A 72,089-nucleotide genomic window follows, 5' to 3' on the forward strand; every position below is an offset into this window, starting at 1 on the left:
TAACAAAGCAGGTTTAGTGCTAACAAAGCAGGTTCATTACTTACAAAGCAGGTTCAGCACTAACAAAGCAGGTTTAGTGCTAACAAAGCAGGTTCATTACTTACAAAGCAGGTTCAGCACTAACAAAGCAGGTTTAGTGCTAACAAAGCAGGTTCATTACTTACAAAGCAGGTTCAGCACTAACAAAGCAGGTTTAGTGCTAATAAAGCAGGTGCAGCACTAAAAAAGCAGGTTTAGTGCTAACAAAGCAGGTTCATTACTTACAAAGCAGGTTCATTACTTACAAAGCAGGTTTAGTGCTAACAAAGCAGGTTCATGACTTACAAAGCAGGTTCATTACTTACAAAGCAGGTTCAGCACTAACAAAGCAGGTTTAGTGCTAACAAAGCAGGTTCAGCACTAACAAAGCAGGTTCATTACTAACAAAGCAGGTTCAGCACTAACAAAGCAGGTTTAGTGCTAACAAAGCAGGTTCATTACTTACAAAGCAGGTTCAGCACTAACAAAGCAGGTTTAGTGCTAATAAAGCAGGTTCAGCACTAACAAAGCAGGTTTAGTGCTAACAAAGCAGGTTCATTACTTACAAAGCAGGTTCATTACTGACAAAGCAGGTTCAGCACTAACAAAGCAGGTTTAGTGCTAACAAAGCAGGTTCATTACTAACAAAGCAGGTTTAGTGCTAACAAAGCAGGTTCATTACGAACAAAGCAGGTTCAGCACTAACAAAGCAGGTTTAGTGCTAACAAAGCAGGTTCAGCACCAACAAAGCAGGTTCATTACTTACAAAGCAGGTTCAGCACTAACAAAGCAGGTTTAGTGCTAATAAAGCAGGTTCAGCACTAACAAAGCAGGTTTAGTGCTAACAAAGCAGGTTCATTACTTACAAAGCAGGTTCATTACTTACAAAGCAGGTTCAGCACTAACAAAGCAGGTTTAGTGCTAACAAAGCAGGTTCATTACTAACAAAGCAGGTTTAGTGCTAACAAAGCAGGTTCATTTCTAACAAAGCAGGTTCATTACTAACAAAGCAGGTTTAGTGCTAACAAAGCAGGTTCAGCACTAACAAAGCAGGTTTAGCACTAACAAAGCAGGTTTAGTGCTAACAAAGCAGGTTCAGCACTAACAAAGCAGGTTTAGTGCTAACAAAGCAGGTTCATTACTTACAAAGCAGGTTTAGTGCTAACAAAGCAGGTTCATTACTTACAAAGCAGGTTCAGCACTAACAAAGCAGGTTTAGTGCTAACAAAGCAGGTTCATTACTTACAAAGCAGGTTCAGCACTAACAAAGCAGGTTTAGTGCTAATAAAGCAGGTTCAGCACTAACAAAGCAGGTTTAGTGCTAACAAAGCAGATTCAGCACTAACAAAGCAGGTTCATTACTAACAAAGCAGGTTCAGCACTAACAAAGCAGGTTTAGTGCTAACAAAGCAGGTTCATTACTTACAAAGCAGGTTTAGTGCTAACAAAGCAGGTTCATTACTTACAAAGCAGGTTCAGCACTAACAAAGCAGGTTTAGTGCTAACAAAGCAGGTTCAGCACTAACAAAGCAGGTTTAGTGCTAACAAAGCAGGTTCATTACTTACAAAGCAGGTTCATTACTTACAAAGCAGGTTCAGCACTAACAAAGCAGGTTTAGTGCTAACAAAGCAGGTTCATTACTAACAAAGCAGGTTTAGTGCTAACAAAGCAGGTTCATTACGAACAAAGCAGGTTCAGCACTAACAAAGCAGGTTCATTTCTAACAAAGCAGGTTCATTACTAACAAAGCAGGTTTAGTGCTAACCAAGCAGGTTCATTACTAACAAAGCAGGTTCATTACTAACAAAGCAGGTTTAGTGCTAACAAAGCAGGTTCAGCACTAACAAAGCAGGTTTAGCACTAACAAAGCAGGTTTAGTGCGAACAAAGCAGGTTCAGCACTAACAAAGCAGGTTTAGTGCTAACAAAGCAGGTTCATTACTTACAAAGCAGGTTTAGTGCTAACAAAGCAGGTTCATTACTTACAAAGCAGGTTCAGCACTAACAAAGCAGGTTTAGTGCTAACAAAGCAGGTTCATTACTTACAAAGCAGGTTCAGCACTAACAAAGCAGGTTTAGTGCTAATAAAGCAGGTTCAGCACTAACAAAGCAGGTTTAGTGCTAACAAAGCAGGTTCATTACTTACAAAGCAGGTTCATTACTTACAAAGCAGGTTTAGTGCTAACAAAGCAGGTTCATTACTTACAAAGCAGGTTAATTACTTACAAAGCAGGTTCAGCACTAACAAAGCAGGTTTAGTGCTAACAAAGCAGGTTCAGCACTAACAAAGCAGGTTCATTACTAACAAAGCAGGTTCAGCACTAACAAAGCAGGTTTAGTGCTAACAAAGCAGGTTCATTACTTACAAAGCAGGTTCATTACTAACAAAGCAGGTTCAGCACTAACAAAGCAGGTTTAGTGCTAACAAAGCAGGTTCATTACTTACAAAGCAGGTTTAGTGCTAACAAAGCAGGTTCAGTACTAACAAAGCAGGTTCAGCACTAACAAAGCAGGTTTAGTGCTAACAAAGCAGGTTCATTACTTACAAAGCAGGTTCATTACTTACAAAGCAGGTTTAGTGCTAACAAAGCAGGTTCATTACTTACAAAGCAGGTTCATTACTTACAAAGCAGGTTCATTACTTACAAAGCAGGTTCATAACTTACAAAGCAGGTTTAGTGCAAACAAAGCAGGTTCATTACTTACAAAGCAGGTTTAGTGCTAACAAAGCAGGTTCATTACTTACAAAGCAGGTTCATTACTTACAAAGCAGGTTCAGTCCAAAAAGAAAGCAGGTTTAGTGCTAACAAAGCAGGTTCATTACTTACAAAGCAGGTTTAATGCTAACAAAGCAGGTTCATTACTAACAAAGCAGGTTCATTACTAACAAAGCAGGTTTAGTGCTAACAAAGCAGGTTCAGCACTAACAAAGCAGGTTTACTGCTAACAAAGCAGGTTCATTTCTAACAAAGCAGGTTCATTACTAACAAAGCAGGTTTAGTGCTAACAAAGCAGGTTCATTACTAACAAAGCAGGTTCATTACTAACAAAGCAGGTTTAGTGCTAACAAAGCAGGTTCAGCACTAACAAAGCAGGTTTAGCACTAACAAAGCAGGTTTAGTGCTAACAAAGCAGGTTCAGCACTAACAAAGCAGGTTTAGTGCTAACAAAGCAGGTTCATTACTTACAAAGCAGGTTTAGTGCTAACAAAGCAGGTTCATTACTTACAAAGCAGGTTCAGCACTAACAAAGCAGGTTTAGTGCTAACAAAGCAGGTTCATTACTTACAAAGCAGGTTCAGCACTAACAAAGCAGGTTTAGTGCTAATAAAGCAGGTTCAGCACTAACAAAGCAGGTTTAGTGCTAACAAAGCAGATTCAGCATTAACAAAGCAGGTTCATTACTAACAAAGCAGGTTCAGCACTAACAAAGCAGGTTTAGTGCTAACAAAGCAGGTTCATTACTTACAAAGCAGGTTTAGTGCTAACAAAGCAGGTTCATTACTTACAAAGCAGGTTCAGCACTAACAAAGCAGGTTTAGTGCTAACAAAGCAGGTGCAGCACTAACAAAGCAGGTTTAGTGCTAACAAAGCAGGTTCATTACTTACAAAGCAGGTTCATTACTTACAAAGCAGGTTCAGCACTAACAAAGCAGGTTTAGTGCTAACAAAGCAGGTTCATTACGAACAAAGCAGGTTCAGCACTAACAAAGCAGGTTCATTTCTAACAAAGCAGGTTCATTACTAACAAAGCAGGTTTAGTGCTAACAAAGCAGGTTCATTACTAACAAAGCAGGTTCATTACTAACAAAGCAGGTTCATTACTAACAAAGCAGGTTCATTACTAACAAAGCAGGTTTAGTGCTAACAAAGCAGGTTCATTACTAACAAAGCAGGTTCAGCACTAACAAAGCAGGTTCAGCACTAACAAAGCAGGTTCAGCACTAACAAAGCAGGTTGATTACTAACAAAGCAGGTTTAGTGCTAACAAAGCAGGTTCAGTGCTAACAAAGCAGGTTCAGCACTAACAAAGCAGGTTCAGTACTAACAAAGCAGGTTCATTACTAACAAAGCAGGTTCAGTACTAACAAAGCAGGTTCAGCACTAACAAAGCAGGTTCAGCACTAACAAAGCAGGTTCAGCACTACAAAGCAGGTTCAGCACTAACAAAGCAGGTTCATTACTAACAAAGCAGGTTCAGCACTAACAAAGCAGGTTCAGCACTAACAAAGCAGGTTCAGCACTAACAAAGCAGGTTCAGCACTAACAAAGCAGGTTCAGCACTAACAAAGCAGGTTCAGCACTAACAAAGCAGGTTCAGTACTAACAAAGCAGGTTTAGTGCTAACAAAGCAGGTTCAGTACTAACAAAGCAGGTTCAGTACTAACAAAGCATGTTCAGTACTAACAAAGCAGGTTCATTACTAACAAAGCAGGGTCATTACTAACAAAGCAGGTTCAGTACTAACAAAGCAGGTTCAGCACTAACAAAGCAGGTTCAGCACTAACAAAGCAGGTTCATTACTAACAAAGCAGGTTCATTACTAACAAAACAGGTTTAGTGCTAACAAAGCAGGTTCATTACTAACAAAGCAGGTCAATTACTACAAAGCAGGTCTGGTGCTAACAAAGCAGGTCAGTGCTAACAAAGCAGGTTTAGCACTAGCAAAGCAGGTTCAGTACTAACAAAGCAGGATCAGTACTAACAATGCAGGTTCATCACTAACAAAGCAGGTTCAGTACTTCACCACCATCTCTTATCTTCCCCCATCCAAGACCTTGATCTTTTCTACCCCCACTAATTCACCCCAGATCCACCTTATTTGAAATTCCAACTTCTTTCCTGGAAGTCCTGGCAGTGTCCATATGTTTTATACCTCTCCCACCCCCCCTTCCCATGCCTCCCCCCCCCCAAAGCCCTCTCCCTCCCACAGATCTCTCGATGTCTCCGTCTCTCGGTCCCTGCTCTCAAATATTGTGTTTGTGTCCTTCCGCCTCTCTCCCCATCTTGTCTACCGCTCCCGATGTTATATGTTTTATGTGTCGGTTTGCCTTTCTGTGTGATTAATGTTCGCTCTTTCACGAGCCTCGATCTTGAATACAAAGAAAGAAAAAAAAAATGCAGGTTCAGTACTAACACAGCAGGTTCAGTACTAACAAAGCAGGTTCAGCACTAACAAAGCAGGTTCAGCACGAACAAAACAGGTTCAGTACTAACAAAGCAGGTTCAGCACTAACAGAGCAGGTTCATTACTAACAAAGCAGGTTCAGTACTAACAATTGCTACGGGGTCCTTCCCTATCCCCTGGTCTCGGTAAACCTCCGAACCCCGAGAGGGTCCCCAGCAGGAAGATATGTTATCATTGGTTGAAATTAATCAATCATGAAACCACACCAAGGGTGATGAACAAACAATCTATCTATAATTCCAGCAATCTCTGTGTGTATGTTTGTATGTTTGTATGTTTGTATGTTTGTATGTTTGTATGTTTGTCTGTGACCGCTGTTTCTCGACAACCACGGGTCCGATATACTTTAAACTTGCCAGGTATATTGCTGGGGACCCGAGGATGTGCCTTTTCAAGGTTTCATATTAATCGGAGAAGTAGTTACCGAGCTATGTCCAAAAAACGATTCAACCAATCAGAGAGCAGCGAGCTATCACGTGTGCCGAACGTGGCGAACAGACTATGCCTCGGACGGCACATTTGAGAGCGTATTCATTTATTTCACGTTGGCAAACTATGTTGCCGTTAAACTATGTTTTAAAACTAATTAAAACTAATTTGCGATTCATTCGCTTTCCTGCGCGTTTGTGCACGCGATGGCGATTTCTTTACCAAACTCCGCAAGCCGTTCGCTTTGGACCAAACCATTTCATGTAAATAGAGGGGGGGGATTGTCACCGTACTCGCAAGCCGTTCGCTTTGGACCAAACCATTTCATGTAAATAGAGGGGGGGGGGATTGTCAACGTACTCGCAAGCCGTTCGCTTTGGACCAAACCATTTCATGTAAATAGAGGGGGGGGATTGTCACCGTACTCGCAAGCCGTTCGCTTTGGCTTTGCGAATGGACCAAACCATTTCATGTAAATAGAGGGGGGGGATATAATTTTAGATATATATATATAGTACGGGCATGCCCTAGTATATTAAAAGCACACAAAAAGAACCACACAACAATGGGGCAAGCCACCCTACAATCCAATCTTAAGAATGTAACCTAGCTCAAACTCACGGCACCCCCAGGGACTGAAACAGAGTCCTTCTCAATGTCTCTAGAACACAATGGTGCTCCCGGCGAAGAGGCGATGGTGATGAGGCGGGTAAGGAGATGTAGGTAAGGCGGGGACCGTCATGTGGTCCCAGCCAACCCCAATTGGCGGTGGAAAGAGGAATCCCAAAGACGCTATCCAAATGTGCACATACACCGTGCAGTCGCGAACCGCACCGTATTCTTCAAAGGCCGCTGTCGCGCACACACATCCTCGGCAAACCACCGGAGGGCGGGATCAGCGGACGCGGCTTACCAAGGGTCCGCGAACGATGTGCGAGGTCCCCGAAATGGCGGTCGGTTCTTCCTCGGGCCGCAGCCGCTAGGGGAAGATTCTCCGGAATCTCCCACCTGTACCTGGCTTTGCAGGCTTTTCCACGACACCAGCGATATCAACGGTCGCACGAGATTCCTTTCCAGGACTCAAAGTTCACTCTCCATGGATGCTCGACCACGCTGGATGCGGAGCTGTTACAAAACGCCTCGTTTCACCTCTGCCTCACGCGCTCTTCTTCCTCGCTCCCTTTGCCTTCCGAGTCACCATCCGTTTTCCGGCCACATTTTACCAGGAGCGCTTTTAAACCTTTTAACCACAATAACCCTTACTGAGAACCAACAATAATAATAAAACCAACAATAATTAGGGCCGAATCCATAACACTTCCCCCCCTCAAGAAAGAAAGTTTGAACACAGCGAAAACTTTCTTTGTAGGCAAATTCTTGAAACCAACACAAGCAATCAATGTTTCCCCAAAAATAAAGCAACAAACTTCAGACAACTTACAGAGATTTCCAAAGTTAATTCACTCTGGACAAAGCATCAGCAACGACATTGTCCCTGCCCTTTACATGTTCAATTTCCAAGTTACCCCTGCAAAGCTAAACTCCATCTCATCAACCTCTGATTTTTTACTTTTAGTTTCTTTTGAATGAAGGTTAAGGGGTTGATCAAAAATCCAAAGTCAAGCAAATCGATCGCACTTTTTCTGGGAGGCTTAGCTGAGGGCCAGGTTCCATGGTGGTTGGGTGGTGAGGCAGGGACATATTCACTACCTGGACACCTTTAGGAACGTGGAGTTCACGGTTAGTCCATGTAGGAAAGTTCACGACATGGACGCCTTTAGGAATGTGGAGTTCACGGTTAATCCGTGTAGGAAAGTTCACTACATGGACGCCTTTAGGAACGTGGCGTTCACGGTTAATCCGTGTGGGAATCTTGGCTCGGCTGCTCCGCAGCATTCAGTGCTTCAACTCTTTCTAACTTTCCTAACAATCACGGTAGGACCACTTGTCACTGTAGTCACATGAATGGCGGTCTCCTTCTCGGCCACTGCTCTGATAATCCTTCCTTCGGGAGCTGCCATAACTCTGGAAGCCTCCATAATAATATCGATTGCGGCCACCACCACTACTACTCCGTGGTCCTCCTCTGTAGCCCCCTCGACCCCTAGGAAATGCCTTCCCTACTGTGATGGTCCGACCATCCAACTCCTTGCTATTCTGATCCTTTTCTGCAACTCTGGCGTCCTTTGAGTTTTCAAATGTGACAAAGCCAAACCCTCTTGACTTTTGTGTCTCCCTGTCTTTTATTAGCAGCACTTCCAAAAGCGGTCCATATTTGCTGAAGGCAGACTCCAGAACCTCTTCCTTTGTTTTGAAGTTCAGTCCCCCTACAAAGAGCTTGCCAATATTGCCTCCATCCCTGACGTGTGTGTGCTGACACTTCGTTTCAGGGTATTTCCTCTTCTCTTCAGGGCGCTTCCTACTAGGCTTTTCAACAAACGTCGGATTACCAGAAACTTGGCCACCAGCCAAATCATTCCCGATAACAAAAGATACTCCTTCTACAGGAAGAGTGGCTTGTAAACCGACGGTGATCGGTCCTGACACCAAATCGGACTCCAAATGGATGACATGAAGTGGAGCACTAACACAGCCACCAATCCCCTGTAAACGAACACTATCCCCAGTTGCCGTCTCCTCGGACAATGGCAAGATGCCTTCAAGAATTAAAGATTGATGTGCTCCTGTGTCCCTCAATATCCTAACAGGTCTCCGGTTAGTCGAGGCTCCATCCAGTGACACAAACCCCTCTGAAATAAATGGTTGGTAACCCTTTTGAGGGTGATTTCTCACAATGGTCATTGCATTTGGAGTCGTACTAGTCGAACTCTGCTCCTGATTTTCCTTTCCCAGAGCATAACAGTTGGACATCAAGTGTCCAGGTTTATGGCAAAAAGTGCAAGTAGGCCCAGAGGAGAACCTTGTGGTCTGCCAAGGCATGGGGGCAGCGGTCTGCCTCGAGCCCCCCGTACGATAGGTCTGTCTTGGAACCTCAGTCTTCTGATTTCTAGAAGTCGTGGTGTCAGAGTGGTCAACCTTTTCATCTCGAGGCCGCCCCCATGGATTTTCATTCTCCGCCCCTGATGTACCATAGCTCCCCTGGCTAGGTCTGGGTGAGAAGTTCGATTTGTGGAACCCCATCCTGTGTGTTAAGGCATAGTCATCTGCCATGGTTGCTGCCTCATACAGCTTTGGTACTTTCCTTTCCTCCAGATGAACTTTAATGTCCTCGTGGACACACTGTTGGAATTCCTCCACCAGGATCAATTGTCGCAATAGTTCGAAGTCTTTCCCAACTCCTTTTGAATCACACCACCTATCAAACATGGTTTCTTCAATCTGGCAAACTCCACATGGGTCTCACTCTCCCTCCTCCTGGCATTCCAGCATTTTTGCCGGTAAGCTTCCGGGACCAATTCATAGGCTTTGAGAATGTGTTTCTTCAATACCTCATAATCTGCACATTGGTCAATCGGTAAAGCCGAATAAATATCTTGAGCTTTACCCACCAGAACACTTTGCACTAGTATGGACCAGTACTCCTCAGGCCAGTTTAACAGTCGAGCCACTTTCTCAAAGTGTGGAAAAAACTTGGCTACCTCCTTTTCTTTGAAGGGTGGAACCAGCCTCACATGTCTGCCAACATCCCAGGTGTTCTGACTAGGTGTCGAACCAGTCGGCATGGATGGTACCTCTCCCCGTTCTTTCATTACATCCAGCTCCTTATGTCTAATTTCCTGCTGAAGTGCCATTTCACGATCCCTTAACTCCCTTTCGGCTTTTCTCTCCTCTGTTTTTTTTCCCTCTAACCTTTCCTGGAGTTCTCTTTCAACTCTCCTTTCCTCTGCTTTCTTCTCTTCTAACCTTTCCTGGAGTTCTCGTTCCACTCTCCTTTCCTCTGCTTTTTTGTCTTCTAACCTTTCCTGGAGTTCTCTTTCCTGTTCTGCTCTTTCCTTTTCTGCTTTCCTTTCCTCTGCTTTTTCCCTTTCCTGGAGTTCTCTTTCCTGTTCTGCTCTTTCCTTTTCTGCTTTCCTTTCCTCTGCTCTTTCCCTTTCCTGGCTCTGTAATTGCATCTCCAGTTTCCGGAGCTCCACATTTTCTTGGTCTTCTGGTAACCAATCCCAGGCTACCTCTTCCCATGTTCCTAATCCCACCATAGATTGTATCACCACTGTCTGCATCTCTGCCTTCTTCATATTAGTTCGGACCTCCAAGCTAAAATGTTTGGCCAATTTCCAGAGGTCCGATTTTACAAACGCTCTGAACTGTGCTTCACTAGGGGTCACTGCAAACTTCTCTGCGTCAAACTCCATGGTGACTATTGTTAACACCTGTTAACCTTCACACAAGAAATGTAAAAAAAAAACAAAAGTTTTTTTTTTGTTTGTTTGTTTTTTGGAAAATTTTAGGAATGTTGGAACAAGTTCCAAATTTGGGAATGTTAGGGAATTCTTTCCCGGACTAAATCTAGGGAATTTTATATCCCAGACGCAGACCCAATTTCGAGCCCACGAGTCAATTGGACGAGCCCGCAATTTCTGTTACGGGGTCCTCCCCTATCCCCTGGTCTCAGTAAACCTCCGAACCCCGAGAGGGTCCCCGGCAGAAAGATATTGTTACGGAACCCAACGTCGGCCTATGGTTCCCCTTTGAGGGGGGATTAGACCCCTTGTTTATTGCTGACCGACGTGGTCCCTGACGCCGTACCGCGACCTCCGGAAAGGCCGGTGCACAGCCCCGTTCGTACCGCGGACAGATGTTAATTGATTGCCGAGCGGTGTTTAGCAACCGCAGCACGAACTGTTACCAAGACTAACCCGATCCTGAAACGTTGGCCAAAATCGTGCCACAGGTGTCCAATGAGGGAAAAGACAACAACGACGGATGTAGAGGAAAGAAAGGCAAAGGGTAAGAAATACAAATATGATTTATTTACTATTTACACAATTGAAAGCAACCAAGGAGGAGGAAGGATAATAAAAAAAAAACAGAAGAAGAAGAAGAAGCGGACACAGTGCACCTTAGCTTACCTATTCAGTCTTACTTAGTACCCCAGGACAAGACAAAAGACAGACTACGAGCACACTTACACGACTGGGGAATGAAGGCAGGAACGATTGGCTGGAAGGAGGGGAAGGTCCAAGTGGAACCGGAGCACGGTCGGGCCGGGAGTGAGCAGCCGCCGCCCCCCTTCTCGATTGGCACGTTCAGCAGCCGCCGTTCCTTCGCGACCACGGTCGAAAACTGCTGTTGAAGCTCAAAGCTGTGGTGGTTTAAAGCTCATGGGACATCCCTCTCTCCTCTCCTGGATCACGCAGCTCGTCTCAGGTGCGTCGCGTGCTTTTTAAGCGCTCATCCTCTGTATCTCATCTCCGTAGCTCATCTCCGTAGCTCATCTCCGTAGCTCATCTCCGTAGCTCATCTCCGTAGCTCATCTGAGGTGGGGGCGTCTCCCGCGGGTTATACAGGCCACGCCCTTCAACCTTCGCGAACCTACTCGACCGTTCTCCCCACGCCCTCTCAAAGCCAAACCCCTCGTTCTGGATTGGTCAGCAAGGGCTGGCTCACTCCTCCCCTCTATGACGAGGTGGAGACACGCCTTTCTTCTCCGAGCCGACCGCGTGCTCAATGGAGGTAAATGCAGTTGGTAATAAAGACTTTGGGGGAATTTGAAAAAGGGGATCTATCTATTTGAATTCGGTGCAATGGAGTATTAATCAATGGAAGACAAAGCCTTAACCTAATACACAGAATAATGAAATAACTACCAACAAGGAGGAAATCTATGATTGGCTAACGTGATTGTATATGACCTAACTAAGGGACGCCCTTTGACCTTTATACACAACTGGAGGAAGGAGGGTGATATTTTTACAACAATAAAAAAAACACAATTCTCATTTCCACAACAATATGTTATCCTTGGTTGAAATTAATCAACAATGAAACCACACCAAGGGTGATGAACAAACAATCTATCTATAATTCCAGTAATCTCTGTGTGTTTGTTTGTACGTTTGTACGTTTGTACGTTTGTACGTTTGTTTGTTTGTCTGTGACCGCTGTTTCTCGACAACCACGGGTCCGATATACTTGAAACTTGCCAGGTATATTGCTGGGGACCCGAGGATGTGCCTTTTCAAGGTTTGAAATTAATCGGACAAGTACTTACCGAGCTATGGCGATTTAGCCGTTCGCCGTTCGCTTTGGCGTTGCGAATGGACCAAACCATTGCATGTAAATAGAGGGGGGGGGTTCTGTGGTCGTTGCGAATGGACCAAACCATTCATGTAAATAGAGGGGGGGGGGTTCTGTGGTCGTTACTGCCACGTGGTTTCAAAGTTTTTTTTTGTTGTTGTTGTTTGCACGCATGTTTTTTTGCACCCACGTACGGGCACGCCCTAGGATGTTTACACACACACACCCCTACACAAATTTTTTTTTTTTTTTTTTTTGGCAAGGAACGGGCACCCACGTACGGGCACGTCCTAGCTTATATATAGTACGGGCATGCCCTAGTATATTAAAAGCACACAAAAAGAACCACACAACAATGGGGCAATCCACCCTACAATCCAATCTTAAGGTAACCTAGCTCAAACTCACGGCACCCCCAGGGACTGAAACAGAGTCCTTCTCAATATCTCTAGAACACAATGGTGCTCCCGGCGAAGCGGCGATGGCGATGAGGCGGGTAAGGAGATGTAGGTAAGGCGGGGACCGTCACGTGGTCCCAGCCAACCCCAATTGGCGGTGGAAAGAGGAATCCCAAAGACGCTATCCAAACGTGCACATACACCGTGCAGTCGCGAACCGCATCGTATTCTTCAAAGGCCGCTGTCGCGTACACACATCCTCGACAAACCACTGGAGGGCGGGATCAGCGGACGCGGCTTACCAAGGGTCCGCAAACGACGCGCGAGGTCCCCGAAATGGCGGTCGGTTCTTCCTCGGGCCGCAGCCGCTAGGCGAAGATTCTCCGGAATCTCCCACCTGTACCTGGCTTCGCAGGCTTTTCCACGACACCAGCGATATCAACGATCACACAAGATTCGTTTCCAGGACTCAAAGTTCACTCTCCATGGACGCTCGACCACGCTGGATGCGGAGCTGTTACAAAACGCCTAGTTTCACCTCTGCCTCACGCGCTCTTCTTCCTCGCCCCGTTTGCCTTCCGGGTCACCATCCTATTTCAGGCCACATTTTACCAGGAGCGCTTTTAAACCTTTTAACCACAATAACCCTTACTGAGAACCAACAATAATAATAATACCAACAATAATTAGGGCCGAATCCGTAACACAAAGCAGGTTCAGCACTAACAAAGCAGGTTCAGTACTAACAAAGCAGGTTCAGCACTAACAGAGCAGGTTCAACACTAACATGGCAGGTTCAGCACTAACAGAGCAGGTTCAGCACTAACAAAGCAGGTTCAGCACTAACAAAGCAGGTTCAGCACTAACATGGCAGGTTCAGCACTAACAAAGCAGGTTCAGCACTAACATGGCAGGTTCAGCACTAACAGAGCAGGTTCAGCACTAACATGGCAGGTTCAGCACTAACATGGCAGGTTCAGCACTAACATGGCAGGTTCAGCACTAACAGAGCACGTTCAGCACTAACAAAGCAGGTTCAGTACTAACAAAGCAGGTTCAGTACTAACAAAGCAGGTTCAGTACTAACAAAGCAGGTTCAGCACTAACAAAGCAGGTTCAGCACTAACAAAGCAGGTTCATTACGAACAAACAGGTCCAGGACCACCAAAACAGCCCAATGGCAATTATTATACTGGATGTTGTGTGGTTGCGTTTGGCTTCCTCGTGGTCGGTAGGACAATCACGTGGAATTTGTTGAGAGTGCCAGAGATAACTCGCCTACTCTTTACGAAGGACATCGTGGGATCTTTAACGGTCCATTAAGTAATGTCAGCAGATGGGGTCACCCGTTGATTTATCGGCTGTAGTGGTGGCATCGCACGCATTGCTGAATCACCCTGGCTGTGAAACACCGCATGACAGTATATAGGTGGGGCAAGATTCGAACCCAGGATAGACAGCCTAGAGGCGAGTGTGCATAGCTCTAGTCTAGGCCATGTAGTCACCCCATGAATCATGCGGACACCAGGTGCGTCAGTGTAGACCTCCATGCCATGTGTAGACCTCCATGGTGGAAATAAATATAAATATCTCCTAAACATTGTTGCTTTAATAATTACTTTTTTAATTTACTTTTTACTTTTAATTTAATTAATTAAATTATTACTTTAATTTAATACATTACATTTAATTTTAATTTACATTTTATTTTAATTTTAATTTTAATTTTAATTTAATTAATTTTTTTACATTTAATTACATTTACATTTAATTTAATTTAAAATTAATAATTAATTATTAAATTAACATTTAATTTTAATTACATTACATTACAATTTAATATTACATTTAATTTAATAATTACTTTTTCGATAGTTTGTGTTTTGTATGAAAAGTTGTTCTATTACTTTCTGCACAATATTTAACCCGTTTTATATAATTCTGATGTCAAACACAAAAGTTACATCATAACAAAAATATCTCGTCCTTTCTGTTTCTCTGTGTCTGTGTTTGCGTGTGCATAAGATTAGATTACATTAGGAGAACAAATCATTGCGTTAAAGCAACTTGATTACGTGCTCTGTAAATGATATCACAGGTAGGATAGTTTGGCAGGAACTCAGGATACACACGGTTAAGGAAAACCCATGGATCTCACAATCCACATCCATATTTTACTTCCAATTAAGCAAAGTTTTGAGTGAAACTTGGGTCTCGTCTCATCAGAGGTTTCGGTCGGTGGAGGTTGTTTTCACCAGTCTGCCTGCCGGGTTGTTTATTTGTGAACAGGATATCTCAATAAATTGTTTGACGGATTCGGACGAAACTTGGTGGACACGTTGGGTGTGTGATAGGGACGGATTGATTCGATTTTGGTGAAGATCCGAATCCTGATCCGGCTTATCCATGGGAGACAAAACATAAACTGTTCAGCCTGGCGGAAGTATGCGCTTCACCGAGTGCTGTTCCAGTTGACTGTGTTAACAATGAGTTTAATGTAAGTGACTTGATGTTAACAGTGATTTTAACGTGAGTGAGTGTTATGTGATTTAAACATTAGTGAATTTGTGTTAACAGTAATTTAAACGTGAGTGGCTATATTAACAGTGATTCTAACATGTGACTGTGTGTTAACAGTGATTCTAACATGTGCCTTTGTGTTAACAGTGATTTTAACGTCAGTGGCCATGTTAACAGTAATTCTAACATGTGCACAAACAGTGATTATAACGTGCGACTGTGTTAACAGTGATTTCAACGTGAGTGACTGCGTTAACAGCGATTTTGATGTGAGTAACTGTTAACAGTGATTGTAACTTGAGTAACTGTGTTAACAGTGATTTTGACGTTAAGTGAATTTGTTAACAGCAATTTAAACGTGAATGACTGTGTGTTAACAGTAATTTAAATGTGAATGACTGTGTTAACAGTAATTCTTACTTGTGACTGCATTAACAGTGATTTTAACGTGACTGTGTTAACAGTGATTTTTACGTTAAGTGAATTTGTTAACAGTAATTTAAACGCGAGTGACTGTGTTAACAGTGATTTTGACGTTGAGTGAATTTGTTAACTGTAATTTAAACGTGAGTGACTGTGTGTTAACAGTGATTTAAATGTGAATGGCTGTGTTAACAGTGATTCTAACTTGTGACTGTGTTAACAGTGATTGTAAGGTGAGTGACTGTGTTAACAGTGATTTTTACGTTAAGTGAATTTGTTAACAGTAATTTAAACGTGAGTGACTGTGTTAACAGTGATTTTGACATTGAGTGAATTTGTTAACAGTAATTTTAACGTGAGTGACTGTGTGTTAACAGTGATTTAAATGTGAATGACTGTGTTAACAGTGATTCTAACTTGTGACTGTGTTAACAGTATTTTTGACGTTAAGTGAATTTGTTAACAGTAATTTAAACCATGAGTGACTGTGTTAACAGTGATTTTGACATTGAGTGAATTTGTTAACAGTAATTTTAACGTGAGTGACTGTGTGTTAACAGTGATTTAAATGTGAATGACTGTGTTAATAGTGATTCTAACTTGTGACTGTGTTAACAGTATTTTTGACGTTAAGTGAATTTGTTAACAGTAATTTAAACCATGAGTGACTGTGTTAACAGTGATTTTTACATTAAGTGAATTTGTTAACAGTAATTTAAACGTGAGTGACTGTGTGTTAACAGTGATGTAAATGTGAATGGCTGTGTTAACAGTGAATCTAACTTGTGACTGTGTTAACAGTGATTTTGACGTTGAGTGAATTTGTTAACAGTAATTTAAACGTGAGTGACTGTGTGTTAACAGTGATTTAAATGTGAATGGCTGTGTTAACAGTGATTCTAACTTGCGACTGTGATAACAGTGATTTTGACGTTAAGTGAATTTGTTAACAGTAATTTAAACGTGAGTGACTGTGGTAACAGTGATTTAAATGTGAATGGCTGTGTTAACAGTGATTCTAACTTGTGACTGTGTTAACAGTGATTTTGACGTTAAGTGAATTTGTTAACAGTAATTTAAACGTGAGTGACTGTGTTAACAGTGATTTAAATGTGAATGGCTGTGTTAACAGTGATTCTAACTTGTGACTGTGTTAACATTGATTTTAACGTGAGTGACTGAATTAACAGTGATTTTAACGTTAAGTGAATTTGTTAACAGTAATTTAAACGTGAGTGACTGTAAACAAATCCGATTAGATTCTTCACTACGGACGCATATATGAAATGGAAAGATGAAGTTGTTTTCATTTGTGACTTTTCCACGAAGCCGCGGTGTTTTGTTAATAAAACAATGTCCGTGCATGGTTATTGTGTGTGACCTTTGAGTTTCGCGAATTAACAAATGACAAAAATAAAATCGAAACCGGAATGGAAAAAAAAAAACAGGTCACGCGATTTTAGGAGAAAAAACATCCCACGGGAAAGACCCATCGATCTACGTGGAACATGCAGGTTTCGCAAACGTCGCGGTTATGTGAAATGGGTGAGAGGGCGGAGCATAGCGGGGAGGAGGGGGCGTAACCTTGGGTGGCCGCTCGTATAAGAGCGCGCGCGGGAGTTTTATCCTCCTGGTTCATAACGTACGTGCACACGCGCTCAGTCACGTGACGCCGATCCTCAGCCCACTGTTTTGCAAGCACTGACGTCATACAAGGAGGCGGAGTGACGTGGACTGCTACGAAGGAAAGAGAGCGAGAGAGGGACATACAGAAGGAACGACTCACGTCGCATCAATTTCAGAGCAAGCGCAACTTGGGATCGTGAAAGGAAAAAGTCGGACTCAGACATTTCTACAGCTATGGGGCTCCTGCGGACAAGTTGGATTCTCGGGTTCCTCTTAATATTCCACGCCACTGCCGAGTCGGTGAGTTTCCCTCAGATGGTGATGAAAAGTGTGCGAGGGGTGTTCGGAATCCAAGTGTGCGAGGGGCGTTCGGAATCCAAGTGTGCGAGGGGCGTTCGGAATCCAAGTGTGCGAGGGGTGTTAGGAATCCAAGTGTGCGAGGGGTGTTAGGAATCCAAGTGTGCGAGGTGGGTTTGGAATCCAAGTGTGCGAGGGGTGCTCGGAATCCAAGTGTGCGAGGGGTGTTAGGAATCCAAGTGTGCGAGGGGTGCTCGGAATCCAAGTGTGCGAGGGGTGTTAGGAATCTAAGTGTGCGAGGGGTGTTAGGAATCCAAGTGTGCGAGGGGTGTTAGGAATCCAAGTGTGCGAGGGGTGCTCGGAATCCAAGTGTGCGAGGGGTGTTAGGAATCTAAGTGTGCGAGGGGTGTTAGGAATCCAAGTGTGCGAGGGGTGTTAGGAATCCAAGTGTGCGAGGGGTGTTAGGAATCCAAGTGTGCGAGGGGTGTTAGGAATCCAAGTGTGCGAGGGGTGTTAGGAATCCAAGTGTGCGAGGGGTGTTAGGAATCCAAGTGTGCGAGGGGTGTTAGGAATCCAAGTGTGCGAGGGGTGTTCGGAATCCAAGTGTGCGAGGGGTGTTCGGAATCCAAGTGTGCGAGGGGTGTTAGGAATCCAAGTGTGCGAGGGGTGTTAGGAATCCAAGTGTGCGAGGGGTGTTAGGAATCCAAGTGTGCGAGGGGTGTTAGGAATGCAAGTGTGCGAGGGGTGTTAGGAATGCAAGTGTGCGAGGGGTGTTAGGAATGCAAGTGTGCGAGGGGTGTTAGGAATGCAAGTGTGCGAGGGGTGTTAGGAATCCAAGTGTGCGAGGGGTGTTAGGAATCCAAGTGTGCGAGGGGTGTTAGGAATCCAAGTGTGCGAGGGGTGTTAGGAATCCTAGTGTGCGAGGGGTGCTCGGAATCCAAGTGTGCGAGGGGTGCTCGGAATCCAAGTGTGCGAGGTGTGTTCGGAATCCATTTGAGCGAGGTGTGTTCAAAATGTTTTCGGAAGGATTATTTATTGATGCTAAATCTTTATCAACTGGCACAATTATTCCCACGTTCTTATGGGTTTGGCCCAAGGCTTTCACGAACTGGCTGGCCAGTCCTGATGTTCGACTAAGGGGAGGACAATCATGTGTAATGTGTTCTGGGTGCCGGAGATAGCTCGCCTACTCTTCGTGATGGACACCATGTGATCTTCAACATCCACCAACGAATGCCAGAAGACGGGATGCCCAGCTTAACGTCCACCCGAGGGATGGCACATATAATACTGACGCACACACTGATGAACCACCATGATGACAGTTTATAGTTGGGCAGGGATTCAAACCCATGCTCGACAGATTAGAAGCCGGTATGGCGTCATCCCATCCCCATTTATTTAGAAAAACATTGTATATTCATTTATTCACAATTAATAGTCCAATGAACACCATCGTTTTATTATCCTGAAATCAAATAGTTTGTGCACTTTAATTAACAAGACAACCCGGCTCTAATTGCTGATCATATTAATAACACTTGCATTGCAAAATAAAACCGTTGTCATTTCTTACACTATTTGTATATAAATCTCGATCCGAGAACTTTGAACGCCCGACGTGCATTCTCAAAAATGAAAACATTATTTCGTTTTTGAAGCTGGGAAAGGGAAGGGTCTCTGTAGTTGTGGGGAGGGCATTGATGACTTGCAGTGGAGTTGGGAGGGGGAGTTTGAGGACTTTCAGTGGAATTGGGAGGGGGAGGTTGAGGACTTGCAGTGGAATTGGGAGGGGGAGGTTGAGGACTTGTGGTGGAGTTGGGAGGGGGAGGTTGAGGACTTGTGGTGGAGTTGGGAGGGGCAGGTTGAGGACTTGCGGTGGAATTGGTATGGGGAGGGGGAGGTTGAGGACTTGCTGTGGGGTTTGGAGGGGAATGTTGAGGACTTGTGGTGGGGCTGGGAGGGGGAGGTTGAGGACTTGCGGTGGAGTTGGGAGGGGGAGGTTGAGGACTTGCGGTGGAGTTGGGGAGGTTGAGGACTTGCTTTGGGGTTTGGAGGGGAATGTTGAGGACTTGCGGTGGGGTTGGGAGGGGGAGGTTGAGGACTTGCAGTGGAGTTGGGAGGGGGAGGTTGAGGGCCTGTGGTGGCATTGGGAGGAGGAGGTTGAGGACCTGCGGTGGGATTGGGAGGAGGAGGTTGAGGACCTGCGGTGGGATTGGGAGGAGGAGGAGGAGGTTGAGGACTTGAGGTGGGAGGGTGGAGGGAATTTAGGTGATGGTCACATTTTACGTTCCATTGGTACCTTCTTGTGCATACTGTATATATATTTCTGTATTGACACGAAAATAGTTTTGTTGAAGTTGAGTACAATTTTAAAGAATTGTTAAGGACTTCAGACTTCTTATCAGACTTCTTATTTCCCTGAGAAGTTGAGTTGTGCAGTGTTCCCGCGTGTTCTCACATGTTCTCACATGTTCCCGCGTGTTCCGTGGTGTGAAAGTTCGCACACGTTCTCCCTCCTGTAAAATATGGGGGAGCAGAGGGGGTGTAGAATATCCGTACTAAGAGTAAGAAGAGGAAGGTACTGATACAATCTCAGGTGGAAGAAGGGACTGGGCCGTAGGGCAGGAGTTCCCAATCCCAGGGTCGTGACCCGAACTTGAAAAACAACACTTTTTGAACTTTGTTTTCACGTCGAAATCGTTTTCTCCGACATTGTTTATTTATATATATATATATATATATATATATATATATATATATTTATTTATATATATATATATATTTATTTATTTATATTTATATATATATTTATTTATTTATTTATTTATATTTATATTTATTTATTTATATTTATATTTATTTATTTATTTATATTTATATATATATATATTTATTTATTTATTTATATTTATATATATTTTATTTTATTTTTTTATCGCAGGTACAATTTGGGTCACGAGGCGAATGGGATTTCAAGTTTTGGTTCGTGGACAAAGTTTGGGAACCACTACCGTAGGATAAGGGTGGTGGGTCCAAACCTGCACACCAGTGATCAGGGTTGTGGAGCATTCCTACCAGGCCAGTTGAGGTAGTTTAATTCCTTAAGTATTTTGTAGAAATAAAGACAGGTACGGTGGATATTTGGAAGGAAGCGCTCAGATGTGTCCTACTCAAACTTCACCACTATCACATGAGTACCTGGGTACGTGTTCAGCTACAAAACTAATTTTGAGACTAGCAACACGTGACCGGACACGTGACCAGCATCAAACTCTCGGCTTAAAAAGTCTAAAATGGGACTCGGTGGGGCACAGATTGCGCGTTTTCCGACTTTTGGCAGAGGAATTACGGCCTTGAGGTGAGGGATCGTCGGCCATTGTTGCTCACCTGTGGTAGCCTTGGACCCTGTGGCTTGTCAGGAAGGTGCGTTGCCAGTTTTGCGATTGACGAGTTCTTCTCTTACAAGTTCCTGTCAGGACAACAACCATCATTCGTGGGGAAACTAACCCAACCCGTCTGTCGGCAAATTTGTTGTTGACGTTTTTCATTCAGGAGTTGTTACCTCAGCCACAAAAGGTGGATGCAGGTTATGTTTTCACCCCTGTCTGTCGTCTGTCCGTTTGTCTGTGAACAAAATATCTCAAAAAGTTGTGGACGGATTCGGACTAAATTTGGCAGAGATGTAGCGTATGTGACAAGGACGAAATGATTAGATTTTGGTGAAGATGCGGATCCGGCTACTAGAATTTTTTTAGTGATTCTTCACCATTGGGAGATAGGGCCAAAAACGATACATTGCGGGACATCTCAAAAAGTTGTGGATGCATTTAGACGAAACTTGGTGGACTGGTTGTGTATCGGACAAGGACGATTGGATTCGATTTTCGTGAAGATCTGAATATGCAATCGGATATGAGAATTATTTAATTTCTTAAGCGATTCTTCACCATTGAGAGATGGGGCCAAAACGATACATTGCGGGATATCTCAAAAAGTTATGGATGGATTTGGACGAAACTTGGTGGACCGGTTGTGTGTGTGACGAGGACTATTCGATTCGATTTTGGTGAACATCCGTATCTGGATCCAGGTAGTATAATTTTTTAAGTGATTCTTCACCATTGAGTGATATGGCCAACCAGGCGGAGGTTTAAATAATTTTAGATAAATGCCATTGTGGTTTTTTTTCCTTCTTAACATTCTTTTGTTGAAGTTTTGACATCTAAATTCTTGATTCATATTAAGGTTTTTTTGGGCGGTGAAAGGCATGTCATGAGACGTCATGTCACGAGTGACTATGTGCTATGCAGACACCATCCTCAGATAGCTAGTCGACGGATTAGATGCCTACGCCAAATGTTTGCTTAGATTATGATACGAATTAGATGCCTACGCCAAATGTTTGCTTTGATTATGATACGAATTAGATGCCTACGCCAAATGTTTGCTTTGATTATGATACGGATTAGATGCCTATGCCAAATGTTTGCTTTGATTGTGATACGGATTAGATGCCTATGCCAAATGTTCGCTCAGATTATGATCGGTATTACAAGTCCATGGGGTCCAGACGGATTAGATGCGTACGCCAAATGTTCGCTGAGATTATGATCCATATTACAAGTCCATGGGGTCCAGACGGATTAGATGCCTACGCCAAATGTTCCCTCAGATTATGATCCGTATTACAAGTCCATGGGTCCAGACGGATTAGATGCCTACGCCAAATGTTTGCTTAGATTATGATACGAATTAGATGCCTATGCCAAATGTTTGCTCAGATTATGATACGAATTAGATGCCTTCGCCAAATGTTCGCTTAGATTATGATACGAATTAGATGCCTACGCCAAATGTTTGCTTAGATTATGATACGAATTAGATGCCTTCGCCAAATGTTCGCTTAGATTATGATACGAATTAGATGCCTACGCCAAATGTTCGCTCAGATTATGATCCGTATTACAAGTCCATGGGCCCCGACGGATTAGATGCCTACGCCAAATGTTCGCTCAGATTATGATCCATATTACAAGTCCATGGGCCCCGACGGATTAGATGCCTACGCCAAATGTTCGCTCAGATTATGATCCATATTACAAGTCCATGGGTCCCGACGGATTAGATGCCTACGCCAAATGTTCGCTCAGATTATGATCCATATTACAAGTCCATGGGTCCCGACGGATTAGATGCCTACGCCAAATGTTTGCTCAGATTATGATACGAATTAGATGCCTACGCCAAATGTTTGCTTAGATTATGATACGAATTAGATGCCTTCGCCAAATGTTCGCTTAGATTATGATACGAATTAGATACCTACGCCAAATGTTTGCTCAGATTATGATACGAATTAGATGCCTACGCCAAATGTTTGCTTAGATTATGATACGAATTAGATGCCTTCGCCAAATGTTTGCTCAGATTATGATCCGTATTACAAGTCCATGGGTCCAGACGGATTAGATGCCTATGCCAAATGTTCGCTCAGATTATGATACGGATTAGATGCCTACGCCAAATGTTCGCTCAGATTATGATACGGATTACAAGTCCATGGGCCCCGACGGATTAGATGCCTACGCCAAATGTTCGCTCAGATTATGATCCATATTACAAGTCCATGGGCCCCGACGGATTAGATGCCTATGCCAAATGTTCGCTCAGATTATGATACGGATTAGATGCCTACGCCAAATGTTCGCTCAGATTATGATCCATATTACAAGTCCATGGGCCCCGACGGATTAGATGCCTATGCCAAATGTTCGCTCAGATTATGATACGGATTAGATGCCTACGCCAAATGTTAGCTCAGATTATGATACGGATTACAAGTCCATGGGCCCCGACGGATTAGATGCCTACGCCAAATGTTCGCTCAGATTATGATCCATATTACAAGTCCATGGGTCCAGACGGATTAGATGCCTATGCCAAATGTTCGCTCAGATTATGATACGGATTACAAGTCCATGGGCCCCGACGGATTGACTAGCGTCCGAATCCGAAGGTTCCATATCGCGCAAAAAAGACCTCGGCGTTTGAAAACTTCCCATTTGGTCCGAGGTTCCGTTTGTCTGTGTGAACACACTTTAATATGTACACACATTCCTCGAACAATAACTCTCTCCCTCCAAAGGTTTCCCGCTTGGAATGGTGGTCGTTCGCTTAAAATTGAAGGCCTGGTCGAATGTTGCCGGTGACAATTCTATGTTTTTACTGTAAGGCCCTAGGTTTCCTTTTAGCTCAAAGAGTAACAGCTGTGAGTAAAATTGCCACCTTCCCACGGCGCCCACCCTCGAGGATAATGGAAACGCCACTTGTCTGCTGCTGGTGCTTGCGTGACTCGTACATGTGAGCATAATGGGTGACGTGGTTTTCATCTGGATCTAATAAGGTATAGGGCAATGCATGTTTTCCTCTGGATGTAATTTTGGCCATTTCCTGGTGATCACGTTCATTCTTGGAATGTTTTGAATTCTCCTTATGGAAGGAACAGCAGGAAGGTTTCCTAAATCATCATTATATTAACCTAGGGTTGACCCCTCAAACCCCCCAACCCCTCGCCCCCATCCGCCCCCAGTCTGATCTAAGTTGCTGTTTCGTTGTCTTTCCTTTTGGCAACCAATCAAGTGCTCCTTTAAATTACACCCCTCCATTCCAACTCTTTTCTCACAAAGCATTTTCCAACAAAAGTGATGGTGCGGCTTGGCTCAAAATGGACGAGCCTTGTCCACAAGAAGAGAGAAAGCTGTTGCACTGCGTAACGTGTGCTTTGTGGTCCAGTTTGAACCTGACCCCGTTCTAATCTGCTTGTTTATGTTGAACTTTTGGAAGGCCCATCCTTGTGCACATGTTCAACAAACAACGCATGTTGTCCCACAAGTCGTATCACTTTGGTCCTTGGTTGTGATTAAGAATGATTAACTTGGTCATGGCCTGACTTTGTGAAATTTGATTGGGGGGCAAGGGGTGGGGGTTCGGGGGGGGGGGGAGTGGTTGGAGTGGAACCAAATTAGTGTTGATAACAAAGGACAAAGTTTAAAAGTTCTTAACCGCGATTTTCATGATTCTTGCTTGTTTAACTTGTTTATGGTGAACTGGATACTTTGCTTGGTGTAAGTAAGACAAGAGGATGAAAGACATTCTCTCACCATCCCACCATCTCACCACCATCTCTTACCTTCCCCCATCCAAAACCTTGATCTTTTCTACCCCTGCTAATTCACCCCAGATCCACTTTTTTGAAATACCGACTTCTTTCCTGGAAGTCCTTGCAGTGTCCATTTGTTTTATACCTCTCCCACCTTCCCCCAAGCCCTCTCCCTCCCACAGATCTCTCGATGTCCCTGCTCTCAAATGTTGTGTTTGTGTCCTTCCCCCTCTCTCCTCATCTTGTCTACCGCTCCCCTTATTATATGTTTTATGTGTCGGTTTGACTTTTTGTGTGATTTTAATGTTAGATCTTTCACGAGCCTCGAGCTTCTATTCAAAAATAAAAAAAATTCTAATAAGCAAACAAGTTCTGGTAGAAAAACATCATCAATCATAACCCTGGTAGAAAATGCAAACATTAATATTATTATTATTGGCTGAAGTGCCAGTCTCAGACAGGTAGCTAGAACAGGAAGTCCCCGTAAATGCCATAAATATTCTTTAAAAGCTCATGTAACCATGTTCTGGGATAGTTGTTTTTACTCCCGCCAAGGAGTAATGCGTGTGTGTGTGTGTGTGTGTGTGTGTTCGTGTGTGTGTGTGTTTGTGAACAAGATATCTGGAAATTTTCTGAACGGATTTGGATGAAAGTTGGTGGGATGATTGTCCTTGGGATAAGGAAGAAGTGATTAGTTTTTGGTGAAGCTCAGGATATTATTCCGGATCCAGGAATTTTTTGAAGGATTGTTTACCATTGGAAGATAGGGCTCATTTTTTTAAACATTATCTTCTATATATTCTATATTTAACATTGTGATATGAAAATAGTTTTCATATTTGTTGTAAATGTAGTTTAAAGTCGTGGTTATGCGTTAGAGTGGTGTATTTTATTAGCAGCGTCGTCTTCAAGGTTCTTTTTTTCTTTTCTAATAAAGACATATTCTGTCATTTTAAAACCACGAAAGTGTGTATTAGGTTTCCCCGTTTCATAAAATGTATCGTTTGATACGTATAATGCTTTAAAACGTTTTCTTTTTTTTTTAACCTCAGAAGAGATATCAACATTTACCTCAGCGAATGTCATTCGCGGTATCAGTATTTGATGAACTTATAAAGACTTAGCTGAGTTATAAGTGTGACCAGCATGTGCACGGGATTCTTCCCAGAAGAATGAGTGGTCGCATTAGCTTGTACGACTTAAAATGAGCGAGTTTTGTTTTGACGTTTGGGCCAGTTTTACATGTTGTATCCGTAAGGAATGAAACGGACGTTTTCCTGGCTTACAATTTTATTTGAAGTCACACGTGCCTCAAAATACACTCACTTATATAGCATTGAATGCTGAATCCGAAAATGTAAGTGAACTTGCCTTGTTTTTTTTTTTACATTATCTTCTATATATTCTAAATATATATCTGTGCAGTGTCTGTCTTGTGTTGTCTTGTCTTGTGTTGTCACTGAACTACTCCCTCAAACTTTTGTGAAATCGTACTATTCCAACTTGACCCACGGCGGGAGTATGCGCTCTACTGAGTGGCGTTCTAGTTTGATTAGTTTCAAATTGAATTATTTTCTATGCACACTGCACTTATCCAAACCAAGATATTCTAGTTTTGTATTTTAAATTAATTTTGTGGAATTTGTGGCATTTGGTTTTCACTTGGAAGTTGCGGGTTACGATGTTTAAATAAAGGTGGAAAAAGTTTTATTTATTGCAATTTAATTCCAGGTTGTAAGACAACAAAGGGTGGAAAGTTGAAAGGGGGTGTAGACTTTCGATTCAGGTATCTTCTAATGTATAAGACAGAGCTATGTATGTCTGTTTTGTTTGTCTGTCTGGTAACTACTCTGAGACCCTTAGACTGATCGACAACACAATTTCAGGGAATACTCAGGGAGGTCCTACTTCGGTTTTACCCAAGATATTTTCCACAAAAAAAAAAAAAGCCATTGAAAATTTTTTCATTTTTGGGGAAATTCTCACCAAGAGAGGCAGAGGTTTGGGATGTGGGAGAGTATGCGCTAGTACTTTATAAATCCCCTTCCTTTGCAGACGCATTGTGGTAGTTGTATATCAGCTCCCTCTACTTCAACACAAAAACCGTGGCAGGCGAAACATTTTCCTGAGTTTCTTGAGCCGTTTCTGCTTCTTGTCACGATGGATCTCCTGACGTTTTCAATTGTCACAGTACTTGTTACCTTGGAGATCTTGGCCTGACAAAGGAACGCGACGAGGGAGAGCCCCTTGAGTGGAGTCTTCGGAATCCTCGTACTCTAGGTCCTTGGCAAGCCGAATGGGGCGTAGACTCCTGCGCCGTATGAAATCAATTTGAGGATGGGGAGTAGGAAGGGGGATAGTGTGGGAAAACAAAAATCAGGCAAACCTACCCTGTGGCTAAACGGTTTTCCACAAAGCCATGCCGACTTCCTTGGAATGGTTCTGTGTTTGTTGTAATTACGGGCATTTTTGTGGGTTTCATACAGGGTTTTGCTTTAAGGAAGTTGTTCAAAACTACGTTTTGTTTTTGTTTTTACGAACAAACAACCGATATTTTCTCGTTGCTTTGTTTGCTTTGACTCCGACTATTGTTTGCTTGAAGATTTCTTGAAGGTTAAAAATCCCTCTTTTGAACACTTTAATGTGTAACATACGTGACTCGTAGCGCTTCATAAAGGTACAGGTAATATATGAGGCCCAAAATCTGTGGTTGGAATGGAAGGTTAACATAGAAGAGCAATCGGCTTAAAAGTTAGAGCTGGAAGGAAATTTGTATGTTAATGGGGTAGATAGTTCATTGTCAACAGGTGTACCTCGGGGTATAAACTTCAGGCAGTATCAGCATTTTCCGGAAAAAGCTAGAGGGGTTGTTGACTTGGAGGTTTAGCCAGCGGTCAAAGTACATTGGCATTACGTGACTTTTGGTCATGTCCCACTGTAAACATGTTTGTAAAGATTTGTCCTTTCGACCAGTACAGTAGGTTAATAAATAAATAACCGCCCTACCAAAATTATGAGTCGACTACACCGGAAACCCTCAAGTTTATAATATGCAAAGGTTGATCCGCAACCCTCTAGTCTCTAGATAACCTGTTGCGTGACTACGGGGACTACTGGCTCGTATGCAACAAATGAAAACTTGTTAGAAGAACCACCTGTAGAGGCCATTTTTCCCCACAGAGCAGGGGTTGGCCTTTTTTGGACACTGTGGTCACCTTTTTTGAACAATGTTTTATGGTCTGATGCCCTTCCTGCTGCCAACCCTGTTCGTCGCCTCTTGCAACACACAGGGAATTACGTTTGCCGACCTCAGAAGGATGACAGGCTGAGTCAACCCCCCTGGCATTAATTCAGCGATCGGCCGGGATTTGAACCCAGGATCCCAACCCAGGATCCCAAGCCGGCACCCTCACCACTAAGCCAACACCAGGCTTAAATGAGAACTTGTTAGTCGCCCTGAATAAGTTTGAATACTTGTGAAGCTGGAATCGATAAATTGACTGAGCTCTCATAAATTTGGGAAACGTACAGTTATAGGTTTATATACTTTCAATATTTACTTTGCTTTGTTATCTGTTTGGGTTTGGGTTGGCGTTGTCATTGATAGTATTGGTATTTTTGTTTGATTCGGTACTGTCATCATCATGATGGTTTGCACTTCTATTAGTCCCCTACCGGTGTACACCGGAGGGGACTATAGGTTTGCACTCCGTCCTGTCTGTCTGTCAGTCCGTCACGCAAAGAACAGTTTTCCGGACTTTTTTTTTCTAAACTCTTAATGCTAATGATTTCAAACTTGGTACATGGTTTCCTCATGATAAGTTACAGATCAAGTTCGAACTTCACGACCTTTCGATCATTTTTGACAAAGTTATGGCACATTGAACGTTGGTAATTTCCCCAACAGTTTTCCGTACTATAATTTGGAGTGCGGTAAGTCAAAGCTGTTAATATTCCTTGTTTTAACTCCAATTTACATTCTGTTTCCACTTTTAGTGAGAAGTAGGGGTCTGTGCAACCATTCATAAACTTTATTTGGTGCAAATTGGATAATTTTTAGCCGAGTTACCTCAGACCATGAGTTGGTAATTATATAATTCACACATAGTGCAATACGTGCAGGCTGCTCCACGGAGCGACCTTGCAGGCGTATTATTCCCCTACCGGTGTACACCGGAGGGGACTATAGGTTTGCTGTCAGTCTGTCAGTCCGTCACGCAAAGAACAGTTTTCCGGACTTTTTTTCGAAACTCTTAATGCTAATGATTTCAAACTTGGTACATTGTTTCCTCATAAGTTACAGATCAAGTTCGAACTTCACGACGTTTCGATCGTTTTTGACAAAGTTATGGCACTTTGAACTTTGGTAATTTCCCCAACAGTTTTCCGGACGACAGACTGCCGGTAGGGAACATGTATTGCAGCGCAATACTCAGAATGCTTGTTAAACTATGGGCTTAATGTTGGCGTCGTTTTGAGATTAAAGATGGTGTCTAGTTACCAAGGCGACGACCTTTGAGCATCACTGAAGCCGTTTTGGGGTTAACGTCTTTGTTCCACCGTACCGACCCAAAAAACCGTTTCACTGTGGGATGTTTAAGCTCTACTTCAGATATGTGACGTGGAATCTTTAATGTCCTCAAGTGAGTGATAGCAGATGGAAAAGTCAACTTTATGTTCCCTTTGAAACAAAAGAAAGTTGTGGTGGAAGGCCTTGCCTGCGCAGACAATGGTGGTATGGTTTATTATCCCTGCGTGTGTGTAGTGTATTTGAACACAATTTATATTGCAAGAGGAAACTTTAAATATGAATGGAATTGATACTTTCAAAGTATGCAACCTGAAAGGCCTAATGGGCTCTGAGTCTGGGAGGTCGGCGGTTCGAACTGAAATCTGACCCCGGGCCGAGTCATAACAAAGACTAAAAATGGTACGTGCTGCTTCCTTGCTTGATGCTCAACATTTGTTTAAAAAAAGGACAGAGCACGGACAAGCAACTATAGCTTAGGCTTTGATGGACTTAATAGCCTCCTCCTGCTTTAGAGTTCCATGCAATCCAACTCCTTAAAACTTGGCCTTTCGGATTCTGATTATCGGGAGTCATCACTAAGAGATTCATTCAACTGCTTGATTAGGTCTGCTTGATGACGTCTCGTATATATGTACATACAATGCCTTCAGAAAGTATTCACTCCCTTTGACTTTTTCACATTTCGTTGTGTTACAGCCTGAATTTAAAATGGATTAAATTGAGATTTGTTTTCTCACTGATCTACACTTAATACCCCATAATGTCAAAGTAGAATTTTTTTAGAATTTTTTTACGAATTGATAAAAAAAGGAAAAGATGAAATTACTTCAGTTAATAAGTATTCAACCCCTTTGCTATGACACTCCAAATTGAGCTCAGGTGCATCCAATTTCCTTTGGTCATCCTTGAGATGTCTCCACAACTTGACTGGAGTCCACCTGTGTCCAATTATATTGATTGGACATGATTTAGAAAGAAACACACCTTTCAATGTAAGGGTCTCACGCTTCACAGTGCATTTCTGAGTAGAAACTATCTAAAAATCCAAGGAACTGTCCGTATAACTCCGAGATATAATTTTGAGGAGGCATAAATCTGGAAAAGGGTATAAAACAACTTCTAGAGTGTTGAAAGTTCCCAAGAGCACAGTGAGCTCCATCATTAGGAAATGGAAAGAATATGGAACTACCCAGACTCTTCCTAGAGCTGGCCGTCCGACCAAACTGGGCAACTGGGCAAGAAGGACCTTGGTCAGGGAGGTGACCAATAACCCAATGGCCACTCTGACAGAACTACAGAGATCCTTGGCTGAGATAGGAGAACATGCCGGAAGGACAACAGTATCTGCGGCACTTCACATATCTCGGCTTTATCGGAGAGTGGCCAGACGGAAAATTTCAGAGGAAAATGGAGAGGGGCCAGACGGCCAAACAAAAAATCACTCCTGAGAAAAAAGCACATGACAGCACTCCTGGAATTTGCAAAAAGGCACGTGAAAGAGTCTAAGAGCATAAGGCAAAATATTCTGTGTTCTGATGAGACGAAAATTGAACTCTTTGGCCTGAATGCAAAGGCGCTACGTCTGGCAGAAACCGAGCACAGTTCATCACCCATCTAACACCATCTCTAACATGAAGCATGATGGTGGCAGCATCAGGCTATGGGGATGCTTTTCAGCAGAAGGAACTGGGAGACTTGTAAGGATTGAGGGAACAATGAATGGAGCCAAATACAGACAAATCATTGAGGAGAACCTGCTTCAGAGTGCAAAAGACCTTAAGCTGCGGCAAAGATTTACGTCCCGACAGGAGAATGACCACAATCATTCAGCCAAAGCAACACTCGAATGGCTTCACAACAAGAACATTAAAGTCCTTGAGAACTTTGCACAAAATGCACTCTGCACTAAAATGCAGAATTTAATCCCATTGAGAATCTGTGGAAAGACTTTAAGATTGCTGTTCAACGACACTCCCCATTCAACTTGACAGAGCTTGAGCAAATCTGCAAAGAATGGGAGAAACTCCCCAAATCCGACGGGCAAAGCTGATACAGACATACCCAAGAAGCCTCGAAGCTGTAATTGCTGCCAATGGTGCTTCGACAAATAGTTGACTCAGGGGATTGAATATACTTAGGTAAATTATTCTATTTATATAAAATTCCACTTTGACATTACGGTGTATTATGTGTAGATGAGTGAGAAAAAAAAATCTCAATTTAACCCATTTTAAATTCAGGCTGTTACAACAAAATGTGAAAAACTTAAAGGGTGTGAATACTTTCTGAAGGCACTTTTTATTTTTTTTTGTATACAAAGTCGAGGCTTGTGTAAGAGCAACTGTATCTGTTCATGAGCTTCAACACGATTTGTCAAAGGACTTGGCAAGTTTAAAACCCCGAATTGAATTGCTTTATCTCTGGGACGTAATGATGCAGCCAAGTTTCACCCATAACCCTAGGAAATGTTACGCATTGCATCCGGTGAAGCAATTCACTAACAGCATTACCAAGAAAAAACAAATGACCTAATGCAACCAAATGTACAGGAAGTGAATGTCAAGCAGCATTACGTCACCGGACTTTACGCCTCATGACGTCTTTCCGTGTGGCATCTGAAATTTATCTTCTACTTTGAGGAAACGAAGAAGAAAAATGGGATAACAACGTACCAACATAGATGTTGACGTATTAAGGCAGTGTTTCTCAGTCAGATTTACCAGCCGACCCATCTGTCCTCGTATTTGGTCGCTGAGACCCCCTAGTATTCCTACAAGGAATTGGGATTTTGAAAAAAAAATCCACTCTTTTTAAAATTTTAATTTATGGATATCGCCCCCAAACAAGGCATACAGCCACTCGAGGTAAGGGGCTAAAAGGTAAGGGGACTCTACTGGGTTTATTCAAGTGTGGTTAAAAAAAAAAAAACCCAGGTGGTGAAAACCTGGTTGAGCCCATTGGTGCCAATCCTGACTACAGGAGTAACAAAAAGACTGGAATCTGGGCCATTTTAATTTCCTTTTTGGACACGTGTCAATTCGGGGACTAGTCTTACTCTGTGAACATCGTAATTCGCTCTCAACATCGATCAACCTGTTCCTGTCCTTGGTCTTAATCACGATACCAAGCGTGAGAATGCAAGTTCACATAGGTAGGTCGTTGGGAATATCACGAGAATTTGTGTAACTACTTGGCACAGACAGCTCGCGACCCCCACAGAAACCCACTCACAACCCCCTTGGGGGTCACGACTCACCGTTTAGTCAGGTTCACTATGTTTTTTTGTTCAAAATTTTTGGAGATTCGCAAAACTACATTTTTGGAATATTCAGAGCATGAGGAATCCAAAAACTAATGTTGGCATTTGCGTAGACACCTTTGCGAAAATGACACTCAGGACAGTGATGAATATCTGTAAAAGCATATTCCTGAACGGTATAGACCTCGTAGATCCTGTGTATAGGACTTATAGTTCAATCTGATACAACCTATAACTTCCTATAACAACCTATAACTTCAAAGGACTTGCAATATCATGTATTATGTAATACAGTTATATCACAAATATAAAGACAATGGTTTTCAATTACCTTTGTTTGCTGCTTTTCTATAATCCTGAGCACTATTTTGAGGCCTTTATTGGATTCCTTGACCCAGAAAACATAGGATTAGCATATTTAATTAAGTTTCTAGGTTTGCTAGAAGCCGAGACAGCGCAAAATATGTATTTTATGGCGGCCATTTTGAAAATCCAAAATGGCGGCCATGCAGGTGTCTGTGCAAATGCCAACATTGATTTTCGGATTCTCCATGCTCTGATTCCAAAAATGAATAGTTTTGCTAATCTCCCAGAATTTTGAACGAAATTATATTTGTTAACACGGTGAAGCTGACTAGTTTGAGAAACACTGTGTTAAATGTCCAAGGATCCCGTGCGAAACAGATTAGGAAGTGCATCGATGGTGATGGCGCACAGTCCCAGCATCCGTAACGATTTACTGTTTTGGTGAAATGAGCTTATCATGGAAATGTTAAATCCCTCTGGTGACTTGACTTGTGCAACATCCTGTGTGCAATACGCGGACGGGCCCTAATCGAGCAAATTCCGAAGACCTCAATCATGCACACAATTCAGAGAACCCCAAGGTTGAGTCACCCCACGTGGTTTATAGCAATGGTTGAATTGGATGTCACCACCAATCGAAAGCACAAAACATGGTGGTTCATAACATCACCATCTCCTGGCTTCAAACCATCCGACATGTCCTCGAACGATGAGCCAAGCGCCTTCTTTCTCTTCCATTTCCAGCTATTTGTGCACATCTTGTCTCGATTACGATTCGTTCGTCTTGTTTTTTTGTTCTTTGCCCAAAGTTTCTTGTTCTCGTTCATCGAATTAATCCGGCATCCTGTTTGTTCTTCACCCGCTGCTGCTCGGTTCAGGTAATGCTGACCTTATGATAAACCGAACATTGCACGTTTATCGTTTTGTGTCGAGCTCTTTACTCGTCGTTGCTCTTTGAGGGCCCGCGTCCCATGCCGGAAGTTGACTTCGTTTTGGGTGGTGTTTGGGTTTTCCAAAAAGAATATTTTTCATCTGAGCTTCTCATGACTCGTTTCATCGATCGAGTGAAATGATTTCGGAAGCTTTACCGAAGTTCATGTTCTATTCGACCATCGATTCCTCTTGCCTAACGAGACTCGTCCTCACCGTGCTCCGAATGCTACCAAGACCGAAGCGAAGATGCTGATGCTCATAAATAAATAAATAAATAAACCCAAAAAAATCTGCTCTTTTTGATTTTGAAATTGAGCACTCTTTGTTTTTTTAATTAATTAATTAATTGATTAATTAATCGTTTTTTCTTTTCTTTATTTTCTGCTTTTGTTCATGCACTCAAGGCCAATCTTACTGTAATTCCCCAAATGTCTCCGTCCGTCTCCGTCTGTCTGTCTCTGTTCGCAGGTACCGCAAAAACGGCCGAACCGATCGCAACGAAATTTTGGGTGGGTAAGCCTGGGACCCCCTGGAGTAAAATAGGCCATGTTGTTTTTCCAATTTTTCCCCAAATTTCCAATTTTTCCAAACACGATGGAATAATATTTACCGATATGAACAGTGATGTGAATTTTATTGAAATTCTACAAATACCGTTTAGATTTTGATGATTTGCATTTGATATGATTTAACGGATGTTTCTATAAATCGTTTAAAAAATTTTTTAAAGCCTTCAATTTCTGATATTTTGCCTTTTCATTTGGGCCTCCCAATTGAGTTCAATTTCTGATATTTTGCCTTTTCATTTGGGCCTCCCAATTGAAGCCCCCGCCCGTAGGGCAGGTACCGTTGCTAGTTATGATAATTTATGGTCTGTATGGCAGGAAATGTTTGCTAACGTAACTCCAACACTCCAACAAAATGCTAATGTTCCAAAAAATTAATATATATGTATATATGATTTCCGTTTTGGAGCAAGATCATGGCTGTTTTGAGAAGAAACGGTTCCACCGTGGCGGTTTGCCAGCCGGACGTCCAGACCTTATTGCTGAAGGGGAAGGTTTGTCAGGCGCAAATCTGTTGCCATAATGAATGTTGTCCTGCCTCATCTGTGGTGCAGGATGCGTGCGGGGCATATTCAGGTTCGTACACGCAAGCAAGATGACCACGAAACGACGTGAAGCTGTCTGTCTCGCTCCTGACGAGGTCCTCTTGTCCGGCGTTCCATGTCCGATTCGGTACATGGTCTTGTCACGTGCGTGAAGAAATATATCCTGTACTACAGTGGTACTTCTTATGACTAGTCACGTGATTTGGTATGTAAACTCAGCGGTGTAAAACGAAGTGAAGAGATTCAAGTTTGAACCTCATCGTGACGCCGACGGTAACATAGACCAGAAACCCAATAATTAGTGTTTTGACATTTCCGTGACGTCATAACGAAGATTAGGTCGGGTGGAGTTTATCCTTGTTGTTTATTCGAAGCTTATCTTAAACTACGCGCTGGATTCCACTATTTGTTCTTTTTACCAAAACGTTTTTGTACACGAGACGTGGACGCTGAAAACTTAGTGAGCTACGCTCGGTCCTCGTGTGTTCTTTATAAGGTATTTGTAAAAAGAAACTCCATCTTATTCTTACACTTGATGCCAAGGAGGAATTTATCGAGACCACACCTCAACCACCAGACCAGACCTGCATTGTCTTGGTAACAGTTCGGGCGGATCTTTGATTGAGGTTTCATGTGGACATGCAGACATACAGACATGCAAACATAACTATTTATTTGTTTTTCTCCTTAAATTCACTGTCCTGGTCCCGCAAAGCCTGAGGAGCCGGCTGGCAATACAACCACAACCAACAACAATAATATTATTGATGAACTCAAACTGGAATACCACAACAACAGGGAGATGCTCGAACTACTGAGGTTTTGATACCTCATCCTTGCAGTACTGAAGTTTTGATACCTCATCCTTGCAGTACTGAGGTTTTGATACCTCATCCTTGCAGTACTGAAGTTTTGATACCTCATCCTTGCAGTACTGAAGTTTTGATACCTCATCCTTGTAGTACTGAAGTTTTGATACCTCATCCTTGCAGTACTGAGGTTTTGATACCTCATCCTTGCAGTACTGAGGTTTTGATACCTCATCCTTGCAGTACTGAGGCTTTGATACCTCATCCTTGCAGTGCTGAGGCTTTGATACCTCATCCTTGCAGTACTGAGGTTTTGATACCTCATCCTTGCAGTACTGAAGTTTTGATACCTCATCCTTGTAGTACTGAAGTTTTGATACCTCATCCTTGCAGTACTGAGGTTTTGATACCTCATCCTTGCAGTACTGAGGTTTTCATACCTCATCCTTGCAGTGCTGAGGTTTTGATACCTCATCCTTGTAGTACTGAGGTTTTGATACCTCATCCTTGTAGTACTGAAGTTTTGATACCTCATCCTTGTAGTACTGAAGTTTTGATACCTCATCCTTGCAGTGCTGAGGTTTTGATACCTCATCCTTGCAGTGCTGAGGTTTTGATACCTCATCCTTACAGTACTGAGGCTTTGATACCTCATCCTTGCAGTACTGAGGTTTTGATACCTCATCCTTGCAGTGCTGAGGTTTTGATACCTCATCCTTGCAGTACTGAGGTTTTGATACCTCATCCTTGCAGTACTGAAGTTTTGATACCTCATCCTTGCAGTACTGAGGTTTTGATACCTCATCCTTGCAGTACTGAAGTTTTGATACCTCATCCTTGCAGTACTGAGGTTTTGATACCTCATCCTTGTAGTACTGGAGTTTTGATACCTCATCCTTGTAATACTGAAGTTTTGATACCTCATCCTTGCAGTGCTGAGGTTTTGATACCTCATCCTTGTAGTACTGAAGTTTTGATACCTCATCCTTGTAGTACTGAAGTTTTGATACCTCATCCTTGCAGTACTGAAGTTTTGATACCTCATCCTTGCAGTACTGAAGTTTTGATACCTCATCCTTGCAGTACTGAGGTTTTGATACCTCATCCTTGTAGTACTGAAGTTTTGATACCTCATCCTTATAGTACTGAAGTTTTGATACCTCATCCTTGCAGTGCTGAGGTTTTGATACCTCATCCTTGCAGTGCTGAGGTTTTGATACCTCATCCTTACAGTACTGAGGCTTTGATACCTCATCCTTGCAGTACTGAGGTTTTGATACCTCATCCTTGCAGTGCTGAGGTTTTGATACCTCATCCTTGCAGTGCTGAGGTTTTGATACCTCATCCTTGTAGTACTGAAGTTTTGATACCTCATCCTTGCAGTACTGAGGTTTTGATACCTCATCCTTGCAGTACTGAAGTTTTGATACCTCATCCTTGTGCTGAGGTTTTGATACCTCATCCTTGCAGTACTTACGTTTTGATACCTCATCCTTGCAGTGCTGAGGTTTTGATACCTCATCCTTGTAGTACTGAAGTTTTGATACCTCATCCTTGCAGTACTGACGTTTTGATACCTCATCCTTGTAGTACTGACGTTTTGATACCTCACCCTTGCAGTGCTGAGGTTTTGATACCTCATCCTTGCAGTACTGAGGTTTTGATACCTCATCCTTGCAGTGCTGAGGTTTTGATACCTCATCCTTGCAGTGCTGAGGTTTTGATACCTCATCCTTGTAGTACTGAAGTTTTGATACCTCATCCTTGTAGTGCTGAGGTTTTGATACCTCATCCTTGCAGTACTTACGTTTTGATACCTCATCCTTGCAGTACTTACGTTTTGATACCTCATCCTTGCAGTGCTGAGGTTTTGATACCTCATCCTTGTAGTACTGAAGTTTTGATACCTCATCCTTGCAGTACTGACGTTTTGATACCTCATCCTTGTAGTACTGACGTTTTGATACCTCACCCTTGCAGTGCTGAGGTTTTGATACCTCATCCTTGCAGTACTGAGGTTTTGATACCTCATCCTTGCAGTGCTGAGGTTTTGATACCTCATCCTTGCAGTGCTGAGGTTTTGATACCTCATCCTTGTAGTACTGAAGTTTTGATACCTCATCCTTACAGTACTGAGGCTTTGATACCTCATCCTTGCAGTACTGAGGTTTTGATACCTCATCCTTGCAGTGCTGAGGTTTTGATACCTCATCCTTGCAGTGCTGAGGTTTTGATACCTCATCCTTGTAGTACTGAAGTTTTGATACCTCATCCTTGCAGTGCTGAGGTTTTGATACCTCATCCTTGCAGTACTGAAGTTTTGATACCTCATCCTTGCAGTGCTGAGGTTTTGATACCTCATCCTTGCAGTACTGAAGTTTTGATACCTCATCCTTGCAGTACTGAGGTTTTGATACCTCATCCTTGCAGTACTGAGGTTTTGATACCTCATCCTTTTAGTACTGAAGTTTTGATACCTCATCCTTGCAGTGCTGAGGTTTTGATACCTCATCCTTGCAGTACTTACGTTTTGATACCTCATCCTTGTAGTGCTGAAGTTTTGATACCTCATCCTTGCAGTGCTGAGGTTTTGATACCTCATCCTTGCAGTGCTGAGGTTTTGATACCTCATCCTTGCAGTGCTGAAGTTTTGATATCTCAGGCAGGAGATTAACTGACAATACATACCTACGAGCACCACAATATGCCACAACATCTGAACGCTCTGTGCAGACTTGCAGCCTCATTCCAATACACCAATTCTGTGGCTCATATCCGTTTGGCCTTCCCATAACCTCCTTAACTTGATCCGGATTCATTAATAGAACAGCAGAGACTTTTAATGTTTAGTTTCGAGCTTTGTAGTAAAGAACAAGTTTTATCTTTTTTGCACTGGGCCTTGCAGATACCCCTTGCTCTTACAACACTTGTAACTGCCTTTGGGACAAAGGACACAATCTGGGACATGTCAGAGCTGTAAATAGCGAACCCGTTCAAGGTTGTTTGAACCACGCGTCTTATTTACTTTTGACATTGTGATGCTGTTGCAATGACCGTGTCAATCTTGGATTGGCTCATGGAGAATGGTATTTGGATACTTGTAATGGTCAGGTCTTGGGCCCATATCTACCTCGAAAATCCTTGCTTGATTTGGATTGAATACCCGTAGTGAAGCCTGACATGCCCGCACCACATTTGTAAGGACTGTTGTCGAATTGGATCCTCGCCTGCATGCCGGCTGCGGCCTGTCGTCGATGTGGGATCTTGGAAGAAAAAAATAATAGAATAACAGCTCTGGGGTGGTTTTTTTATTATTCTTTTTTGAAATCTCCATGACAAATTGCTTGCAAAACATCTCCAATCTAAGTGCTTCTGATGTCTTTGACTGGTGCCGGCTTTGAAGACCATACTACCTCCATTCTCTGATTCATGCAGGTGCTTTTTTACCTTTTTTAAGCTCCAGCTTTGTTATCGGGCGGTCGGTGGTGCATGCTGGGTAAAGAAGATTGCCTTAAATATCTATCGATACGGCCTACGGGAGAAAACAGAAAAAGCCTCATTGTTTTCATTGCTTTTGTTACGTGGTGACACTCGTTTTGACATTTTGACCGGTTGCTAAACACTTTAGGCCTTGGCAAGGGGTCAAAAGCCTGAAAGGAAGGAGATCAAAGTGAGCGCTCCAAACTTTGATGATGTTGAGAAGGTTGGGGGATATGAGGTCACCTAATATCCCCAAACCCCTCAACATGGAAGAAAAGCAGAAAGAGCTGCATTCATCCATGCTTTAAATACGAGTTCCATTCCAAGGAGCTTCAATGCAGGAAAAGGCCGTGAGGCCCACCAGGCCTGCCCTATGATTGCCGACCTGTGGTTACTTGCCCGTGCTCTATAGTTTTTAAATGCCGAGTGTCGAGCAAGGAAGCGGTATGTACCATTTTTTGTCGAGTCTTTGGTATGACTCGCCACGGGTTTGAAACCCCGACTTCGCGGACTCGGAACAGACGCTCTACCAATTGAGCGACTGAGTCTTTATCTCATCTTTGTGGTGTACTCGCTCGCAGCAACTGCAGTAAGCTTTCATATCATTTGTGGTTTTGTCCCTTTGACGTTGACGTAGCCCCAAAAAATTGTGACCGATTGGCCGAGACCTTTTCCGTGTACCATCAGGAACTCAGGTGTGGCTTGTTACCAAATATAGGAACTTCTTTCCCCCCCATTCTCCCTCGAGCAAATGCATGCCACGTTGTTTCCACACAGGACCAATCCCCTTCCTCCTTCTACCCCCGCTCTCCCACCTCCACAATGAAAACAGGTAAATGCTAAGGATTGGGTTTGTATCATAGATGTCAATTGAATTTCCGGATGTGCATAAAGCAAAGGCCAAATAAGCAACCCACGCGTCTAACTTGTTAGTGTTTCCTTGTACAACAGCAACATACGTGTTTCATTACACTCTGTACAGCTGTTATTGGTCCAATACCATGACGTGCTCCACTGGGGGTTCCTGGTGGAACTGGCGTTGACACCTGTCTGTTCGTGTTGATTGAAGCGCCGTTTTCTTCCGTAGTACTTCGCATCGTGTGTGTCAAAATGTTGGCCATCAGAGCAAAAACAGAGTGGAACCAGAGAGATAAAGAAATGACGATCCGTTCGGGAAGTGATTGTGAGGGAGGGAAGAAAGATAATCCAAACGCTGGTGTTTACTGCAAGGGAAGAAAAGAAAAAAAAATAAGTTAAAAACGTCAAATGGGTCATGCAGCCAACGCTGCGTTGATGTTGTGTCTACAGGGTGCGCACGCCGGTGTTATACCTGGCACCGTGATGGATTTTCTAGTTGAAACGTGGCACAGAAAAGGGGGCTTGAGCGGTGAGGTAGTGGCCGTGGTAGCAGCTGCCTCTGTTTCCATAAACCCATGGATTTTTTTCCCCCACCCCCCTTCTCCAGGAAAGGAATGTCAAACATCTGCCTTAAAAGAAAATGCAAAGAAAAAAAAGCAAAGGGACTGGCCTGCTCTTGTCGACAGGGAGAAGGGGCCCGTTTACACCTGCCCACTCCCGGCATATTGTGGGTGTTTTGTTTGTTTTTGGGGTTATTTTTTTAGCCTTTCTTTAACAACCGCTTGTTCCATGAAATCCAGTTAATGTGCAGGCACCTTATTTGGCGTATCCGTCCGGTGGCATGGCGAGCAAGGTGGAGCGGAGAACCGCCACACCTCGTGCTAAAACGAACGAAGATCTTTTGCAGGCTTTCTTTGGTCTGACGGGCCTCGAATAGGAATCGCAGTGTTCACCGGCACCGGTGAGTACTAGAATGGGCAAACATTATGATACACAAACCTTTGTTGTTATCTTTACTCCGCACACATCACACGCAAGTCATCAAAATCCAAACAGTATTTGTAGAATTTCAATAAAAGCCACATCATTGTTCATATCGGTAAATATTATTTCATCGTGTTTGGAAAAACTGGAAAATTGGAAAGAAAAAAAAAGGAAAACCAATATAGCCTATTTTACTCCAGGGGGTCCCAGGATTACCCACCCAAAATATCGTTGCGATCGGTTCAGCCGTTTTTGCAGTACCTTCGAACGAACGGACGGATGGACGGACGGGCATTTGGTGAATTATAGTAAGATTCGGTTCATTACATTTTTTTTACAATTGAGTCTTGTGATCTAGATTTTTTTTTAGATGTTCTTCATCCCTGCACGTAACATTGACTGCACCACCATACTGTAACCTGCTCATAGTCTCTTTGGCACCTGCTTTATTTTTAATCCCCTCGGGGCACCCCATTTTGTACTTGCCAGGCAACCTGTGCGTCGCAGTGCTTACCATAAAGGCTTGTCTTTGTTCGCAGTAACAGACCAGGCCTTTGAGTTCTGAAGTAGCAGCCTGCACGAGCAGAATGTCTCACACTCGCTTGAAGAACTTCACCAAAGGCGCACTCACTGCGGCCGCTGTCTCCTCTGGCGTGCTCGCACCAAGGTTTCGCACATTATTCCGCCATGGTTACGCGTCTCGACCGTATTATGTTGTGGTCTTCGCCATGTACGACGTTTCTTTCCATGATCCTCTAACCTACGCGGAATACTTGCAGGTGTCTTGTCAGTCGAGAGAGAGAGAGAGAGAGAGAGAGGGTAGGTACTGAACCTGGAACATCAGTACAAATTTGGAGAATTGTCACATATTTATGTGCGCAATTGTGGCTGGGTTTTCGACCACCGTGGTCGAATTGATCAACTGCAGGCACCACCTGTTTGAAAATAGGTTTTAACTATAGCTCTGCCGAACAATACCTGCGTGGATTGTCATTCAAATATACGAGCCGTTTATTTGGGATGGCTTGCAATTCGCCCTTCGCTTTGGTTCCCAAAATTTGATACGTCGACGCAACCACAATACGACGCAACCGTTCCAAGAAGTCTCTTATCTGAAGTCGCAGTAAAATGGGAGTCAAAGATTCAGGAGTCTCCGGGTTCCAACCGTCATCTCCGTTGAGCGTCATTTGTTCGCGGAGAGCAAGAAAAAGATGAAAAGCACCGACGAGCTCGAGGTCTTCAACCTTCATGTGATCATGTGGACCCTATAACTGCAGTTGGAGTGCTGAGAGCCACCTGATTACAGTCAGTGGCTTCATGTAGTTCTGAAAAAGACCCAATGAACCTCCTCTGACAATCTTGCACTACGTGTAGCCTGACTGTTTGAACTTGATGACCACAAGAACATTCTAGGCTTTTGGTGGCAAGTTAAGGTTGGCGCTATAGTATTAGAAAGCACAAGTTTGACGCGCCATTTGCGAATCCCATTTGCATTAACAGATCGATTCGCCAATCGACCAAAACAATCGATTCGTCTTTTTGTCGCATTTGCAGACTCGATGTTCCCGTGCTTGACGAGTTGAGGATCGACATGTCGCTTTTTGTCATCGCCCTTTGTTGTTTCTTTGTTCAAGAGTTTGGCTTCTCAAAGGTGTCACCTCCAGGTGACAGGCAAAGCATCCATCATTGTGTTTGTTGCCGAAGGTTTGTCCGACGTTTAGCCTCCCCTCGTACGGAGACGATCTGCTTGTCATGCTGGGATACATGTTGCTTGTCTCTTCTCACCCACCACTGTATGTAGAAATACCATGGTGTAGTCATGGGGAAGATGGACAGGAGAGGAATGCAGAATGTAATGTAGATTACCTTAGGTTTTGCTTCTGCTCGATTGTGGTGGGGACTCGTTAATTTTTATTTTTTTTCCACACAACACAACCATGACTTTTGCTCTCTACCTCGCTTTGTGCTGGATTGGTGTTGTAAAAGCCTGTTTGTCTCTTTTGGAAACGTTCGAGCAGTCCGCATGGCTGCAGCAATTTTGGCTCCGACTAGACCAGCGCTCTTGCATTCCTTGGCTTGGCTTTCTCTGGGATTTGGAGGGGAGCGTCGCTTTGCGAGGCCCAAATAATCAAAACGCATGTCCGAAGGAGTGGTAAAGGACACCATGAGCTCTAAAATCGTTTCGGGGAAAGAAGAAGAAGAAGAAGAAGAAGAAGAAACCTTCATGTTGAATGGTGGGAAAGCCAGAGCCATTAAAAATTACATTGTGTCGTGCTTTTGCAGTATTTGCAGGTGAGCATGACCCTGGAGTTGAGGGTAAGGTCTAATTGGCAACGGATGTTCAGACGGACACGTACGGACCTCCCAAATCGCAACCACCCTCTGATAGATTTGTGGGATTATTCCTTTGGGGTTCGAGCAATGCATACTTGGTACAGATGGTACAGGTGCAACTTGGTACAGATGTTGGGGAAAAAAAAAGAAATATAAAATAAGGGAAACAGGATTGCTTAGTTTAATGTTTTTTCACCTGCAGCGGTAGGAAAAAGATGTTGTTTTTTTTGTTGTTTTTTCCCCTCAAGCATTCCTTTTCCTCTTTGTGGTTCCTTATTTATTTTTTTCTTTAGAAAAACAAAAGTGTTCCCTTGTCTCATTTTCTTGTTTGAGCTCAACCTCTAACTTCCATGTTTTTCTATGCCAGTGCAGTATTTTTCACTTTACTCCCACTTTCAAAATGTCTTCTATTTTGACTTGTTTATTGGTAATAAATACGATTGGTTCTTTTCTCCAGTGATCACAGCTCATTGAGGAATGTTGGGGCTGTGGAGCTTGCGGGATGGCCTACATGTAGGTGTATTCGCCTAGATTGGGTTGGAATCCAGACGGAGCAATAAACCCGGTGTTTCACAGGCAGGGTCATTAATCAAGGTGTGCGGACGTTAAACCGGGTGTCCCGTCTTGCCAGGTTGGTGGATGTTGAAGACCCAACTCTAAGTTCCTGAGTTGGAGTTGTAACCTGTCCAGGATTGTAGCCTAATAGGCCTAATTGCTTCAGCAACACCATTGCTCTGCGTATGACACAGTACATGATGATGACGAGGCGAGTTATTGGCGGCACTATTAACAGGTTGAAAATTCCTGTCTAAAATTACAGGTAGCAGGTTGTCTGGTCTTCAGGTAATCGCTTGTCACAAGGTGACACTGCTTGCTCTATCGGAGCATATTTGTTGGGTTTTTGTTTGTGCAGCACCTCCGACACTATAATTATGTGAACAAGTCCACATTCGCAGGTTGTTCCCACGTCGCATGTGAACGGAAATCTTCGGCTACGAAAGCCAGCCATGGCTGACCGATTGAGATGTTTGCACATGGAGGACAGGGAAATTTGGACTTGATGAACAAATTTATGTCAGACGTGGGATTTTTTTTGTGGTCTCTGCATAGTTACTCTGTTTATTTGGTGAGAATTTGTTTTTGTGTTTGAACAAGGTACAGAATTAAAAGGAACTTTTACTGAAATGTTGCGATATGATTTTTAGTTTCTGGATGACTTGAAACGCCACTCGCATGCTAACCCACGTGATCCCTTTTCAGTTCCAAACCGATCTGGGTGAGGGCTCGGGAAGCGGTGATGTTGGCCTCATTGACGATGAAGATGGCTCCGGTTCAGGTCAGCTGCTTTTCCGCTTTTCCCTACATTTCCTGTCGCCCTGTCTGCGGATTTTGAATTCGGACCATTTCCCAGTCAACTTTATTTTTTAATGCATTTCTATTTTCAGGATATCCGGGGTTTGACTCCGACGATGAATACCTTCCGGATAATGATTCGGAAAATGATTCTGATGACGATTTGAGTGATGAAGTTGGTGATGATCGTGTTGAGGTGAGGTACTTGCAAAGTTTTGTACATGAGAATTGTCCAAAAGCCTTGCTCACTTTGTCGATGAGAGGTGAGAGAAACTGCTTTTATTGTCGATGTGGCCTTGGACTCACACCAAACATCACTTGCAGGAAGACGATATCCAAGTGGACAATCGCTTGCCCGATGGAAGCGGCCCGGACAGAAAACCCTCACCTGGAATGGGCTGGAATGATGAAGATTTTGTGAAAAAGAACGAGATCGCACCGAATGCTGCTAACCCGGTGGACAAGAACATGGAGAATGCGATAGCTGCCAAAGTCCAAAGTTCTGCACAGGGGAGTTCTCTGCAGCGCACTGAAGTTCTCGCAGGTTAGTAGTTCGTACGTCATCGCTTTCTGCTTTGTCTCTCCTTCCTTGGCCCCATTTCACATGTTCAAGTTCCCCCGTAAAACGCCATTTGTTTCTTCACCTTTACCTGTTCTTCAGACCTAAACGAACTCTCAATATAATTCACGATTCGATGTGCATGGATGTCTAATGCCACCACCTGTTGGTGAACTCTTCTCTGTAGTAGATCAATTATTTATTTATTTTGTATACAAGATCGAGGCTCGTGAAAGAGCGAAAATTTATCACAAAAAGTCAAACCAACACATAAAACATAAGGGGAGCGGTAGACAAGATGGGGAGAGAGGGGGAAGGACACAAACACAACATTTGAGAGCAGGGACATCGGGAGATCTGTGGGAGGTAGAGGGCTTGGGGGGAGGAGGCTTGGGAAGGGGGGTGGGGGAAGTATAAAACACATGGACACTGCAAGGACTTCCAGGAAAGAAGTTGGTATTTCAAAAACGTGGATCTGGGCTGAAATTAGTGGGGGTAGAAAAGATCAAGGTTTTGGATGGGGGAAGACAAGAGATGGTGGTGGAAGATAAGTTTAAACCTTTGTACTCTTAAAGGTGTCCCAGGTATTTACACATTGAACACTGTCTGTTAACCGAGATGGAAAGAAGTAATGAAATGTGTGAAAAGTCAAATGGTGAAACTATCTCCTTTGACGTTTGCAATCCAGTAATTGGCTGCGCTGCCAGGTTAACCCACCGTGTCACGTGTCGTTTACTCCATCATGTTAGCTTGTGCCGTTCTTGGTCTGAGCCCATGATAAGAAACTCCCCTGAAGATGAAGTCGTGCCCTCTGACCCTAACCTTCCTGTTCTTTTCCGCAGCCATCATAGCCGGCGGCGTGGTGGGCCTATTGATGGCCATTGCTCTAATCGCCTTCCTCGTACTGCGAATGCGAAAGAAGGAGGAAGGAAACTGCATCGTTGGGAAGAACGCCGAGCCGGCCTACCAGCGAGCGAACACCGAGATATACGCGTGAGCGCGGAACCAAGCAGAACTAGGCACTTGGGATCGTTGGGTGGAGAGGAGTTGGGGGAAAGTTCTGTAAAAGATGAAATGTTAAGGTTATAAGAGGATCAAAGATAATGATAGTTTTGCCTTTTAAGCGATGGTTGTGATAGCCAGGCACAGATCCACCATTAGGACTAATGGGGTTAAACCCCGCTCCCCTTCCCCCCTTTTCACTCATTTTTGTAAGGACACAGCATTAGCCCCCTACCCCTGCCTACCTCCCACTTTCTCGACAAAGTCACCGATCTCTGCATGTGCATTGTTCAAAACAAAATGACAACCTACAGCAAATTCAAATGAACATCATCCTGGTAACGGTAATAAAGCAGAACGTTTAATTACTAACGGAGGCTTTCTTTGCAAATTCGACATCGTATTTGATATGCAGCTTAAGATTTGAAATCCTGATGAATTCAAAGAGAAATTAACCCAATACGAACAGATTCTTGCGCTTCCCTCCTTGGTTTGCAAAGAACCCCCAATCTGTAGATTTGGCAAACACAACGCGTGACAAACGGAATCGAGATACCCGGGTGTGTTTATTAACCGTTCCGTATAAAACAAGTCTACGTGGTGGTTTTCACTTTTAAACATGAAGGGCGCCATGTGAGTTATCTCCTTCATGGGTTTTGTTTTATTTTATTTAAACCTCCACTTCTTTTTCAACGTGCAGTCGACGAATCCACAACTCCTAATCCAGAACTTCTTTGCTATAACAAGGACCTCGTTCACAACGACTCAATTTGTCGTGCCCTCTATATATATATATATATATATATATATATATATATATATATATTCAAACTAAATAAATTATTCTGCTTAACTTAGCCATTATTATTCTGGTACTGCATATTGAGTGATACTCGTCATAAATTTTTAACTCCTTGGTGGGTATTTTCCAAGCGTGAACGGTGAAGATTTCAGTAACTGAGATTCGGAACTTCGCGGACTTCACCTTGTCGGCTTCTTCACTGTATGGAAAGAAAAAGCTTTTAAAATACCGCTTATTCTTTATTTCTGGACCAAACTTTTTGTTTTGTCATAAAAAAGACGAGTCTTTTCGTGTGACGTAGAGGTACTTTTTGTTTACTATAAGTAAATGTAATATGGGGTTTTGGGTGGGACTTTTGGGAAAATGGTGCTTTTAATAGCGGAATGTATTCGTACTACCCCCACAAATTCCCTGCTGTCCTCTCACATTTCATTTCCTGGATCTGTGCCTGGATTATAGGTTGTGGGTATCATGAATGGGTGGCAAAGGGAAAGAGGTTTTGACGTCATCCGAGTTGGCATCCTCCCATGCCAGGGTACGGTATGAAATCCTCATCGGTTTCTGATTGCAGGTTTTGGGGATGCTGCTCTGCTTTTTCTGATTATCCAACAAACAATAAGCAGATTAAAAAGTTGTTTGTTGTTTTTTTCACTTTCTTCTTATTCTTCTTCCATTGCTGCTGTTCACCTTTTTATGGTCCGTTTCGTTTTATCCGTTATCGGGGGAAGGTTATGCAATTTATGGCGCGATGTGGTATATTCTGATATGAGATTAACGTATCGATTTCGTTCAGATTGATTTTTTTTTTTTTTTGCAACAGTTGTACTGGTGAATTAATTAATTGTTCGAGCGAATTTTATGCCAAATAGGTGCATATCTTGGGGCAGGGTTGACAAAGCCCGGCTCGTTCTGCTGTTTCCTTTTATACGATGATTCTTTGGGTTTTGAAGAATCTGTACACACTTCCTTTTTTTGAGAATAAGAATTCCACCTCATCTCATAAATGCACCTGCAGCTGGATAAATTATAATTGCTCTTGTTTTTTTAAAATATATGTTAACATTATAGAGTTATATATTCATTTCCTCTTTGTAAATGTTTATTATACTTAGTTACTGTCTTCATCAAAATGTCATGATTTATCAAATGACCTATCGCTGTTTCAATCATGTGCTGTAATTTGTATCATTCCGCTTGTACATTTTATTACCAATAGCTGCCATTTCTGAAATGGTTTTTTTTTTCTCTGACCAATATTTTTGGGTTATCGAACACATCGTGTCGAGATATATTCAGTAGAGAGACAAAAGAAAAGGTTTTGAGAGCAAATTTTTGTATTTTACTAATGTTGCTTTGGCCAAGCCCTTTCTAAATCACGTGGTCTCAGCACTCTCCTCTCTTGACTCGAAGCAATTCTGCCAAACAAAACTTTTCCGGAATGTTTGAAGCTGTTTTGCCACGTTTTTTGTTCCAATTTACAATAAAGCTTTGTCTCTTTAACTGCTTTCATTGACTTTTGTTTTGTTTTCTATCGAATTAATGTGCTCTTGAGATTATTGTACTGATGACGTCATGCAGTACTGTTGGTGACGTAGTACAAGGTTTGTCCGTTTAATTGACGGATTGAGATGCAAGGTTTTGGGATGGTTTTGTTTGGAGGTATAGACCCGTCGACTCTGGGTCTTCGACCTCATGCCATGATAGTTAATGGTGAAACGGTTCTTTAAAGGGAATGCAAATCTCACTGTGTTTCTTCCTTGCACCAGTTTGCCATCTTGAATAAGACTACACAGGCCACTGTGATTGAGTGATCCAGACAAAGGTTCTGTGGCTCTATCTGAAGGGAGAACGCCCTTTTTGGGAGTTTCCAGACAATACCAATGGGAAACATAAATTATATGTTGGGGTGCAACTAGGACTAGAACAAAAAAGGTGTGTTTTAAAATTTCAAGGACATTGCATTGTGCAATCAGAACCAAGTAACATTATTAATTATCTTCTATCCTATGAGTGCCGGCTGAGACGGCTGAACGGATCTTCGTCAAACTTTGAGAGGTCAATGAGTGAGTTCCGGCGAGTGGTTTAGGCCAAAAAAAAAGGTAAATTTTGAAAAAAGAACATTTTTTTGATCTTTCTTTGTATTTTAAAAAAATGGCTTTATAGTGCCTGAGCCTTTGCAATTATGTGAAAGGTAATATTGAATTATCCTTGATTAGTGAGTGTGTGATATTATCATACTATAATATTAAATATAAATTTTCCTTGGTGGGTGTGGGGAAGTGCTTTAGGAAAAGGCGTGGGAAGGGAAGAAATACATGCTGCTCCAACATTAGAAGGTAATTTGCAGCATTCACATTTTCTTCGAAAAATATTGGTCCAACAATGCCTCCAGAAGAAATGCCTGCCCAGACGGACACACCAGCTTGATACTGGACGTTGTGTTCAACAGTAAATCGTGGGTTGTCTACTGCCCATATCATGCTGTTATGATGATTCACAGAAACAGATAACGTAAACTTGGATTCATCTGACCACAAGATCCTTTTCTGCAAATCATTGTCCATATCCATTAACCCAAGCAATGTCTCACATGACTCAACGTGCCTGTCAAAATCATCCTCAGATAGTTGGTGAATTAATCTGGGTATGTATGGTTTAGCATGAAGGTCTTTTAGTATTCTTTGAATCGATGATTGGCTTATGTTGGTGACGTTTTTATAAATGACGAGTTGATAATGGTGTGTTAGTGTCGAGTTGTTGTTGAATGACCGCTCTGCTTTCCTCAGTTCGAACAGTACGAGGCGTACCTGGTGACTGTTTTGGAAGAATGCTGCCGGTTTCATCAAACTGCTTGTTTATTCTGCCGATGGTTCTTCTCTCAATTGCGTCAGTGCCACATTATTTGACAAGTTGTCTGAGAACGTCAGCCGGATTTCCAGATACAGAATACAAGCGTACAGCCCAAATTTTCTGTCTCACGATATCCTCCGTCATTTTAGGGCATCTAATTCACAATGAACTGAACTAATGCAAAGACAAACACGTGCAGCACATGAGCGAAGCTCACCTCGATCCATATCACATGATGCACCTCACCCTGTTGCATATCACGTGATGCCTGTGCGTGTTGAAGCAGTCACATCCATTTACAAGTAATCGTGTTTTGTTTTACATAGCCTGGTGTTGGCTTAGTGGTTAGGGTGCTGGCTTGTGATCCTAGGATCCTGTGTTCGAATCCTGGTTGATCACTGAATTAACACCAGGAGGGTTGACTCAGCCTGTCATACCTTCCGAGGTTGGCAAATTGAGTACCAGTTCACTTCCCTGTGCTTCACAAGAGGTGACAAACAGGGTTGGTGGCAGGAAGGGACCATAAAAAAAACATTTCTTCAAAAATGGGGACCAAGGTGCTCAAAAAAGGCCTAACCCCTGCTCTGTGGGGAAAAATGGCCTCTAAAGGTGGTTATTTCATGTTTTGTTTTGCACCAAAGAACAAAAATAAACTTAGTTGTTTATTGCAGATATCGTTCTTCAAAATGTACCCAGGGTTTCTGGACCACCTGCTATGTGTGTATATATATATATATATATATATACACATACATATAAACTCACACACGCATATACATATAAACATGCAACACACATATATCGATACATCATTCTTCATAAATGCGCCCAGGGTTTCTGGACCACTCTGTGTGTGTATATATATATATATATATATATGTGTGTATATATATAAATACATATATAATTTTTATTTTAGAAACAGGAATCAAATTCCTGCGAGGGGCTAAGTGTGAAAAAATTCTGACTCAATGTGGGGCTCGAACCATGGACCTCCGTTGATAACGCGTCAACAGCCCACTGCGCTATTGAGCCAGCCACAATCTCCTCAGAACTTTTCCACACTTAACACTGCGAGCTTTATCATGGCCGATGTCTTACGTGCCTGCGAAGCAGACCCCGAATGTTAGCGTAAGTATATGCATGCGTATGTGTGTGTGAATAAGTAGAAATGCATTGAAGATTAATTCAAATACAAGAAGATTAATTCATTGAAGATTAATTCATTAAATATATATATATATATAAACATACATATAAACATACATATAAACATACACACACACAAAATGGTGGATACTTGGAGAGATAAGCCAACGACATGCACTGCCTTTTATTATTTCATAATTATAGAAGATATGACTATGAGCCATATGTTTGTGCTTAATCATCATGCTCTAATTAATTAATATATTGATAAGACTAACAAGTTGTCCCCACGTGATTTTAACGAGTCGGGATTGAGGTGGTAGAAATACAAATGGCGTCTTCTGTTATCGAGCCGACAAGCTGGGAGCAACAATTCACATTTATTGTCACATCTGATGCCATTTAAACGTCTGATGGAGACGAGGTGATCCATTCGAAACTGTTTGTTCGATATACGTAGATTTTGATTCCTCGCGTCGGCCCGTTAACCGCTAGGCCACACTTCGGGGTACGCGGTGGCCAACGGGGTATCAGCCCACGTGTTTGTATCAAACTTTCCCCGTGGGTGTAACCGGCATGAAATGCGTCATCAAAAAGATTTTCACCGTCACCAAAAGTTTATTCAACAATTTAAGGCTGAAGGTCGAACAGCAGGAAAGGATTGTGGCGTACAGATAGCGCGGTGACGTCACACCGACGTAACGTATTCTCCCACGACAGGTGCAGCTTCGCGCTCAATTCGGAAAGCATAGTCCGACTCGGGTTTAACTTCAGGGCGATTTATTTATGAATGAGTCGTGAGCGGTTTATGATTTTGGACGAAATAGTGCGTTGTGTCGTCATTCATGCAAAGTGGGGGGGCGGGGGGGGTGGGGGGATGACGTCAAGAGACAACATCGGCGAAAAACATTTTGCATGAACTCGTGTCCTTTTCGTTGGTTTTACGTCATAATAACTTTATATTAATTAGTTTGTAATAACGTCGACTGTGTGAAAGAATGTTATTACTTTGTTTCCGACCCTTCCAGGTGAGAGACATCTCGACCACGCCCTATCCTGCGATGACGTCATAGTTTTGCATGTTCATGGTTTGAAACGCGATTGCTTAATGACGGACGGAAGTTTCCTCTCCTACTCTTTCCGGGTCGTACGTTCGAGTATGACTGACATAACTTACTTTAGCCACAAATTAACCGATGATTCATTCATTCACCGCCGCTGCGTCACAACCCACACCTTAACCCGCAGGTATGTCTTGGACTTCGGATGAGACGTTGGGACTGGGTGGGAGCAGCTATCTCGGTGTGTGGAAAACATTTGTTTAATTTCCCACGTCTGCTTTCTTTACAAGGTTGAGGCTCATGAAAGATCCAAACTCACACGTCCAAATTTCATCAAGTTCGCGTACGTAATAAACAGATTAGTCCGAATACTGTAAAATCGTCGTCTTTTTAATTGCGAAAATTGAAGTTTTTAAAAAGTATATTTCTTGGTCGTGTGCGTTATTCTGTCTTTGTATGTCTGTCTGTTTGTATGCCTGTCTGTTTGTATGTCAATCACCTACAGGTCACAATTTTAAACCAATCTTTACAAAACCTCACCGAATTATAGAGTTGGTCATAAGGAAGAAGCCTATTGATTTTGAGGTTAAAAGGTCAAAAGGTCAACATAGGCCAAAGGTCAACAACTTCAGGCGGAATATCTAAAATCCTCAATTTTCATCCAATTGACTTGACATTTGAAGAGGATTTGCATATCAGGTCACTGAATTCAACCACCAATTATATATTTTTGAGAACAAGATAGGCCAAAGGTCAACGACCTCTTTCAGGGATTTCGCAAGATTAGTTCGCAAGATTAGATACTATGCACGACATGTTTCTTTTTTCTTTATCCGACTTCGGATAATTTATGAATCCCATGACGTCACACAAAATGTACACGTGCTAGGCCAAGCATATGATCAGCTTTCTAGTAACTGTACAAGAATAATGATTTGTGCCGGAAGGAGCAAACGTATTTCGACCTACGGAGTTTGCCAGACAAGTCATATTTAAAAACTAGAAAGTATCTGAAAATTCCAAGCCCGTCCGCGTCCGCTATGTACACAGACGTCTTCTTCCGTATACCAAACTGTTATACTATCAAAGTACTTCTCATTATATGTGTATCGCATATACATGACAATAAATTCATTATTATTATTATTATTATTATTAAACATGACAAAATCAGCTAAAAAAAAAAATTCAAAATGAAAATTGATGATTTTATGCAACCCTGACCTTTGACCTTTTGAAACAATTGGTTTCTAGCTTTTGATTAGTGAACCAACTCTGTGTCCCAATAAGCCAATTCTTAAAATTTCAGGTCAATCGGATGAAAATTGATGTTTTTATGCAACCTTGAACTTTGACCTTTTGATCTAAAAAAAACAATCGGCTTCTAGCTTTTGATTGGTGAACCGGAGCATGACACGCTTCCACAAACCTGTGTGCTTTGTGTCATGTGTTCCATGGGTGTGTCGTGTGTTCTATCCTTCACCACAAACCTGTGTGGTGAGGACCAGACTCTGATGGTGATTTAAAAAGTTTGTTTTTCATATCGGGCCGGGCCACCCAAATCCACATCATGCCATTGATTGAAACACGTGACAAACAACCCCCTTAATTGAGCTGATTAACCCTGAATTATCACATACTTTTAATGACAAACATCAACCAGCTCAACGCAATTATGCCCAACTCATTGGGAGACTGGGTGTTTTGTATCAAGAGAGGACGGATGAAAAGTCTCGTATATCCTTCAAAACAATACACTGCAAGCAAGAGTTTTGCTGTTGTTCTGGGTACAAAACTGGGGGGGAAAACCGAAACCTACTAAGCTTTCATGAAATAGGAAGGGTTCCCATGAGCATAAATGTGACTCGACTTGATGAGATTCATGGAATTTCTGAAACACTGGAGTCTCTCACAATGCATCTTGGCACATCTACACTTCAAACAAGCATTCTGAGTATTGCGCTGCAATACATGTCCCCTACCGGCATTGGGTAGCACTGTCATAGAAGACAGTATTATGACTTACCGCACTCCAAATTATAGTCCGGAAAACTGTTGGGGAAATTCCCAAAGTTCAAAGTGCCATAACTTTGTCAAAAAATGATCGAAACGTCGTGAAGTTCGAACTTGATCTGTAACTCATCATGACGAACACATGTACCAAGTTTGAAATCATTAGCATTAAGAGTTTAGGAAAAAAGTCCGGAAAGCTGTTCTTTGCGTGACGGACTGACGGACCGACAGACTGACAGACGGAGGGACGGAGTGCAAACCTATAGTCCCCTACGGTGTACACCGGAAGGGGACTAATAAGAGGAGCAACCTCGAGGTAAAAAGAGCACAAAAGTGCAAATTAGAGCAAACTACTGTTGTGTAATAATTACAGTGAAAACAAGAAAGAGCAATCAGAGATTGCAGACCCTCACCAGGACGTGTTCTTAGTGTTTTTTAAGGCTGTTGTGTTAAAACAAATATGGCGGCTGAACCACGTGACCGATGACGTCATCATCATTTTGTTTTCTCCACCAATTTATCCCGAGATGACGCTCAAGAAATTTCATCTTGATCGGATGAGGTTCTGTACTTGTCGAATTATGATGTCATAATGAAGGTACCTATGGCATCATCATTAACATATGTTATTCCCCATGGAGAGTTCTTTACAATGAGCCATGTTGCAATTTTTTATTTGCAGCGCTTTCGGAGATATAGAGGTGCAAGGTTTTTCAGTTTTTCCAAGACGGCACCCATACCACGTGACATACGACGTCATAATTATCATTAAAAAATATACAGGAGGAGGCGCAGCTATGGTGAAAATTTCCTGTCAATCGGACCAACAGATGCAAAGAAAATCATGTTGTCGCGTCGCCCTGGTGTTTAAGACCACTGGGTGATGGAAAGCCAAAACGGTCCTTAATTTCTGAGGCGAATGGCCGAATCTGGAGGTTGGTCCGTCGAGCGCGGGTGAAGGAAACAAAGCGCTTACCTGTACGGAAGCCAAATGGGTTTATTATTGGACCCACGAACAAATATACTCACACGACAAATAAAATGTAACAATAATGAATTTAATGAAAATAAATGCAATACAAAATTGATGAAATAAAGAGTGAAATAAAACTAAGATTCTACTTTGAGATGTCTCCATAAGACACAAATACACAACAAGGGAATGATAAAATAAAATAAAATGTTTTGTTGAGTCGGCCGGTACTCAGCTCTGGTCCAAAATGTGGCGAGAGGCTTGTTGGTCGTTGCCGCCGGTGTAGCCACCCGCGCGGGAAGCGCTCCGACAATGGCGCCGAATTCCCGTGTCGAAAACGCCCAGGCACGAAGCAAACAGTCAAACGGCCCTTCTTCCCTTCCACCGCCACGTGCAACGCGGCTCCATCTCCCCCGAAAAGGACCATGGTCCAACAACACCCCCTCGTCCAACGTGCAAAGGTTCCACAAAGCTCCGAAAAGTCTCCTCACAAGCACACACCAGCCAGAAACAGCCGAAGCCAGAGACAAAAGCGACCGAGAGAGGCCAAAAGACTGAGAGAGAGAGAGAGCGCCAGAGACACTTCTTCCTCTTGATAAAAGTTATCCAAAACCGTTTTCTCTCAGTTTTCCTTTCAGAAGCGCACACAGAGAAAAAACTAGCTCCTTCCCAAGCACATAAACCAACCGAGAGAGACAAAAGCCAGAGAGAGACTCTTCTTCTTCCTGCTCACGAAACCTTCCCTCTCTCTGACATCACGCCGTCCAATCGCCGAGTTCCACTCGAAACACCCCATGTCCTCTTGACCAATGACGAAGCTCGGGGCGTGGTCTGCCGGTTACGATAGTTTGGAAGCAGGATTTATTTGTCGATCAGCAAATGTTTGAGTCCTGTCAGCGGTGGGAGGGCAGGGTTTAGCTCAATCGGGAATGTTCTGGTTTCTTTCGGCAGTTATGTCGGTTATTGTTGTTGTTGTTGGAGGTGGTTGCATGGCAGGCCTTGTAGATGTAAAAAAAAAACGTAGGGGAAAAACCACAGGAGGCAACCACATACTGGGGAGAACTAACTTAACCCCTGTCTAGATAGCACCACTCCACCCACCCTGTGAAGCCACATAAACAAATTAAGCTCCAATTTCCCTACTTAATACATCGAGATGTCTCCTACTCGCCCACGGTCCATGCTATACCTATACGATCCTATCTGTACTATGGTAATCCATCAGCTGCCCCCACAAACGTAATAATATTTCTTCTGTGTGGACAAACAGACAATTAGACAAACAAAACAGACAAACAGACAGACAAACAGACAGACAAACAGATAGACAAACAAACAAACAGACAAATGCAATACCATCTCCTCTGGCGAGGGAAACTAGATCAGTTGTCAGAGGAGCAAATGTTGATATGAGCGAATCTTCTACACCAGACCTCTTTTATGATGAAACTGGTGGAAGATTGCATCGATCATCAACTTTTGATTTCGACAAAAATGTCAAAAGGTGGACCGCTCTACTTTAGGATAGAAGATTGCTAGCCAAATTATCAACAGGTGATATGCATGCAAACAATGCACACTGCCACAGAAACTGTCGAGTTACTCTGCATATAAATAGACGTCTGAAAACATAAAGGAATCAACAATGGAGGACATTGCTCTAGCTGAGCTTGTGTCCTCCATCGAGGATGTTAAAGCTACTGATGAGTTGGCTTCATCCCCCACAATGTTCAAATCATCACACTTAGTTACAACAGCTTGAGACGAATGATCCAGGTAGAGTTACCTCGACAAGACTGAACGAGAGGGAGCTTTACCAAGTCCCAGATCTGAAACCATACAAGGAGGGAAGAGATGTAATGCTTGCATTTTGTCAGAGGCATCAGTGTGGCTTTGCAGTTTGTTTACACGTGAAACTAGATTATAGTGCACAGGCCATGTACATGTGAATATGCTATTGGAAGGCCCAAATGTCCAAGCCAGACAAGCTGTGCAAGAGATGCGATAAATGCAGCTCTAGTTCTATCGGAACAATTGATTTTCAATTTTGTTAATCGTGCAAGATCTTCATTTACAAGTGCATATAAGGAGACCCCACTGGCAATCTACGTACCTAGCAATTGCCGTTTATGACGAAACACGAAAAGGTAAAGTTGTCAAAATTGCATTGACTGGGTGTGTCCATCTCTTATGACAGAACTATCTGCTGACAGGGTGTTTGTGCACTTTATAAAGCGAAAGGAGTGGTGTTCCTACCAAAGGGGAAAAGCAACTTGTTTACCACTGCAAAATGTCGACAACACTGATCAGAATCCAAGTTCAACAGCAGGCAAGGATTCATTTCACGGAACATCTACTACCCTCACTCAGAATCTTAGTGCAAACTCAGTTGGAATTAATAGAGAAGTAGCTGCAATAAATCCTGATATTCCGAAACGAAAAACAATCTCTAAGCTGAGACCTACACTTGAGAGCAACCTACCAGGCCGGATATATCAAGGGACAAATACTTGTGCCTCCCCAAGAACTCCATTGGCCAATTTCTCTGTAATCTGTTGTTCGTGGATAATGGTAATACTCCATATGTAGGGATGGCAGATATCCTGTTCACAGACAGACCGACGGGGGTGAAAAAGAACCTCCATGTCACCAGCTCCTTCCGGGTTCCTCCTGATGACGCCATCTTTACTCTTTGCTTATTCTGGTTCCTTCTGATGACTCCATCTTTGCTCTTTGCTTATTTCGTTTCCTTCTGATGACTCCATATTTGCTCTTTGCTTATTCGGGTTCCTTCTGATGACTTCATATTTACTCTTTGCTCATTCGGGTTCCTCCTGATGACTCCATATTTGCTCTTTGCTCATTCGGGTTCCTCCTGATGACTCCATATTTGCTCTTTGCTTATTCGGGTTCCTTCTGATGACTCTACATTTGCTCTTTGCTTATTCGTGTTCCTTCTGATGACTCCATCTTTGCTCTTTGCTTATTCAGTTTCCTTCTGATGACTCCATATTTGCTCTTTGCTTATTCAGTTTCCTCCTGATGACTCCATCTTTGCTCTTTGCTTATTCGGGTTCCTCCTGATGACTCCATCTTTGCTCTTTGCTTATTCAGTTTCCTTCTGATGACTCCATATTTGCTCTTTGCTTATTCGGGTTCCTTCTGATGACTCCATCTTTGCTCTTTGCTTATTCAGTTTCCTTCTGATGACTCCATCTTTGCTCTTTGCTTATTCAGTTTCCTTCTGATGACTCCATATTTGCGCTTTGCTTATTCGGGTTCCTTCTGATGACCCCATATTTGCTCTTTGCTTATTCGTGTTCCTTCTGATGACTCCATCTTTGCTCTTTGCTTATTCAGTTTCCTTCTGATGACTCCATATTTGCTCTTTGCTTATTCGGGTTCCTCCTGATGACTCCATATTTGCACTTTGCTTATTCGGGTTCCTTCTGATGACGCCATATTTGCTCTTTGCTTATTCGGGTTCCTTCTGATGACTCCATCTTTGCTCTTTGCTTATTTGGGTTCCTTCTGATGACTCCATCTTTGCTCTTTGCTTATTCGGGTTCCTTCTGATGACTCCATCTTTGCTCTTTGCTTATTCGGGTTCCTTCTGATGACTCCATATTTGCTCTTTGCTTATTCGGGTTCCTCCTGATGACTCCATATTTGCTCTTTGCTTATTCGGGTTCCTTCTGATGACTCCATATTTGCTCTTTGCTTATTCGGGTTCCTCCTGATGACTCCATATTTGCTCTTTGCTTATTCGGGTTCCTTCTGATGACTCCATATTTGCTCTTTGCTTATTCGGGTTCCTCCTGATGACTCCATATTTGCTCTTTGCTTATTCGGGTTCCTTCTGATGACTCCATCTTTGCTCTTTGCTTGTTCAGTTTCCTTCTGATGACTCCATATTTGCTCTTTGCTTTTTCGGGTTCCCTCTGATGACTCCATATTTGCTCTTTGCTTATTCGGGTTCCTCCTGATGACTCCATATTTGCTCTTTGCTTATTCGGGTTCCTTCTGATGACTCCATATTTGCTCTTTGCTTATTCGGGTTCCTTCTGATGACTCCATCTTTGCTCTTTGCTTGTTCAGTTTCCTTCTGATGACTCCATCTTTGCTCATTGCTTATTCGTGTTCCTTCTGATGACTCCATATTTGCTCTTTGCTTATTCGGGTTCCTCCTGATGACTCCACTGCAGTATTTGGTCTTCTGTTTGATGATGTTTGTACCATATCCTGATGCTATGTGTACTGCGCTTCCCTGCTGACGCACCTCTGGTAGCTTGTAACTGTTGCTGTGTTTGAGCCTCGGAAGTAACTGCTAAAATCGATCTTTCCGGGTTCTTGTTGACAGTAAAAACATTATGTCACTTCTCTCTGCGCATGTGTGATTGGGACGACGACTTCAGAGCCAATATACGGTGAAACGGTAAACTTGTCTTCCTATTGATGTTCCGCCTCATGTTCAAAATGTAACATTCAATTCAAGTAGACTGTTCTTCGATCATAAACTGATGTTTGTTGACAGACAGACAGACAGACAGACATCAACCAATGGATTAACCCCACTTTTTCACTTTGCATGTGCGGGGTAATTACACCAACCCACACTACAGATATACAACTACCTCTACCATGTACATCTTCACACATTTGTTAATATTGCCATCTATGACAAAAATGTCAAAATATGTCGTCATGGCAATCCATAAAATGATTGTGGTCCTGTATTGTGGTGTCATTCCTTTCTTGTCATTCCTTTCTTGTCATTCCTTCCTACCTGGTTTGGTTGCTTTTTGGGGATTCCGTCCCTCCGTGTAATTTCATTTTTACCACGTTAATCAAAGGTGGACGATAGTGCTGACTGTTTGTTTGTTTGTTTGTTTGTGCGCAGATATCTTAAAACGTTGTGGGTGGATTATGACCAAACTTGGTGGACGAGTTGTTTACGTGACAATAACAAGGCGATTCGATTTTGGTTCAGGTCCGAATCCAGATCTGGCCTATCAGTGGGATACAAAATGTAAACTGTTCAGTATGATGGAAGTATATGCTCTCTATCAAGTTCCATTCTAGTTTTCCCCCTTCGGGTTTCACCGGAGGGGACAATAGGTTATAGGTTTGCTCTCCGCGTCTGTCCGTCAGTCTGTCCGTCCCACCTGTGTTTTTTCAGACTTTTCCCCATAACCTTTACCATATTCAACTGAAACTTGGTACATGGCTTTATTATGATAAGTTGCAGAACAAGTTTTAGTTTCTTGGCGTTTCGCCAATTTTGTAAGAGTTTTGAACTTTGAAAATAACACATCGTTAGGAGACATGTATTATTGAATAGCAATTGTCGCTCTAGTTTTACTAACGTGACCCTCCTTTTATTTTCATGTCATCCAAGAACAATGTTTAAAGTTTTTTTCTGGAAGTTTCTCGCACGTCGAGCAATTTCTCTGCGCCCCCAGGGGATGCTCGTTTTAGAGACGTTTTTTTACGATGAAGTCATGTTTCTACACAAAGAGTTGTTAGGGTCTATCCAAATGTAAGAATTCCACAATACAAACCATCTGTCGTGGATCACCAGGAAAATGATCGGAGAGCAATGGCGGATTAAAGATCACTATTCACATCCACACACTTGGTCCTCTTTTTCCACACATGTGGAATCTCAACCTTCACAACCTCTTCACTCTCATTCTTCCCTCCAGCTCTTCAAGACAGCTGTATCTCAGATCATCCCCAATGCAAAACCATGATACTTTCTACCCTCGTTAACCCCGCCACACCTTCCCCCCTCCCCCTACCCACTTGACCAACCCCACCCCAATCCCTCTTCCTTCCAAAATTCCAGTTTTTCCTCTTGATAGTTTCCTTCTCTATCCTTCTTGTCCAGCCCTTACATCCTCTACTGAATCCCCTCCTCCCCTCACTATTCTTCCCCACACCCATTGTTTGTCCGCCTCCCTCTGTCTTGGCCTTTGGCTCTGCTGTTGGAGTTTCCCCCCTCTCTCTCTGTTCGAGTTTTCCCCCTCTCTCTCTGTTGGAGCCCCCCCCCCCCACTCTCTCTCTTTCTCTGTTGGAGTTTCCCCTCTCTCTCTGTTCGAGTTTCCCCCATCTCTCTCCCTCTCTCTGTTGGAGTTTCCCCCATCTCTCTCCCTCTCTCTGTTTGAGTTTCCCCCATCTCTCTCCCTCTCTCTGTTCGAGTTTCCCCCATCTCTCTCCCTCTCTCTGTTCGAGTTTCCCCCATCTCTCTCCCTCTCTCTGTTCGAGTTTCCCCCATCTCTCTCCCTCTCTCTGTTTGAGTTTCCCCCATCTCTCTCCCTCTCTCTGTTCGAGTTTCCCCCATCTCTCTCCCTCTCTCTGTTGGAGTTTCCCCCATCTCTCTCCCTCTCTCTGTTTGAGTTTCCCCCATCTCTCTCCCTCTCTCTGTTTGAGTTTCCCCCATCTCTCTCCCTCTCTCTGTTCGAGTTTCCCCCATCTCTCTCCCTCTCTCTGTTTGAGTTTCCCCCATCTCTCTCCCTCTCTCTGTTTGAGTTTCCCCCATCTCTCTCCCTCTCTCTGTTCGAGTTTCCCCCATCTCTCTCCCTCTCTCTGTTCGAGTTTCCCCCATCTCTCTCCCTCTCTCTGTTCGAGTTTCCCCCATCTCTCTCCCTCTCTCTGTTTGAGTTTCCCCCATCTCTCTCCCTCTCTCTGTTGGAGTTTCCCCCATCTCTCTCCCTCTCTCTGTTCGAGTTTCCCCCATCTCTCTCCCTCTCTCTGTTTGAGTTTCCCCCATCTCTCTCCCTCTCTCTGTTTGAGTTTCCCCCATCTCTCTCCCTCTCTCTGTTCGAGTTTCCCCCATCTCTCTCCCTCTCTCTGTTCGAGTTTCCCCCATCTCTCTCCCTCTCTCTGTTGGAGTTTCCCCCTCTCTCTCTCTGTTTGAGTTTCCCCCATCTCTCTCCCTCTCTCTGTTCGAGTTTCCCCCATCTCTCTCCCTCTCTCTGTTTGAGTTTCCCCCATCTCTCTCCCTCTCTCTGTTCGAGTTTCCCCCCTCTCTCTCTGTTGGAGTCCCCCCCCCCCTCTCTCTCTCTGTTGGAGTCCCCCCCCCCTCTCTCTCTGTTGGAGTTTCCCCCTCTCTCTCTGTTGGAGTTTCCCCCTCTCTCTCTGTTGGAGTTCCCCCCCCCCCTCTCTCTCTCTGTTGGAGTTTCCCCCTCTCTCTCTCTCTCTGTGTTGGAGTTTCCCCCTCTCTCTCTCTGTTGGAGTTTCCCCCTCTCTCTCTCTCTCTCTGTGTTGGAGTTTCCCCCTCTCTCTCTCTGTTGGAGTTTCCCCCTCTCTCTCTCTGTTGGAGTTTCCCCCTCTCTCTCTCTCTCTCTCTGTCTGTTGGAGTTCCCCCCCCCCCTCTCTCTGTTGGAGTTTCCCCCTCTCTCTCTCTGTTGGAGTTAGTTTCCCCCTCTCTCTCTCTGTTGGAGTCCCCCCCCCCCCCTCTCTCTGTCTGTTGGAGTTTCCCCCTCTCTCTCTCTATTGGAGTTTCCCCCTCTCTCTCTCTGTTGGAGTTTCCCCCTCTCTCTCTCTGTTCGAGTTTCCCCCTCTCTCTCTCTGTTGGAGTCCCCCCCCCCCTCTCTCTCTGTTGGAGTTTCCCCCTCTCTCTCTCTGTTCGAGTTTCCCCCTCTCTCTCTCTGTTGGAGTCCCCCCCCCCCTCTCTCTCTGTTGGAGTCCCCCCCCCCCCTCTCTCTCTGTTGGAGTTTCCCCCTCTCTCTCTCTGTTCGAGTTTCCCCCTCTCTCTCTCTGTTGGAGTCCCCCCCCCCCCTCTCTCTCTGTTGGAGTTTCCCCCCCTCTCTCTCTGTTGGAGTTTCCCCCTCTCTCTCTCTGTTCGAGTTTCCCCCTCTCTCTCTCTGTTGGAGTCCCCCCCCCCCTCTCTCTCTGTTGGAGTTTCCCCCTCTCTCTCTCTGTTCGAGTTTCCCCCTCTCTCTCTCTGTTGGAGTCCCCCCCCCCCTCTCTCTCTGTTGGAGTCCCCCCCCCCCCTCTCTCTCTGTTGGAGTTTCCCCCTCTCTCTCTCTGTTCGAGTTTCCCCCTCTCTCTCTCTGTTGGAGTCCCCCCCCCCCTCTCTCTCTCTGTTGGAGTTTCCCCCTCTCTCTCTCTGTTGGAGTTTCCCCCTCTCTCTCTCTGTTGGAGTTTCCCCCTCTCTCTCTCTGTTGGAGTTTCTTTCTTTCTCTTTCTCTTTCTCTTTCTCTTTCTCTTTCTCTTTCTCTCTCTTTCTCTTTCTCTTTCTCTTTCTCTCTCTCTCTCTCTCTCTCTCTCTCGGAGTTTCCCCCCACCTCGCTCTCTCTGTTGGAGTTTCCCCCCACCTCGCTCTCTCTGTTGGAGGTTTCCCCCTCTCACACACACACACACACACACACACACACACACACACACACACAAACACACACACACACACACACACAAACACAAATACACGCACACATATACACACACATACACACACACACACACACACACACGTACACACACAAACACACACACGTACACACACACATACACATATACACACACACATACACACACACATACACACACACATACATACACACACACACACACACACACACACACACACACACACACACGTACACACACACACACACACACACACACACACACACACACACACACACACACACACACGTACACACTTTATAAATCAAATGATATTGTAAAATTCCCTGTTCGTATCTCCAGATTAACATTGTAGTTTCGGTTGAACGGTTTGTTTGTTCGTGTCCTCAGCTCGATCGTCCCTTTACAACAGAACAGATACAACAGGTACGGTATTTATTAACGGGGGAAACACCAGGTACAGACGGTATTTGTTGACGAGGTGACTCGACGCAGACGGACATTGTTTGCGGCTCAGATCATCGAGTGGGTGCAGACACGTGGGAAGCGTTGGGAATGTCGTCCAAGTCTATAAACAATGGAGCAGCAATGGTGTGCGTGGGTCGAAACACACATCCATGTTTGGCTGTTCATGTTCACGGATACAGTACATGCGATGTCGATAAACAGGTCGAACGGGCGGCGTGCCCAATTCACACATACCTGCCTGGATACCTGTTACTTGTGCAGACCTGACACAACCGCGGCACAGGTGACATGACTGAACTCGTTCAACATTTTAAACTTCTCTCACCTCACATTACACCTGTCGTAGTCATGAAACTACTGTCACAACCTGTTATGTCACCTGCGTTCCAGCCAGGTGTACTTGCCGTGGTCTAACAGACACGTTAACTCGCTGTCATGGTTACACCATCCATCTCGCACTCCCACGTGAATGTGCACACGAGATGCGAGAATGGAGGGGGTGGGAGTTGTGGTGGAGTTGTGGTGGAGTGGTGACACGAACTTCCCCCGAATCTTCCAACATATGACGAAGCATCAATTCTCAGGTTGACTAAACTTCCCCCATTGGTTGAGTGTGGGTCGTTGAACCAATGACGGCGTTTCTTTGTAGAACTTGAATTTAGGCTTCAAATTCAACTCCATATGTACATGAGAATAACTTGTTAAAATGATTCTGATTCCTATAATTCACACCATACGAAAGCAGCAAATGTTGAACATCAACAGAAGATTGTAATCATCAACAGAGATTGCAATCAACAGGATACTACTTTGCAAGAGATAACGGAGTGTGAAAAATTTGAAGATAAAAGTTGGTTACATTTTATGGACTGAATCTGCAAAGGAGATCGGCAGGGGTGGGGTTGGAGGGAGTGCAGGCACGGGTGGGGTTGGAGCGGGTGCAGGCAGGGGTGGGGTTGGAGCGGGTGCAGGCAGGGGTGGGGTTGGAGGGAGTGCAGGCAGGGGTGGGGTTGGAGCGGGTGCAGGCAGGCGTGGGGTTGGAGCGGGTGCAGGCAGGCGTGGGGTTGGAGCACGTGCAGGCAGGGATGGGGTTGGAGTGCGTGCAGGCAGAGGTGGTGTTGGAGCGGGTGCAGGCAGGGGTGGGGTTGGAGGGAGTGCAGGCAGGGGTGGGGTTGGAGCGGGTGCAGGCAGGCGTGGGGTTGGAGCGGGTGCAGGCAGGCGTGGGGTTGGAGCGCGTGCAGGCAGGGATGGGGTTGGAGTGCGTGCAGGCAGAGGTGGTGTTGGAGGGAGTGCAGGCAGGGATGGGGTTGGAGCGAGTGCAGGCTGGGGTGGTATTGGAGCAAGTGCAGGCAGAAGTGGGGTGGGAGCGAATGCAGGCAGGTATGGGGTTGGAGTGAGTGCAGGCAGGGGTGGGGTTAGAGGGAGTGCAGGCAGGGATGGGGTTGGAGCAAGTGCAGGCAGGGGTGGGATTGGAGCAAGTGCAGGCAGGGGTGGGTTTGGAGGGAGTGCAGGCAGGGGTGGGGTTGGAGGGAGGGCAGACAGAGGTTGGGATTGGAGCAAGTGCAGGCAGGGATGTGGTTGCAGTGAGTGCAGGCAGGGGTGGGGTTGGAGCAAGTGCAGGCAGGGATGGGATTGGAGCAAGTGCAGGCATGGATGGGGTTGGAGCGAGTGCAGGCTGGGATGGGGTTGGAGGGAGTGCAGGCAGGGCTGGGGTTGGAGGGAGTGCAGACAGAGGTTGGGGTTGGAGGGAGTGCAGGCAGGGGTGGGGTTGGAGGGAGTGCAGGCAGGGGTGGGGTTGGAGGGAGTGTGGACAGGGGTGGGGTTGGAGGGAGTGTGGACAGGGGTGGGGTTGGAGGGAGTGCAGGCAGGGGTGGGGTTGGAGGGAGTGTGGACAGGGGTGGGGTTGGGGGGAGTGTGGACAGGGGTGGGGTTGGGGGGAGTGTGGACAGGGGTGGGGTTGGAGGGAGTGCAGGCAGGGGTGGGGTTGGAGGGAGTGTGGGCAGGGGTGGGGTTGGAGGGAGTGTGGGCAGGGGTGGGGCTGGAGGGAGTGTGGGCAGGGGTGGGGTTGGAGGGAGTGCAGGCCGGGGTGGGGTTGGAGGGAGATATTCCTGCCCAAACCTTAGTCGAACGCCTTACCAGCCGGTTCCTTAAATACTTGAGCCAAACTTCCCCCGGCCAACCCCGCTAGAACGTAGGACTTTAAACAAAGCATAACGTGATCTTTCACCGGCGATGACTCTTCAATCATGTCACGATGAGGAAGTGAGGACGAGCCGACGAGGGGTTTCGCTGCACTGTTTCCCCTCAACGGACCCCGGGCCCTGGGGAAGTGACCCCTTTGCCTTCCCCCTCTCATTGGCCCTGGTGTTTCCAGCAATGTTTTGCGTTTACAAAGCGATGGGAATAATTTCGGGGGCGGAGGGGGAGTGGGGGCAAAGGGAGTGTTTCCAGATTGGTGGCCACATGCCAAAGAGAAATGGGGCAGCAATGTTTGAAATGTGAATTGAGGAAGGAATAAAGGCATTTTTAGGTAAAAGGAGGGTAAAGGGTAGGGTGCATCAAACGCCCCATGATTTTCAAAAAGTTGTTGTATTTTAATGTCTATTCCCTCAAATGTTACACTTGTTGGTAGAAGTATGTATGCAAAAAATAGATGAAATCAGAGGTGGTCCTGGGTGGCCACCGGCCACTTTTATATATTTAGGGCCATTTAGGGCCACAGCTAAACTACTTTACAAGATAATGTAAAATTAACTACAAGATAATGTAAAATTAACCATTATACCTATATACAAAAGTAAAGTCCTACTTTTACTAAATGCCTAATATCAAACAGTTAAAACAACCTTACATGTCAATGTAAAATTAACCAAAATCGTTCTTCATATTACAAAGTTGTAGTACAGTGTTGTAGTATTGTACTTTCATTGATTAAAAGTTTGAAAATGTATTAAGCACAACGCCAATGTCACTACTCCAACTTTGCTCGTTTCCGCAAATTTGGCCTCGCTTTGCGGTCACATTCAACCACTTGAAGAAGATTTTGGAAGTGGTCTTCTCTTCTTGCAGTTGAGACAAAATCAGTTGCGAGCTTTACTGCTCTCTCCGCAGGGTCATTCACAACATTAAGCCCATCCACAATGGACTTGGCTGCCTTGAAGTGCTCATTGTTCTGCCAAGTGTCAACATCCTCTGTTAGGAAGGTCATATCTAGGTGAAGAAGGTTTACTGTAAACCACGAGTCCTCGTTCACAAGATCAGCCAGGGTTGTCGCTTCTGTAATTTTTGGAAATGACGGTTTGCCATATCCAGAACCGTAGCGGTGTTTTGGAGTGCTTGGCATTTCATCTGGTTGTATGGCCAGTAACACATCTGCAAGGGCACGACGATCCTTTTGAGGAATTGCATTGCTGAACAGTGCCAAAACAACCAGTTCTGGGGTTAAATACCACAAATGTCTATCAAAGGCTTTCACAGCGCTGACTGAAATGGTTGAGTTGACAGCTTTATAGTTGAGCAGAGTCTTGTAAAAGCACAAATCAAACCATGGGGCATTTGAAGCAGACTGACATATGAGCCACCAATCACAATAAATATAAACAACAAAAACAACAAACTCCTTCAGTTTTTTCTGTTGATGTTGTGTTGTTACAGTTCCTCGAGGTAGTAGAGAAATTTGCTCTTCAAGTAGGCATATTTTGATGGAATAAATAATCTTTGACATCCACCTTGCTTTATGCATGGCCCCTGGTCTGTGGAGTGTTCCTTGTTTTGTGACATCATCATCGAGGACTACCTGGCAGAGTTGTGCCATTTCCTTGTAGTCTTCCCTACAGTATGAAGCGCTTGTGCGGATTGTGCTTAAAACCTTGTTTTTGCAGGATAAAAGCAGCTGTTGTGCATAGTCATTGTACATGGAAATGTCAATTTTGGTTAAACTTTCATTCTTTGCATGCGATATGCGTTCCCAATTCTTCTGGAATTTTTGGAACAAAGATACTTCTGGAGACTTTGATGCCTCAATTTTGAGAACGTCAAACACATGATCCAGGATTACCTCTCCAACATGATGGCGACATGCACACCACAGAAGAGCACGGTCCAGTTTTGATTGAATGGTAACACAGGCAGCTGTAACGTGTCCAGTGTTTGATGCTGTTGTGTCAAAACATAAGTTGACAACTGATTGTTTGCACTTCCATGAATGTAGATACGTGTAAGTGTGCTCGGCAATGATGTCACCTGATGACCTATCACTTCCAGGAGGATATCTAGCCACCCCCAGTAGCTTTACATCAGTGGCATTCCCAACCAACACTGGCAATCTTTCTTCCTTGACATTCTTGTTTGTGAGCGTTGGTATCTGCTTGCCATCCCAGTGAAGTGTTGCAGCTGTTGGGGCGATCCAATTTTCTTGAATATCTTTGGCGATAGCACTTGTTATTGATCGTCGAGCCTTATCAGCAGTTGAGTACGACTTGGCCACACAACGTGGATCACCTCCTGCCTCTTGAATTACAGCTTTGGTGAGCGCAACCTGTTGAACAGGAGTTATGTTTAGTCGAGTAGCAACAGACACAACTGAATGTCTTTTCAGAATATCATGAGGAATAAAGGCAGATGTACCTGCATATGTTGATCTGTGGTGACTACGCTTCCTTTGAAACTCTGGAATCGCCTCTTCTTCAGTTTCTTCCAAGCTATCTGCAGAGTCACTATCATCAGAGCATACAGAACTAATTGTCATCTCTTGTACACTGGATGATTCATGACGTTCTCGTCTTGAAGCTTCCGCTAAGAGGCGTTTTTCTTTTCTATGATCTTTATCAACTTTCTTCTTGTCAACACCACCAAATGAGGCTACTCTGTCAGATTTCATTGACTCTAAAAATACTCTATCTTCCTCATTCTTAATGTTTGTCATTGCATCTTTTGTCCATACACCAAAGGTCTTATCAAGACGTTCATTCATGGTTTGCAACTTAGCCAAAGTGCTTGGAGATTCTCGGCGAGAAACAGGTATTTGACGCAATTTGTTATTGTCATTAAGAAGGTCAAGTATTAGTTTGCAGCATTGATGGTCTGAAAGCATAGGAATATTTGCTTTAGTGTAGAATTTTTTCAGCTGGATAAGGACGATGCTGGCAGATTTCCATTTCAGTGGCTGAGTTTGTTTGCCTTCACATATTTCTTTCTGGATGTACCACATCACGCATCGAAGAACCTGCCGGCAAGTTGGGAGGCGGACTCCTGTCAATGTACCATCTGCTTCTGTAAAAGCATTGCCAAGACCAAAAATGGCACTTGCTAATCTGGTCTTCTTATCTGCCATCTGAAAGAAAATAAAGGATATTATTAGACTACTAGTATGGGACCCACGATTAGACCTCCGATTTCATTCATGTAAAAATACAAACTAATTATCAAACCATCGTTTTTTGCATAAAATTGTTATATTTGTATTCCTCTCATCAAGACCTTCAATTTGATACCAAACATGACTAGGTTTGGGTGTAAAATAACAAAATCAAACATTTTTACATAGTGCGGCCCCGAAAATGGCCCTAAATATATAAAAGTGGCCGGTGGCCACCCAGGACCACCTCTGATTTCATTTATTTTTTGCATACATACTTCTACCAACAAGTGTAACATTTGAGAGAATAGACATTAAAATCCAAGAACCTAAGGGCGTTTGATGCACCCTAGTAAAGGGGCAAGAAAGTGAAGAACTGATAACAGGATTGGTAATGCCAAGCAGCAAGAAATACACACAGGAAGAAAAAAGTTTGAAAATATACCAACACCTGGAGTTGAAATAACGAGATGGAGGATCTCAAAGGTAAATGAGATGTTGCTGAGTTTGATGTACTTTGCTTAAAGACGAGAGAAATTGGAGGACAGGACGAGAGGTCTACAAGATGTGGAGGTGTAATGGGATAGAGAATAGACGCCAGCTAGGTAAAATACAGCATTGTATTGTTTTGAGGAAAGGATGATATTAATGAGGGAAAGTGATGTGGAGGATTCTGCGTGGATAGAAACTGGAGATTGTGAGAATAACAATGTGAAAATCTTTATTGATGAATGAGACCGTCGGCCGATGAACGAGTTACCTTGCTTCAATATTTACTTAAGAACAGTCAGGGGAATTGCCAATAGGTGAGAGTCTATCTAAGGGAGGTGCGGGCAGGGGTGGGGTTGGAGTGAGTGCAGGCAGAGGTGGGGTTGGAGTGAGTGCAGGCAGAGGTGGGGTTGGAGTGAGTGCAGGCAGAGGTGGGGTTGGAGTGAGTGCAGGCAGGGATGGGGGTAGGAGCGAGTGCAGGCAGGGGTGGGGTTGGAGCGTGTGCAGGCAGGGGTGGGGTTGGAGTGCGTGCAGGCAGGGGTGGGGTTGGAGTGAGTGCAGGCAGGGGTGGAGTTGAAGTGAGTGCAGGCAGGGATGGGGTTGGAGCGAGTGCAGGCAGGGGTGGGGTTGGAGTGAGTGCAGGCAGGGGTGGGGTTGGAGTGAGTGCAGGCAGGGGTGGTGTTGAAGTGAGTGCAGGCAGGGGTGGGGTTGGAGCGAGTGCAGGCAGGGGTGGGATTGGAGCAAGTGCAGGCAGGGATGGGGTTGGAGGGAGTGCAGGCATGGGTGGGGTTAGAGGGAGTGCAGGCAGGGGTGGGGTTAGAGGGAGTGCAGGCAGGGGTGGGGTTAGAGGGAGTGCAGGCAGGGATGGGGTTGGAGGGAGTGCAGGCAGGGATGGGGTTGGAGGGATTGCAGGCAGGGGTGGGGTTAGAGGGAGTGCAGGCAGGGCTGGGGTTAGAGGGAGTGCAAGCAGGGGTGGGGTTGGAGCAAGTGCAGGCAGGGATGGGATTGGAGCAAGTGCAGGCAGGGGTGGATTTGGAGGGAGTGCAGACAGGGGTGGGGTTGGAGGGAGTGCAGACAGAGGTTGGGATTGGAGCAAGTGCAGGCAGGGATGCGGTTGGAGCGAGTGCAGGCAGGGATGGGGTTGGAGCGAGTGCAGGCTAGGATGGTAGTGGAGCAAGTGCAGGCAGGGGTGGGGTTGGAGCGAGTGCAGGCAGGGGTGGGGTTGGAGCAAGTGCAGGCAGGGATGGGGTTGGAGCAAGTGCAGGCAGTGGTGGGTTTGGAGTGAGTGCAGGCAGGGGTGGTGTTGGAGCAAGTGCAGGCAGGGGTGGGGTTGGAATGAGTGCAGGCAGGGGTGGGGTTGGAGCAAGTGCAGGCAGGGGTGGGGTTGGAGTGAGTGCAGGCAAGGGTGGGGTTGGAGTGAGTGCAGGCAGGGGTGGGGTTGGAGCAAGTGCAGGCAGGGGTGGGGTTGGAGTGCGTGCAGGCAGGGGTGGGGTTGGAGAAAGTGCAGGCAGGGGTGGGGTTGGAGTGAGTGCAGGCATGGGTGGGGTTGGAGCAATTGCAGGCAGGGGTGGGGTTGGAGCAAGTGCAGGCAGGGGTGGGGTTGGAGCAAGTGCAGGCAGGGGTGGGGTTGGAGTGAGTGCAAGCAGGGGTGGGGTTGGAGCGAGTGCTGGCAGGGGTGGTGTTGGAGTGAGTGCAGGCAGGGATGGGGTTGGAGCGAGTGCAGGCAGGAATGGGGTTGGAGCGAGTGAAGGCAGGGGTGGGGTTGGAGCGAGTGAAGGCAGGAATGGGGTTGGAGCGAGTGCAGACATGTGGTCTGTCAGCCATAACATTTGGGTATTCCTCATGTACGAGTAAATAACTGTGCATGAGGAATAAGTGTTGGTAACGATAGTCATTAATGCGTTGATTATGACGTCATAATTCGACAAGTGCAAACAACGCTTATAGTCCGATCAGTTGGGAATTTCTTGAGCGTGATCTACGGAACAATTATATTGGAGAATCTAAAGTTATGATGTCATCGGTCATGTGGTCTGGCAGCCATATTGGATCTAGGTGAAAATCTTTGAAAATCTTCTTGTCTGAAACCGCTTAACCGATCAATGTGAAGCTATAACGAATTGATCAAGTACCCGTGGGAAATATGGTTTGATAAAGATGACGTCATCAGTCAAGTGGTGTGGCAGCTATATTGGATCAAAGAAAAAAAACCCTTAAAAAAACAAAAGAGTTGGCCAAGTCCTTCTCAAGACTGCATGGGGCAAGTATTCTATGAATACCATGTATTTAATAAAGAATCCAGGGACGAATTGGGGAAATTTCGACCTGTTAGCTTGACTTCAGTTGTGGGGAAGGTGTTGAAGACATTAATTAGGGACAAGATGAGGAACCATTTAAATAATTACAAACTAATTAAAGACAACCAGCATGGGTTTACCAAAGGTTGGTCTTGTCTAATAAATCCTTTTAGAGTTCTCTGAAGTAGTTTCTGATTGGACGGATGTGAGGGGATGGTAGTGGATGTAGTATAGGTAGATGGCAGAGAGGGTTTTTATTTATTTGTATGCAGTCTGATCGGCTGCATCATTTTTTCAGGGGGCGTGGCTGTGCCGCTGATGCAGTGCCCCTGTTACCAGCGAGCTGGTGCTCATTTTGCCAACATCGGAAGCATGCCAGGCTGAGTCGACCCCACCACGTGTTATTGAACGTCACGACAGGGTCTTAAACTCAAAAACTCTCATTTCTAAAGTCAGCAGCCACCTTAACCATTAAATCAAC

At 44.0% G+C, this 72,089-nt stretch overlaps 1 protein-coding gene across 1 annotated transcript; it reads left to right on the forward strand.

Annotated features, from left to right (window-relative positions):
• The first annotated feature begins 16,803 nt into the window (after positions 1-16,803).
• LOC137439101 (syndecan-4) lies at positions 16,804-48,084 on the forward strand. The gene is made up of 5 exons (XM_068134802.2): positions 16,804-17,099; positions 44,124-44,199; positions 44,309-44,412; positions 44,541-44,760; positions 45,618-48,084. Exons 1-5 carry the CDS (start codon positions 17,034-17,036, stop codon positions 45,770-45,772), a joined length of 621 nt encoding a protein of 206 aa, XP_067990903.2. The 5' UTR covers positions 16,804-17,033; the 3' UTR covers positions 45,773-48,084.
• The last annotated feature ends 24,005 nt before the right edge of the window (positions 48,085-72,089 follow it).

The sequence above is a fragment of the Myxine glutinosa genome, chromosome 13 (assembly GCF_964187855.1).
Source record: "Myxine glutinosa chromosome 13, kmMyxGlut1.1, whole genome shotgun sequence".
Taxonomy (NCBI): Eukaryota; Metazoa; Chordata; class Myxini; order Myxiniformes; family Myxinidae; genus Myxine; species Myxine glutinosa.

What these genes read in the sequence shown, in the direction of transcription:
- LOC137439101 (XM_068134802.2), top strand. Translation starts at nt 17,034, where the DNA reads ATGGGGCTCCTGCGGACAAGTTGGATTCTCGGGTTCCTCTTAATATTC. An exon ending in TCCACGCCACTGCCGAGTCG is followed by an intron (nt 17,100 to 44,123) that starts GTGAGTTTCCCT and finishes ATCCCTTTTCAG; the next exon opens with TTCCAAACCGATCTGGGTGA. An exon ending in GCGCACTGAAGTTCTCGCAG is followed by an intron (nt 44,761 to 45,617) that starts GTTAGTAGTTCG and finishes TCTTTTCCGCAG; the next exon opens with CCATCATAGCCGGCGGCGTG.